The 72,089-nt window shown below is 32.3% G+C and overlaps 5 protein-coding genes across 10 annotated transcripts in view; 1 reads left to right on the top strand and 4 right to left on the bottom strand.

Moving 5' to 3' along the window:
* LOC109361568 (pentatricopeptide repeat-containing protein At2g03880, mitochondrial) overlaps window positions 1–4,714 on the bottom strand; it is a 10,536-nt gene extending 5,822 nt beyond the window's left edge. The window contains exon 1 of the mRNA XM_019607062.1: window positions 4,710–4,714. The gene's annotated coding sequence lies outside the window, so the exon portion shown is untranslated. The remainder of the gene's footprint in view (window positions 1–4,709) is intronic.
* LOC109361664 (DNA polymerase delta subunit 4-like) lies at window positions 36,353–37,062 on the bottom strand. Its single transcript, XM_019607182.1, has 2 exons — window positions 36,868–37,062; window positions 36,353–36,770 (listed from the first exon to the last, which is right to left on the bottom strand). Exons 1-2 carry the CDS (start codon window positions 37,010–37,012, stop codon window positions 36,577–36,579), a joined length of 339 nt encoding a protein of 112 aa, XP_019462727.1. The 5' UTR covers window positions 37,013–37,062; the 3' UTR covers window positions 36,353–36,576.
* On the bottom strand, window positions 37,660–48,219 carry LOC109362972 (polygalacturonase inhibitor 2-like). Of its 4 annotated transcripts, XM_019609089.1 has the most exons (3): window positions 47,930–48,203; window positions 40,246–40,750; window positions 37,660–38,122 (listed from the first exon to the last, which is right to left on the bottom strand). In XM_019609089.1, exons 1-3 carry the CDS (start codon window positions 48,123–48,125, stop codon window positions 37,801–37,803), a joined length of 1,023 nt encoding a protein of 340 aa, XP_019464634.1. In that variant the 5' UTR covers window positions 48,126–48,203; the 3' UTR covers window positions 37,660–37,800. The 4 variants fall into 4 exon arrangements, with proteins under 4 accessions (XP_019464634.1, XP_019464636.1, XP_019464633.1 ...); XM_019609091.1 differs by lacking the exons at window positions 40,246–40,750; window positions 47,930–48,203 and adding an exon at window positions 47,425–47,755; XM_019609088.1 differs by lacking the exon at window positions 47,930–48,203 and having other exon boundaries at window positions 40,246–41,015.
* Window positions 54,974–65,043, top strand: LOC109361469 (cell division control protein 2 homolog 2). Of its 2 annotated transcripts, XM_019606931.1 has the most exons (9): window positions 54,974–55,120; window positions 55,216–55,247; window positions 55,393–55,577; window positions 56,865–56,985; window positions 57,872–58,045; window positions 59,537–59,700; window positions 63,205–63,292; window positions 63,383–63,436; window positions 64,707–65,043. In XM_019606931.1, exons 2-9 carry the CDS (start codon window positions 55,239–55,241, stop codon window positions 64,794–64,796), a joined length of 885 nt encoding a protein of 294 aa, XP_019462476.1. In that variant the 5' UTR covers window positions 54,974–55,120; window positions 55,216–55,238; the 3' UTR covers window positions 64,797–65,043. The 2 variants fall into 2 exon arrangements, with proteins under 2 accessions (XP_019462476.1, XP_019462477.1); XM_019606932.1 differs by lacking the exon at window positions 55,216–55,247 and having other exon boundaries at window positions 54,999–55,120.
* Window positions 66,615–67,942, bottom strand: LOC109361735 (protein LIGHT-DEPENDENT SHORT HYPOCOTYLS 4-like). 2 transcript variants are annotated; one of them, XM_019607275.1, is made up of 3 exons: window positions 67,727–67,942; window positions 67,305–67,492; window positions 66,615–67,032 (listed from the first exon to the last, which is right to left on the bottom strand). In XM_019607275.1, exons 1-3 carry the CDS (start codon window positions 67,831–67,833, stop codon window positions 66,647–66,649), a joined length of 681 nt encoding a protein of 226 aa, XP_019462820.1. In that variant the 5' UTR covers window positions 67,834–67,942; the 3' UTR covers window positions 66,615–66,646. The 2 variants fall into 2 exon arrangements, with proteins under 2 accessions (XP_019462820.1, XP_019462819.1); XM_019607274.1 differs by having other exon boundaries at window positions 67,305–67,483; window positions 67,718–67,918.

Raw genomic sequence — 72,089 nt, 5'->3', positions numbered from 1 at the left:
CTAATAGTTTATAGAATACAGTAAATCATAAAGAAAAAAAAAAGATTCTCTCTGTCTTTTTTTCTACTAGGATATCTCTCATTTTATAATATGAAACTAATTCTTTTCAGAGTATATGATTGTCTCTTTCATCAAGTGTCACTCACAAAAATTAAATTCTTAACATTTTGATTATCCTATAAATCTAATAGAAACTTAGATTATTAGGTTAAGGAGTTGTTTATAGTTTCTCCTATGTCTATAATTAAAGTACTAAATCATAATGGAAGTCACACCATAATTACAACGGTGTTTCTACATTATGTTGCCACTCAAGCGTGATCCTTAAAATCAGCATAAAAAAATATAAATAAATTATGGTCAACGTAAGAGGTAATAGGAAACATGTACGAAATTGAATTAAAAACGAATGATACACTAATGGGATATAAATATTTTCTTAACCTTACTATTTAGCAGCTTAAGGCCCAAGATAGCAACTAAGTAGAAAATATTCTGGGCCAGGAAACGGCTTTAACATTAACAAGTAGATTGATAAAGTCTCTGACAAAATTTAAAATGACAGAATTAATTACATTTTAATAACTTCATTTTAGAATGACAGTTTGAAATTAACGTCACCTTTAATAGATGAGACAACTTGTCTGTGTTGTCTCTCAAGAATTTTTATTTTATTTATTAACTCTCAACCTTAATTCGATTTCTTATTTGGAGTTGGATGATGCGATTCTTTTTTATTTTAATTCTCTGTTGAGATTTGCTTCACATGCTAGTTGTGATTTGTTTTCTGATATGCTTTATGTTCCACATGTAATAAAAAATAGGATTTTCTTAAAAAATGTCCTAACTCCTAAGAAAGTTGTTTGTTTAAGGAATTTAAAATGACAGAATTAATTACATATGCTTTCATTTTAATATAGGTTTGTCTAAATATATTTTTATGGTGATTTGTATAAATGATGTTTGAAAATCGGTTCGTATTAATTTATTACGATCACTACACTAGAATAACAAAACAACAGCGTTTAAAATTTCATTCAACAACGGTCATTGGACATTGTCTTTGTGAGCGCGGTAGAATATAAGGTTATATTAAACAACGTTTTTGAAGCGCTTAGAAAATAAACATTTAATCGTGCTCACTGAAGCAAGCACTGTTAAATGTCTACTTTTAAATAAGGCAAAATCTCTCTTTGACATTATATTAAACATATAACAAGTATGCCCAATTCCACCATATTTACTAGAATTTGACAATATAAACATCATTCTAAAAACCCAATTCATAAACCATTTTATGAACTGATCTACTTTAGTTCAAATCCATAAACCTAGAAGATTATATGCAGTAATAAAAGGGACGAAGGTGGTGAAGATGTAAAGGACAAATCTATGAATTTCTTCTCTCCTTTAACTGAAGAAATAAAAATACAGAAATACATAGTTTAGATTCAATAATAATAATCAATGCTCAACGGTTCCATAGGGGATTTGGAACTCGAAGGGCCTGTATCATATTAATTTGCTTCTTTGGGGTATTATTACTAATGGGTTGCCTACCAATGTTCAACGGTTAAGGCTATCCATGGCTGAATCTAATGCTTGTCCGCATTGCCTTGAAGTGGAATCAGTGTTGCATGCCTTGCGTGACTGTCAATTTGTCAAATTTGTGTGAAACTTTCTATTTGGGCAGGTTGTTGATCACCATTTCTTTGCTCTAGATATGCAACAGTGGGTCAAAGGCAATGCCAAATGCAATAAAAGATGGAGTGGTGGTTTGAGTGGAGATTGATTTTTGGTGTTGTAATTGATGTGATTTGGCAATCTAGAAACAAGTTAATCTTTGATAATATGCTGGCTAACCCTTCATCCTTTACTGATGGGGCCTTCTCTTCTTCTTCTCTTGTTGCTGTGTTGGTGGAGTGGTTAGGAACCACTTTAGAATTTTCATTTTTGCTTTTGCAAAGACGTTGGACAACTGCTCGGCCTTGCACGTCGAACTGTGGGGTATCCTCATTGGTCTTCGTCTTCTACTCCAACGTGGTTTCATGTATATCTGTGTGGACTCTGACTCTACATGTAGTATTGATCTGATTAACATGGGCTGTGAGAATTCCCATCCTTGTGTTGTCTTGGTAACTCAGATTCGGACCGTCATGGACATATTTCATCAAATTCGGTGCATGCATATTTTCCAAGTATCCAACACAGTCGCTGACTCTTTTGCGAAACATGGACTGGACATGGGGTTGAGGTTCCGCATTTTTGATATTGCTCCTAGTTTTTGTTCCATTTATTTGTTTCTAGACAGTGCAAACACTACATATTGTAGGGTTTGTAGTTTCCTTTGTTGTTTTCTGCTGGGCTCTTAGCTCCTATTTACCATTGAGAATTTTTTTTACATAGAAAACATGGATGAAAAAATAGTAGCAAAATGCAAGAAATACATACAGAGATTGCAAGTTTGGTAAATCACCAACAACTCTACCTAGCTTCAATATTGACATTTTCTATATTATAAAATAAGCAGTTAATATAGATGTAAGTGCAAACAACAAGAGTGAATCAAAGAAAAATAAATAAGGTAAAATAAGATAATGATTCACCTTGTACTCGAAAATGGAAACCAAAAGCTAATAACTTGCTTGAAGAGAGAAACTAAGAAGAGAAAAAGAGTAAGAAAAATAGAATACTGAATAATAAGTAATATTATTGTGTGTGAGGTTTTGTTTTTAAATCTGCAAAGATTGACCCTCACTATAATTAACGTTTTTTGAATATATGACTTTTAATAGTGGTTATTGTAATGAGCCTTGTTGATATGTTATCTTTAACAGTACTTATTTAAGCAAACATTGTTAAATAAATTCAAATCAACATCGTTTGCTTACAAAAATGCTGTTAAATATCAAAATTCTTTAAAATTATTTAGTTGTTGTATTATGTTCAACTTTTGATAATTGAATGATGAATAATATAATTTACTTACCAAATATGAGTTTTTATTGTGTCAAATCACATACCTTAATATTCTATTTTAATAATATTGTTTGGTGATTTATAATATAGTTTTTGAAATAATAAAAATTGCATTTTTCGTATATGTATGATCAAGTTGTGTTATATATGCAAAACTAACATATGAGTTTCTATTAACAATTTGGATTATTTTCGTGTAATATTTACTCGAGTGATATATTTTAAAATAAAATAAAATAATTTCATAAATACATATTAAGTAATAACTAAAACAAACGTTTTTGAACATATGACTTTTAACATCCCTTATTAAAGCAAACGTTGTTAAATGTTCACTTTTAACGATGATTATTTAAGCAAACACTGTTAAATAGATTCAAATCAACAATGCTTATTTAAAAAAGTGATGTTACATATCTTAGCCCTATATACAACAACACTCCATGAAGAAAGTGTTGTTAAAGTTATATTCACATATCAAATTTAACAGCATTTGTTTAAAAGAACGTTGTTAATTATCTTTCACATTGTATTTAACAATGTTGTGCTAGAAAGTGTTGTTAACGGACCGTTGTTAAAGACGTATCTGACGTAGTGAATAAGTAGAATTATATACAAGAATATGTTGGAATATAATGAATATTTAGTGCTTAGAGGGGGAGGGTAATTTTAATAATTTACATTATAAGTTTATGGAGTGACTTATATACTCATATTAAGTTAGATATGTATTATATTTTATACATAGTAACTAATTTTTTTAGACAATAGTCTTACTAAACAATTGAAAAGGAAGTAGGTATGGTAAGAGAGACGAGAGAGAGAGAAGAGGGTTGAGAGAGAAAGTCATCTTCGTATTACTAATTGAAGAGACTTCGGTGAAACAGAGTCTGAGAGGCTTCCCAGCAATAGAGAATTTCAGAAGGTTATCTCAAGAAGACCTTTTGGACGTTTGGAGAGAGGAGAGGTAGGGGTAACTCTCCACAAATAAGGGGAAGAAGTTGGGAGAACGTAAGTTTAAGGGGGAGCAAGCCGCCTTTGCTTAGTCATAAAAAATTTCAACATTTTGGCTTCTATAAAACTCTTCAATCAGCCGAATCCTCTTTTTTCTTTACCAATTTCCCAAACAGTCATGGCAGCTGAGGTGTGGAAGGTCTTCGCAAAATGGGGGAAAGTTAGGGTAGTGTTCATTCCTCATAAAAGGGATAAAAGAGGTAATCGTTTTGGCTTTGTTAGATTCAATCAAAAAGATGAAGAAGGCTTTTTGTTATCTACTCTTGAAAGGATTTGGGTTGGAAACTACAAAATCAAGATTAATAGACCTAGATACTCGAGAAAGAAGGAGGAAGGAGGTCGGAGAAGCCGTACAACTGGTCAGTGAAGGCCCCTAGGCAACCGAAATAAGGAGGTTGGGGAGGCTTTCTTTCCAATAACTCAACTTCTTCTTTTATAAGGAACCATCCAGATCATGCAAGAGGTTTTCATCATTCTTGGAAGGATGCATTGCTTTCCGAAAATAAAACGAAACCCACTCTTCAGGTTATGGTGGAGGAACCCCTGCATTTTGGGGTCTCAGAGGAAAAGGTGAAGTCTTTGGAAAATATCCTCGATGTAGAGTTGTTTAATTGGGGAGATTCCTACCATATGTGAATTATGGTCAGTTTATCAACCTAGATGTGGAGTGGTGCCAAAACCTATTCAGGTCGATTAGGAAATGGAATCCTTTAGACAAAGTGTCTTCGAAAGCTGTTTGGGTAAAATGTTGGGGTGTCCCAATAGTAGCTTGGTCTGTGGAATTTTTTTAGACGTTAACAAAGACAATTAGAGAGTTTGTGACGTTGGATGAGAGTACATTAAACATGGACAGGGTGGATTACGGCCGAGTGCTTCTTATTGTTAGGTATAAATGGACAAAACACACTTATAAGTGTGTGTGGGGGGAGGATAGGTGTCGTGGTTACCAATTACCGATTTTTGCACTGAAGCCCTATTCTAGAAAAGCCCTAGTTAATCGATTAACGCTCTGTCATAATCGATTAACTCACATAAAACATCAAGTTGTGAAGTGGCTTATTGCTCAGCCACTAACCGATAATCAGATAAAGCAAATATACTTGAACAAAATTAAACTCAATATGACAATTTTACAGTATCCAAATTATCTGCTAAAATTAGGCAATTGTTACAACTTGAAATTAAAGAGATTAAGGATAGAAATAGCCTACAACAAGGAATTTTATCCTGGTTCGTTTGTGGGTCCACTTGCAAACTACATCCAAGCCTCCCCTTCTGATCTTAGGAGATTTTCTTCACTAATATTGAAACGAATGTATTTTTACATGCACACTTCCAATACACAAACTTAGATGCTCCCTTCTTGAATCCAAGAATCCAATTTCTTGGTTTGACTCACCTAATCGCCTAAGAAAACCTTTCTTACGATCTAGCCACAACCAAGAAACGTTCTAAACTCAAGACCTCTAAGTCTTGGTGAAGACTCACTGAGTCTCTTTGGTGGTACGATACCAAGAGACGATTTCCCTTATTACAACACAAATACAATACAAAAAACAGAGTATTATCAAGCACAATGTAGCTCAAAATATCACAATTAAATCTCAGCTAAAAACCCTATACAAGACTCACAAGTAAGCATGAATATGTATGAGTTAATTGATGTGCGAAAACAAAGAATTTCTATCCTAGAATTCTTCTAAAGAAATGGAAGAATCACGCAAAAGAAGATAGCAAATGTTAACACATTAATCACATGCAATTAGATCACAATTAAACCCTAAACATGATACTATATCTCACTATGCATTTCTCTCTGCCTAAAATGACATAAATGAGCACAAAAAATATGCAACTTAGTAAGAGATGATATATGGTGCAAGACCTAAAAACACAGTTTATATAAAAAAAGCTTTATGAGACCTACTTAATCAATTAAGTGCCCTTTTAATCGATTAACGGGTTGTTGAGAATAACTGATTTCAGGTATTCAGTTATATCTTAAAACTGAATTCACGTTAATCAATTAACTCATTTCTTAATCGATTAACTGGCATATTTTTCAGTTAAATGATAAAATGATAAACTACCTATATGTTATGCTTATCAACTATACATGTTTTACTAATATATTATGTCTATGATGCACAAATAACATGTATGATTAATGCATGAACATATAATAATCTAGATGGCATGTCTCATGTAAATGATTTGATTATTTTTAAGACTTGTGAGTATTGCACCTAGGTTTACCTAACCTAGACTCAATATCTAAGACACAAATCTAGGACTCTAAAAATAATTCTTGTAAGACTTAGTCTAGATATGAGATCCTTGAGTCCATGAGATGTTGATTTGTTGAGTCATCCTCAAGCTTTCAATGAATCCTTAGCTTCATCAAAACATAGGCAATTTAATAGTGCAACACTTTGACACTTGTACTTTCACTTATTACCTCGGTTGGCCGAGTGATCAAGTTGGTGTAGAAGGTGATGATAAGAGATCTAGCTTTTGATTTTTTACTGGTTGAAGAAGACCCTCGTTTGGTCTCTTATTCAAACGATGTTGCTCTTAAGGAAATATGGAATGAAGAAGGGACTGACTGTCTTGATTCAGAGGACGGTGAATACTGGTCGGAGGACAATGTAGATGAAAAAGACAACTCTTCGGTAGGAGAGGATGATGATGTCAGCCATGACGTGGAAAAAATGGGTCATGGTCAGATTGTTGTTTCAGGGTTTCATGAAGTTCAGAGGTTTGGTGGTTGCAACAATGAGCCATCCATTGATCTTTTAGGTGTTGGGGCAACAATAATAGTTGACACAACACCGCCTTTCACAATTTTGACAATGGAGGAACCAAAGGTTGGAAATGAGGTTCAGAAAAGCTTTAACTGTGATGAAAGGCTTGAGTGTGGCTCCAAGTCTAAAAAGGAAGACTGGGAGAGAGAAAAAAGTAGAAAAGGCAAAGTGGTTGACTTAGGTTTTCAAGAGATGTCTGGTCCTTGTGTACCAAATGGGCTAGAATGTTGTGAGCCTAATTTATGTGATGAGAATTTTTTAAATTCTCCACGTGGGAAACACATGAATTTTGATTTAGGGATGAAGGAGGATGAGTTTGTGGATCTCGTGGTGGGCTCTACGGTTCAAGTCCAAATTAGTTCAAAAATGAAAAGGGATCAGTCTGGGTGTAATTTTATCAAAAATTCTACAATAAGGGTCTTAGGTTCTTCTTCTATTTCAGAACCAACTTCTTCTTCAAACATTCCAATCCATAAATTAAAGAAACACAAAATCAAGAAATTCCCCTCTTCATCTTATTTTTCCCTACTCTCAAGCCTAATTTGGCAATCTATTACAGGGCTCAGTCTTTTAAAAAGAGAAATGGTAAGAGAAGCAAGAAAGATTGTACGGTGGTTCTATCGGACAAGGGAACAACAAAAATGAAGAGACTTTGGATTCCTTGATTAATAACTCAATTTCATATTCAAATGTGTGCAGGAAATTGTAATGGTGATGACTTAACAGACAAGATGATATGATCCTCAAAGAGCCTAATCTTGATCTTGGTGGTCTTGAAGGCATGAGTGGCCCTATGACTAGGGCTCGGGCAAAAAGGGTTCAAAATGCCATTGGACAACTCACAATGTTGATCCATGATGGTGAACCAAAAATAGCCCAAGGGGGTGTAAAGATGCTCACTAGCATCTTGGTCCATGGCTCTGACCGAGCCAAGGAAGGACCAGGCCATGCGTAGGACTCAGGCCATGCGTATGACTCAGGCCACGGGTCTAGGCAAGGCGCCAAAAATGGCCCTGGCACGGAGCCAGACGCATCATGCTCCATTCCTGACCGAGACAACCCTGACCGGGTTGGGAAACTTGGAACCTTGGTGCACCCAGTGATGCACCAGGTGCTGGGCCAGACTGGCCTGGCCAGGAAATCTGACCGAGGCGCATGCGCCTAGCATGCTGCATCAGGCGCTGGGCGTTGCCTGACCGAGTCAGGCCTAGTCAATTTAATTAGTATTGAGTCATTTTAATTTCTATAATAAATGTGTGGGCTAACTTTTGTCGAACACTTAGTTTAATTAATTTAAGCATATTTGTCATAAATCTGCCCATAAAAATTGACCAGAATAAAATTTGACTCATGAGTAGTTAAAACAAGCCTAAAAGTGTAACCGACACTTTATTGCTTGGATGTAACCGACAATTTAATGGTTGGACCAACTTAATATTTTCGTGAACCAAACTTATTCTATCTTTGTCTAATATTATTTGGCATGTATTTAGAGTCTAATTTGGCCGTTGGAAGACCTTTGCTCGAGGGAATCTTCAAGATGACCGTGGAGAGGCTTAAAGGAGCATTTATGGAGCTTTAAGGCTATGTCTGGACCGTTGGAACAAAACCACCTGAGCATAATTCATTCTGAGGCATTCTAAGTCATTTCTAAGGCCATTGGAGCAAAGTTTCTCATGTGGAAATTGCATATGGCCGTTTGGGACTTTATTGGTGCATTAAAGGTGCTTTATGCACATGACTTAGCCGTTGGTAGCCTACCAACTCATCCCAACGGAATCCTATGATATTCATTGAGCTCTTCAGCCACCATTAGCAGTGGGAAATTCATTCATTGCCAAAGGAATCCTATGCCAACATTCAAGTGGAACCGAGGAGCATTAACATGGCATAAACTCAACATTTGCCATGTGCCAAATTCGAAGAATCCTATGAAGCTCATCAAGGCTTGCTCGTGAGCATTAAGGAGTCTTCAAGTCTCTTAACCATTTCACTTAATGAGGGAGCCGTGCACTTAAGGTTGAGGAGAATCCCATGCTCATCCAACCGTGGCATTGAAGTTCATTTGGCCTAGTCATTAAGTTTGTTAGTTATTAGGCTTTATTTTCATGGTAATTTCGTGGAGGCAAAGCAAGCCAAACCACTATATATGTAATGTTCTATGTTGAGGAATAAACAACTTTGAGTCAAACTAAATTGTATTCCTTTGTGAATCAAAGAGGATTATATCCTTGTGAGAGTATTCTCCAAACCTTCTTGGCTGAACCAAGATTAAAAGTTCTTATCAAGAACCAAGTTCTTGTGGCGAGCATCACTTGGCTTATCAAACAACTGAATTGTTTGTGGCGCCTCACCTCATCTCTTTTCCATCTTCTTTTATCCAAAACACAAGTTATTTCCGCTGCATATCTCAAAGGCTTAACTCAACCGTGAGCCTAGGCCATACACCAACCAAGATAGATCGTTTCAAGAGCCTTTTACCCAAGAGGTTCACATCACAAGTTGTGGAGTATCGGTAAGTCTTTAAGGACTTCTTATGCTGGTGCTGCAGAAGAATTAATCTCTAAACTTGTTGCTTTGGAGGAGAGAGATAGGATGGGTTTTCTTCAGAACAACCACAGGGATGTCGTGAGTTCCCCATGAATTATGTGTCCTCTAATGTAAGAGGTGTTGGGAGCTCCTTTAAAAAAAAGGGAGTTAAGTGTTTAATTTCAAAGTTTAATGTTGATTTTGTTGGTATCGAAGAAACTAAGTTGGATGTGTGTGATGATTCTGTTTATGTTGGGTTGTGGGGTAATTCCAACTGTGATTGGGAGGTTACTCCAGCTTCGGGGAACTTGGGTGGAATTTATCTATTTGGGATTCATCTAAATTTCAGAAGACTTCTACCTTCAGAGGATCTAGGTTTCTGGTGGTGAAAGGAATGTGGTTGCCTTCTCAAGTTTATTGTGTGTTGGTCAATGTTTACTCTCCTTGTCTTTTATCCCTAATAAGACAGCTTTGGGAGGAATTGTTAAGCGTTAAAACTTCATTAGGTGTTGCTCGATGGTGTATTTTTGGTGATTTTAATGTTGTGCGGAGTGTGTCAGAAAAAAAGGGTCTACTGCTTCATTCTGCAGGAAGGAAGCTAGTTTTTATAATACTTGGTTAGGTGAAATGGAACTAATTGACCTTCCCTTAATTAAGAGAAGTGTTACTTCGTATCACTCTTCTAATGGCTCTATGAGTAGATTGGATATGTTCCTTCTATCTTTAGAGTGGGTGAATGATTGGCCAACCTCTTCGCAGTGGGCTCTGAACAAGGATATCTCTGACCATTGTCCAATTATTTTGCGTCATAGGAATGTGGTGTTTGGCCTTATTCCTTTTAAGTTCAATAACTGTTGGGTACAACATCAGAGCTTCCATGATGTGGTTTCTAAAGCTTGGGGTGAGTTTGTTATTCAGGGAAGGAGGGCCTTTATTGCCAAAGAAAAGTTGAAGATGTTGAAATGGACCCTCAAGATGTGGAACAATGAGATTTTTGGCTGCCTTGACACAAAGCTTGGTTTTCTATCTAAGGATATTCAATCCTTCGATATTTTGAGTGAATTGGTTACCCTTGATGGTAATCAAATTTCTGAAAGAAAGGGTCTTGTAACCGATTGGTGGAAGACAACTATTTGGAAAGATAATTTATTGAGACAAAAATCTAGAGGTAAGTGGCTAAAGGAGGGGGATGCAAACTCTTCTTACTTCCATGCTTGTATCAATAGTAGGTGGCGAAGAAACCAAATTCTTGGGGTTTGGATTGACAACTGTTGGTGTGATGACGATATCAACATTAGGAATGGGATTGTTGGATACTTTACGGGGTTATTTTATACTAATTTGTCAACAAAGTCAACACTGGATGGAGTTGATTTTTGGTGCCTTTCTCCTTCTCAAATTTCTGATCTGGACGATAGATTTTCTGAGGAGGAAATCAAAGCGGTTGTGTGGAGTTGTGCTAGGGATAAAAGTCTGGGGCCTAATGGTTTCAACTTTAATTTTTTTAAAGCTTGTTGGGAAATTGTTAAGTTTCATATTATCCTCTTTGTTCAGGAATTCTACATGCAAGGGAAGCTACCGAGGGGTCTAAACTCTTCTTTATCACTTTAATTCCGAAAATAAAATGTCTGACTAAAATCTTGGCTGAAAGGCTGAAATTGGTAATGAATTCTCTGGTTAGCACTTCTCAATCAATGTTTGTCCATGATAGGAATATTTTAGATGTTACTGTGATTATTAATACAATTATTCATTTGGCTAAAAGACATAAGGATGTTTTTTATTGTTGAAAGTTGATTTTGAGAAAGGTTACGATTTGGTTGATTGGAGCTTCCTTGATTACATGTTATCTAGGTTTGGTTTTACGGAAAACTGGAGATGTTGGATAAATGGGTGTCTTTCTTCTACTTCCATGTCAGTTTTAGTCAATGGCCCACCTTCGAATCAGTTCTCTGTGTCCAAAGATCTTCGACAGGGAGACCCCATGGCGCCTTTTCTTTTTCTTATGGTAGCTGAAGGTCTTGTAGGGTTGATGCGGAAAGCTAGATCTTTGTGTTTATTGGATGGTTATAAAATTGGTAGAAATAATGTGGAGGTGTGTGATTTACAATTTTCTGATGATACAATGATTGCGTGCAAACCTTCGATTTCAAATCTTTGGAGTATCATGTCATTCCTGATGTGTTTTGTGCTAGCATCAGGTTTGAAGGTCAATGCCTACAAGAGTTCTTTGTTTGGAATAGGGGTTCCTCATTATTTTATGATTGAAGTTTTGGATTTTTAAGCTTGTCAAATTGGTTCCTTTCCTTTCCTCTATCTAGGTATCCCAGTGGGGGCTAATCCTAGGAGGATATCCATTTGGCAAACCGTTCTTGACTTGGTGGCTAAGAAACTTACCTCTTCGAAGTGTAAGCACATTTCGTTTGGGGGTATGTCGGTTCTTCTAAATTCGGTTCTTTCGAACATTCTGACTTATTTGTTTTCTCTCTATAAAGCTCCAAAAAAAGTGTTGGCTAAATTAGTTTCTCTTCAATCGAAATTCTTATGGGGAAACAAAAGAGGTGGGAAAGGTATTGCTTGGGTTACATGGTCGGAGGTTTGTAAGCCAAAATTGTTGGGTGGTTTGGGTATTCGAGATCTGGCTCGTTTTAATGACGTTTTATAGGTAAATGGAAATGGCGCAGATTGCAGGATTAAAAGGCTTTATGGGTAAAAATGGTGGACTCTAAGTATGGGTCGGTTTCTCATGTCACTTTACCTCAAACTTGGGCCTCTCCTTGGTGAAAAGACTTGAGTAAAATCGGGTTGGTCACTAATCCTCTCGGTACCTGGTTTGTGGACAATATCTGGAGGGAGTTAGGGGATAGTGCTCATACCTTGTTTTGGTTGGACATTTGGTTAGGGAATCAGAGTTTAAAGGATTTGTTTCCAAGATTATTTGCTCTTGCTGAGAATAGAGAGGCTTTTGTTGTTAACAATGGTTCTTGGATTAATGATGTTTGGGTGTGGGATATTCATTTCTGTAGACCTCTTGTAAGACTAAGATTGTAACACCGTGTTTTTCCGAGCATGTTTAATTAAGTAATTAGTTGTTAATGAATTAATCATAGAAACTAATCTGTAATGTTTTAGGCTAAACCTCAGTTGAGTTTTAGTCTTGTATTATAATATTCTTGCTTTCCCTATTTTTTCAAGATTTTTGGAGAATAAAAGTTTCTGAGACGATTTCAGGTCGTTTTATCGAGTTTTCGCCCATTTTTTGAGTTCCGAAACTCGGAATCGAATTCTGATTCAGCTGTTGGCTTCGGAATATTATTTCTAGTCAAAATAGATACCAAGTTTGTCTGTAACGCATCTCTAGGTATTTTTCACCTTAAAATTTAAGTTTCGACGTTTCAGGCAAAAAACCTAAATCGGTAGAGGTATATTTCTGGACGAAGTTACCCGGTAATACTCGGGCATGACTTCAATTGCGAAATCACGTCATATCAATAAAGTTGGAGTATTAATCACATCATGAGTTAATGGTTTGTCAAACAAGCATAGTCAAAGCTTCTATACTCCCCTAAATCACTCACCAAATTTCCTCACTCAGATTGCCTCTCATTAATTTTCAGATTTAAGAGTTGAGAGAGGGTGAGGCTCTCCTATAAATACCTCACCTCATCCTCTCATTTTTACACTAATTCTCCTAAAAAAAAGTTAAGGTATTCTCTCTCGTTTTCTCTTCTCCATTTTTCTCCACATACACTATGAGAAAATCATGATCTCTTAGTATGTTATTCATGGAGTTGAGTTTATGTCTGTTTTCATTAAATATTTTGTAAGTCATGACTAAAGGGGATGATAATGAAATCATATGAACCTTTGTGTAGTTTTTAACTTATGTAAAATTTAAAATTTCGTCATTGTTCCTAGATGGAAAAACCATATATTTGGACAATGTTAGATGAGTTTATTTGCTTCGAACCTTTGTGTAGTTTTTGACTTGTGTAAAACTTAAAATTTCTTCATTGTTCTTATATGGAAAAACTATATCTTTGGACAAGGTTAGATGAGTTTATTTGCTTTAGAAATATTAGAAATTATTGTTAGTATTTGAATGTGTTTAAAGGTGACGATTTAAACATCAAAGAAATCTTTATTGTGTTTAAGAAAAGTTTATGTCTATTCTTGAAAGTTCAAAATGTTTATGAACTTTTGTTGAAAAAAATTCCTTTTTAAAAGGTATTATGTGTAAAAGGTTGTTTAGCATATGTTATTCTTTGATTTCCAAGTTAAAGTAATGATTTGAGATAAAAGATGATTTATTAACGTCTTGACTTCATCAACTTAAAGTGTTATGAAGTGTTAACTTATGATTTATAGTTCACGGGTATGAAATCAACACCTATCAACCCTTGGGGTTATCCTAATATTTGGAAGTGTTGAGATGATCATGAAATTAGTTGCTTTTTCTTTAGTAGCAAACTTTAAATGAGGAGATTGACCTAAAAAGTCTTCACTTTATAAACCTAAAGTGTTATGAAGTCTTAGATAGAAAAATAATTTAAAAGTGTTGATCTTGGTTATGTTAGCTTACTTTAAAGTGGTAAGATTGACTTAAAAAATATTGATTTAAAAGTATTGATTTTATTTTAAATTGGCTTACTTTAAAATGGTAAGTCTAACTTAATAATCCTACTTAAAAAGGTTAATCTTACTTAAAAAATTTAATCTTAATAAAAATGTTTTACTTGCAAAAGATAAGTTTTATGAATAGTTATCATTATCGAAAAAATGTAATGAAGTAGAAATATATGTCTATAAAAGTTCTGTCTAAGGAAAGACTTAGTATTTAAGTGTATCTTTACAACTCACTTCTCTTTACTGGGAACTAACCTGGTGTATATCCATAGATTGTGACATAATTCCATTTAAGTTTGGTTAAAACTTTACATTAGAAATTTTACATAATTCCTAACCTTGAAACGGATGGATGAAAGCAATTAAGTTAGTTTTAGATCGGAAGTTTTATTTTCGTGTAAAATGTTATTTCCTAAGAATTATAATTATCAAAGTGGCCTAATTAGCGTTATTTTGATTTTGGCGTGATGAAGAGTTCGAGAAGAGACCTGACAAATTAAGCTCACCTAGAATCGAGGAAACAATTTGCATGACACACTCAGGTGAGGGAGAAAACATTGTGACACAATGGTGTCCTAATATGCTTCAGGACCTCCAAACTCCCTCACTAGTTTGGATTTGTCTTGGGTAATAAGAAAGCTTGTACTTAATCAATTGTATGTTATGTTTGGATTAAGTACAACAATATTTCTTATGTCGAATTATGTTAGGTTATGTTTATGTATGAAGATGCCATGATTATTCCTGGTTAATATTGCTCGAATAACTGTTCTAAGAATTATATGTATGCGATAATTGTTAAATTCAAGGCTTAAAAACTTGTGTTATAAATGAGAAAACTTTTCATTGAGAAAATAAATTGAACTAAGTTTCAGGCTTTTCTCGCTTGAGCAAGACAACTCTCGTTTGAGCGCAAAATGTCCAAAAAAACGGCTTTTCTGGCTTGGGCGAGACAGTTGTCGCCTGAGCTGAAATGTGCAGAAAGAAAACTGGTTCTTTTCTTGCTTAAGCGAGACAACTCTCGCTTGAGCCACACGTGCCTTATAAAAATGTTAATTCTCTCGCTTGAGCAAGACAGCTCTCGCTTGAGCGAGAGGGCTCCATAAAGATAAGACTTCTTAAGTCGTCTGAACGATAACTCTCACATGTACGAGATTCTAATGGCATTTTTGTCATCAAGAATTCATTCACTTCCAATCCTATTCAATAAAACCTAAAACACCTTTATTGGAGATAATGTTCTTTCAATAAGTAAATGTTGTAAAGATGAATAATTATATGAAATTCTTGGAAATGATACAAAGAAGAGTTGTCATATCTAAAGTGATGTATGTAAAGAATTGCATGGTTAAGGACAAGGTCCTTAAGTGTTATATTATGCCCACGCAGCGAGATAGTCTGACCGTAAGATGCTTGGCTTGAGAGCCGTTTAGGGTGATTCATCGAGGTACCGTAGTGGTGCTGAGAAGTATTATATGCCCATGCAGCAAGATCGTCTGACAGTAAGAGGCTTGGCTTGAAATTCGTCCAGGGTGATTCAGCAATGAGAGATGTCTTACGATGGGCAGATCGTTATAAAAGCTGGATTAAAAGATTTAATTTTCTAACTTCGGTTAGTGTGCATATTCATTGTGAATAACGAAGTAGTGGAGAGGAAATTTACGGGAGAAGAACGAGCCCCGAGATGTTGAGAGGGACGGCGATGGCGGTGATTCATCAGCAAACTAGACGATCTCTGACAATCCCTCTTTGCAATCAGGATTGATGAGAGGGATGCCCATAAAGTATTTGATACGACACCGTCCTAAAATGGGCAGTTCCGTTGGAACAAATCAATCATAAATATATACATATCCTTGTGAGGAATAAGTTTGCGATCAAATCGGCTTGTTATGGGACTTGTACTCTCGGTTATTTTCGAATAGTTATTGGGAGGAATGGTGTAAGGATGGTGGACATATGCATAGCATGCACACATGGTATTTATCGATATTGACTCTAAAATCATAAGTTTTATACGTCATTCATCATTAATACATATGTGTATGATCATATGATATATATGTACTTATTCTTTGTCGTGGTGTGATATTCTGTGTAATTCCACGATGTTAATGATAAGTTTTTCATTATATGTTTTACTCCATCTCTTTCTTTCTAGTGTACTCGTATACATCCATGTTTATATGGATAGATCAGCGATTATCATAGGCTATCGCTTTTCCATGTCCCAAGAGGGGGCATGGAGCGTTGAAGGAAACAGATATACCTACACTGGTCCCTGCGACCTGGAATTGGATCTCGTATGTGATGGCTCTGTGTTGCATCTCTCGACACATTATGCAGTTCAGGAAGCATCGTTGATCCTACAAGAGTGAAGGTCCATACCTGCCAGTCCATCCGCATCAGCTGAAGCGCGAGGCAGATCGGAGGTTGTTAGGAACTGGCCCCAACCGGGATTTTCATATACTGACTCAACACCCAGAGGGACGGAAGGAGCAGGCATGGCTACTTCATTGGGGCCTAGGGGGTACACCCCATACCCTTCGATGGATTGGGCAATAGATGAGGTGGTGGAAGACGAGGGCGATAACTGTGTAGAGTTAATTTGCATAGAAGATCATGTAGAGCTAATTTGCCTAGAGGATTCGGTGGAGGTTATAGAGATCTCTTCAGACTCGGAGATCGAGGAAGACACGAGTGAGGTTTCTAGTGTACCACCGATGTAAGAGCTCCCTTCTTTCTTTTGATAGGGAACCTGTGTAGGGTACTTTTGTAATGCCAACGCCCCCAACATTATTTTATTTTTATTTTTATTTTTTGTCTTTGTTAGGGGCAAAGAATACATCCGCCTTGTATTTTGTAAACCATGATGTACGTATTACAAATTCAAGAATTGATTAATGACAAGTATTCAGAAAAAATTGTGTTTCTTTCAATTACATTTTAAGTATTAAGAAATTATTTCCGCAAAGGTTTGAAAATATGACATCTTGAAAGAAAATAGATAAAATGGAAGAAAAAAAATAATTTGTAAGCTATATGTTACATAAAAGAAAAAAAATTACCCATTTTTCCAAGAGATTAAATATAGTAATTATGAAATGATTTTCGGGGCATTACATTAAGTCGCATCAGAGCATTTCAATCCTATCCGGACTGCGCCATTTTAGTAGAAAGTCTTACCTTAGGATTTATTTTCATGACTATGAAATTAACACTTACTAACCCTTGAGGTTTTTTCCAAAAAAATTAGGAGGTGTTAAGATGTTCATGAAAATTTGTTTTAGTAGTATACTTGAAATAATGAGATTTACCTAAAAGTCTTGACTTTATAAACTTAAAGTGTTATGAAGTCTTAGATGGTAAAAAGATTTAAAAATGTTGAATCTTGCTGAAGTGAACTTATTTTAAAATGGTAAGATTTACTTAAAAAATATTGATTTAAAAGTATTGATTTTGTTTAAATTAACTTATTTTAAAAATGATAAGTCTAGCTTAATTATCTTATTTTAAAATGTTAGTTTTAGTAAAAATGTTTTCCTTACAAAAAATAAGATTTATGAACTATCGGAAAAATGTAATGAAATGGAAATACATGTCTAGAAAAGTTTTGTCTAAGGAAATACTTGATATTTAAGGGTGTCTTTACAACCCACCTCTCTTTCCTAAGAACTAGCCTGGTGTTTATCCACGGATTACGACAAAATTCCGGTATAAGTTTTATTGAAAATCTTACTTTAAATAGTGGTACTTGATTGTAAGACTTTCAATGACAAATTATGATTCAAGGATATTCAACCTTAAATCACAAGGACGAAAGCAATTAATTCATTTTAAATCGGAAGTTTTATCTTCACGTAAAAACTTATTTCGTAAGTATAATAATTATCGTCAATTAACTAATTAACGTTATTTTGGAGTAATGAAGAGTTCGAGAGGAGATCGGATGAAGTAAGCTCACCTACAAACAGAGAACCTAGCGACCCGATACACTCAGGTGAGAGAGAGAATATTGTGACACACTGGTGTCCGAATATGCATCATGACCTCCAAACTTCCTCACAAGTTTGGAGTTGCCTTGGGTATTAAGAAAGCTTGTACTTAATGAATTGCCTGTTTGTTTGGATTAAGTACAACAATATTTCTTATATTGATTTATGTTATGTTTATATATATAAATACCATGTTTACTCTTGAACTATAATGTTTGAATGATTAATATGGGAATGATATGTATTTGATAATTGTTAAATTCAAGGTTTAAAAAATGTGATATAATTGAGAAATAGTTTCCTTGAGAAATGTAATTAAAATGATATTCAGGTTCTTCTCGCTTGAGCGAGAAAGGTCTCGCTTGAGCGATAAGTAAATAGAGAAAACGAGTGTTTTAGCTCGAGGTGAGACAGCTCTCGCTTGAGCTAAAATCTGCACCAAGAGAACTACTTGTTTTCTCTCTTAAGCGAGACAACTCTCGCTTAAGCCACAAATGCCTCAAAAATGGATGTGCCCTCGCTTGAGCAAGAGGGCTCCATACAGACATGACTTTTGTTTAAGTCGTATGAACGATAACTCTCATATATACGAGAGCCTAATGGCATGTTTTCCATCAAGAAGTTGTAAAGGTAAATAACTATATGAAATTCTTGAAAGTAATAAAAGTAAGGAATTGCTTTGTTAAAAGCGAGGCCCGAAAGTGTGATATTATGCCCATGCAGCAAGATCGTTTGACCGTAAGAGGCTTGGCTAGAGGAGTCGTCCAGGATTATTCAGTGATGGTTCGCAGTGGTGCTGAGAAGTATTATGTTGCACCCATACAGCGAGATCGTTTGACCGTAAGAGGCTTGGCTTGAGAGCCGTCCAGGATAATTCAGCGATGGTTCGTAGTGGTGCCGAAATTATTCTATTTTTGTTTAGATGTTAAGATCAGGACCCACTAGAAGCATTCCCGGTGGGAGATGTCTTAGGATGGGCAGATTGCTAGAACAGTTGGATTAAAAGACATATTTTGCTAATTTCGGTTAGGGTGCATATCCATGGTCAAAAATGATGTAGTGGAGAGGAAATGTACGGGAGACAAATGAGCCCTGAGATGTTGAGAGCGACGGTGAGATCGCTAGAAAAGATGGATTAAAAGACATAATTTACTAATTTCGGTTAGAAGTCTTGAGGGAGAGTCTAGGTGAGACGAGTCCTATGTATTCCTGGATGAGGTATTTTGTTGGATCGGGCACCGCTCATAGCACAAACTAGACGATCTCTGACAACCCTTTTTTGCAATCAGGATCGATGAGAGGGATGCCCAGAAAGTGTTTGATACGACACCATCCTGAAATGGACAGTTCCGTTAGAACAGATCGATCATATATCCTTGTAAGGAATAATTTTGGTGCGATCAAATCAGCTTGTTACGGGAACTGTACTCCCGGTTATTTCCGAATAGTTATTAGAAGGATAAAGGAGTAAGGATGGTGGACTCATGCATCGCATTGCATACATGATATTCTTCGATATTGATTCTAAATTATCGAGTTTTATACTTCATTCATCGTTATTATATGCTTGTATGATCACATGATATATATGTACTTGTGTGTTGTCTTGGTGTATTATTCTATGTAATTCCACGACATTGGTGACAAGTTTTTCATAGATGTTTCACTCCCTCTCTTTTCTTCTGGTGTATTTGTACGCATATTCAGATGGACCCATCAGCACTGATTTGAGGTTATCGCTTCACTATGTCCCAAGAGGAGACATGGAGTGTTGAGGGTAATCGAGACACTTACACAGGTCCTTGGGACCTGGAGCTGGATTAGGTAAGCAATGGCTCAGTTCTGCATCTTCCACCTTACTACGCATTTCGGGAGGCATCATTCACTTTGTCAGACCGAAGACCTGCAGCCGCCGAACTTTATGTATCGGCTGAAGCTCGAGGCGTACTAGAAGTTGTTAGGACCTAGCCCCAAACAGGATTCTCATCATCAGGATTGGCGCCAAGAGAGACAGACGGGGCCATGCCAAGGGGGTACACCCCGGACCCCTCGATGGATTGGGGAGCGGATGAAGTGGAGGAGGAGGAAGACAACAGCGACCGTGTAGAGCTTATCTGCATAGAAGATTCAGTTGAGGTCATTGAGATCTCTTCTGACTCAGAGGTGGAGGAAGACTCTAGCGAGGCTTCAACTACACCTCTGGTGTAGGAGGTTTCTCTTTTTATTTGTTGTGATAGGAACTTGTGTGAAGTACTTTTTGTAATGTCAATGCCCCAACATTATTTTCTTTAAATTTTCAGTTTTTTTTTATTTGTGGCGATGATTAGATTTCGCCTTGTAAACAATTCTTTATTTATTCAAGAATTTTATGAAAATTAAGTATTGAGAAAAGAATTGTGTTGATTTAATTATCTTCAATGTATTAAGAATTTTATTTCTGCATGGTTTGTAATTGTGACGTCTTGAAAATAGAATAAGGTAAAAGTGAAAATGATTTGTAAGTTATAGGTTACATAAAAGAAAAAAAAGGAAAAGAAAATTTTACCCATTTTTAAGAGATTAAATATATTAAATATGAAATGATTTTCGGGGCGTTACATGCTTGAATCTTCTTGGTGAAACAAGAAAGATCATAAAAGAGAATGAGAAAGAAAGCTTAAAGAATTGATATTTCTCATTATTGATAATGAATGAATTGTATTACAAGGAATAAGGGAATCACCCTTTATATACTAACTAGTTAATCGATTAATTAAACTCTTAATCGATTAACGAAGATAATATTACAACTAACAAACTGAAATCAACTAACAACTTTAACATCCCCCCTCTAGCTGGAATGTGTCAAGCAATCCAAACTTGATATAATTGTGATGAACACCACACATATTCTAATACCTCCTCTTGCTGGTGAGAGAATCTTCATCTCCCAGTCTTGAAATCTAAACGTGAAGTAATACTGATGCTTAACCACCATTTGGCAGAAGCAATTTCATCAAACGCTTAACCATCTTTTTGACAGAAGCAAACCAATCATAACAGATGAAAGAGAGAAATGAGATGGACCTTAATCTTGATCCTTATATGTTGCTTCAAAGAAGAAAAATACACATTATAATGTTGTGTGTTTAATGAGAGAGAGCTGTAAAGAAACTAGAGTAATAAATAAATGAGAAATAATTGGGGGTAGTTGTTGAAGAATAAGAAGAAGAAGAAGAAAAAAGGAATATAAAGTGATCTTGTCAACTTATTATAGAGGATGAACTACCAAGAATCTCAAGAACTCTAAAACATCTCTTAAATATACTGTATCTATCTAGAGAATCATTCATCGGAAAGTACTTAGTTTGAGATCGATCCAAGAAGCCAAGAACGTAGTTAGGATCTTTGATGGACCTAAGAACATTTTTTTTTCACGAGTGAGAAATCATTGGGAACTATGCATGCCTACAACTCTAAAAACTCATGGGTTCCTCTCCTGGCCCTTGTGATTATAGAAGTTTCTTTCTTCTTGTATGAGTCTTGTAGGATCTTGCTGACACCGTTCTTGCCGTTCTTGAAAGGATACTTGAACCTGATCATGGAGTTGGTGAATGTTCCTATTCGAATATCTTCAACTATGTCACTGGTTTGAAACACGTCATGGGTCCATTCATCTACTTTGTAACTTCCCCTAAGACATTCGATTGATAAGACTTTTGGGTATCTTGTTGGTGAGTCTGAACTTCTTTGTGAGGCTCAATCCATCTCTTTCATAATTCAGTTCTTTATCACTTTCTAGTATATATGTGGTGACATGATATACTCGCTGTCAAGTGGTGTGTATTTGTAATAACTCCAACTATGGCACACACATTAGTAATGAAATGTAAGAATGAGTTATGTCATTCTGTAGAAGTCACCATAATTGGAGAAATATCATAGAAGAAGAAAACTCTAAGCATCAGTAAGCCATAAAAAATCATGTTTCCATAATATGCCTTGAAAAACCGGTTGCTGTTGTCTTTTACATCTTTATGAGGTGCAAGAACAACATGTAGGAGCTCCAAACGAGATGGCATTAGATAGATGATATTGATGATGATTCTTTATTGAATCTTGAAAGGAAAGAATGATAAGCATAAGCGGAAGCTATCGAAAAGAGATAATTATTGCTCTGATACCATGTTCAAATAGTATAAGACATGATTGAAACTTCTTGATGAAACAAGAAATATGAGAAAAGAGAATGAGAAAGAAAACTTAATGAATTGATATTTCTCATTACTGAAAATGAATGAATTGAATTACAAGGAATAAGGGAATCACTTTTTATATACTAACTAGTTAATCAAATAATTAAACTCTTAATCAATTAACGAAAACAATATTACAACTAACAAACCGAAATCAACTAATAACTTTAACACTAAAAAGAAGTTTTATACTGCATAATACTAACATGTTTCTAACTAAAAAGAAGTTTCTTCATGTTAACAAATCTCATACATATATATTCCTACTGGAAGAAATATATATATATATATATATATATATATATATATATATATATTTCATAGTTTAATTAAATATATACACAAGTCATGCTCTATATGTTTTAACACATATATGAGCATATTTTATCATCTTGATATTAGATTTGTTATTCATGAAACTTATCAAATCTAAATTTTTTAATTCCAAATCTTAAACTGATATTAGGTATGTCTGGTAATATTGTAATTAACTTAATTCATGCAATATGTAGTTAAAGTAATCTATGTTGTAAAAATTGATTTGACCATGGGTCAAATGATGCCTTTTATTCATGTGTCAAATGAAATATTTTGTTGTTACAACATGCTTTTGTGGAGAGGAAATACTTAGAAGTAAGTCTCATGTATGATTGAAATATTTGTTAGGTTACTTGTGTAATTGTCAATGGATATGAAACCAGACCAAAGAAACCTTTACAGATTACCGTTCAAAAAATAATTGATAAAAGTAAATGATTACTTATTTAACATTAGGGTTGGATTCCCATGTAGGATAAAACTTTAATATAGATAGATTTTAATAGTGATGGGAGACTTTATACTTTAAACATACATAATATATATTATAGATGATGAACACTACCATCATATATATATATATAGTCAAGATCTTTCATGTCAAATCATCAAGGATAAATATAAAATTAAAGTGGAAGTGTACCTTAATGTATTCATAGAGAGTATGGATAATGAACTTTATATTATCCTTCATCATGTATCCATCAACTTCATGTCCTTGTCATCGTATGCAAATGCATGTTCATAGTAGAACATGTAGGTTATTTGACGTTCCAATTGTAGATCGGCCTTAACTTTAGTTTGTCTTCTAATGGTATGAAGAGAACGATTTTGTGTCTTGCATTGTGGTTCATCTTGTGTTATTATGTTATCTATAATTAGGGACCATAATCCCTATTTATAAGACAAACATTCTCTTCCATTTAAGGTGATGCCTTTTCAATTTTCTTGTTTCTTATTTTTGCTCATCATAAAAATAGAAATAAGACTTTAGATATCTACGCAATAATTTTCTAGACAATTATGTCTATAGTCATACTTAAAATCATGTCTATAGTCATACTTGAAGTGGATCACTGTAATTTGGTTACTTAAAATAATGACTCTAAACACATTTAAACATTATATGTGTGACCCAAAATTCCTTACAATCTCTCACTGGTCACATATGTAATTTTACAAATTGGGTTAGACTTTATGAGCTTAAAATTACGTCAGTATAAACCTTAGATATATTCTTATTTCATCTAATAATTATATCATTATGTAGAATCAAAGCGGCTTTCGTTATATCAATCATAATTAAACCAACCAATGATCACTAATATTAACACAACTAAATGACATTAGATCAATCATGAAATGTATAGCATGAAAATCACATAAAGATAATCTATACATTTTGATTTTCAACTGGTCCTCTTTTACTTAGTGAGATCCCATAAATAGATTTCAGAGTGAAACTGAACCATAAGCCATTACTCAAAGGAGCAATATACTTATGAAAGACCTTAGATGATAAACTTTTAGTGAGCAGATCTGCAACTTTGTTAAGGTTCCATCTCAAAACCAATTGGCAATGAGAGGAGTAGTCCAACATGTATTTAAACCATTCCCGAGATAATGAGGTAGGCGATGTGGGACTTACTTCCCAACATGCCCCCACCACATAAGTCTGCCAGACCAGGCGAAGGGTTACCTTTGACCCATAACTAAAGGGCATCTTTTGGCCCATAACAACCGGAAAGAAGTTGGGCTCTGACTCTAATACCATGTTAAGGTTCCATCTCAAAACCAATAGAGTTTGTGTCAATATGCTCTATAGACATTTGACAACTCTGAATTATTTCCTTAAACCGGATATCTCAGTGCTAACATTTTGTCACAATATTATTTTAATGGTCTTTCAATATATCCAAATAAGCAATCAAGTGATAATTGTATAACCATATCCCATAATTTGATGTCCCGTAATAAGATATGAAAATCACTATCATAATAGATGAGCTATAAGTGTATGTTTAGCACTTTGTGAAATAGCTCATCATCCACCTAGTAAATATAGTCTTACATGGATTTTCAACTGTATTGACATCTAACAAGAATAAATAACAATACATAATGATCTCAAACTTAATCACTTTATGTATGTGAGAATATAATTTCTTTGTTCTTTGTAAGTACTTTATAACCTAATTGGTTGCCTTCCAAATATTTGTCATTGAATTACTTAAATATATGCATCATAACCAAGTACACAATATCTTGATGTGCATAACCTTGTATATACATTAGATTCACTTAGCCAACGCATAAGGCATAAGGAAGCTATTGTATATATTTAACTTTAAAATTTCATCCTAAAACATTGCACATATGAATGTTCCTAGAATTGCATACCTAATGAACATACAACTCATGTTATTTGAAGATTCCCATTTCTCATAGTTCCCCTTATCTTAATGGAACTTCCTTAAAATTAATAAGTTGTTTCTTTCTAAAGTTAAAGGTCTAGATTGATGCATTCGATAAGAAACACAATGTTCTCTCCTTAATTCTTAAAGTTAGTGCAATTTAGGAATACTGTAGAATATGTATGTGCAGACATTATAAAAGTAGAGAAGTCAATAGAACAAAGAATAAAACAAATTGCAATCATTCTTGTCACTAAACTCACAATTAACTTCAACCCTTAGATTCAAATATTGGTGGGCACATCACGAGTTACCTAGAACAACATTAATATTCAATCTTTGGACAAAAATATTAACTTGTAAGTGGTACACTCAATATAGTAAATAAATATTGATAATCAATTCTATCAAAAAATAAGTCTTTCTTTGGACCGATTACTATGCATATGGATAACCATATGATTTTCACATATTTATTATCACAAGTATATTTGTAATTTTGGCATAATAGTAATCTTCCTTTGGGGCGATTACTATTCACATAAAATACAAACATACAATTGGTTTGATATTTCATATCATGTCAATTAATGGTAGTCTTGTTGTAATGGTCAAACATTGATCATAATGCATATCAAATAATAAATCATTCTTTGAATTGCTTTATCATTTACATATGCAACCTTATAATTATCAATTGTTTAACATCACATATGTATATAAACCGGTCAAATGATAATCTTCCTTTGGGCAGATTAATATTCGCATAGATAAATATACACATTAGCATTTGACATTAATCATGAACAATTTACACAAGAAATGTCACTTTAATAACTTTTTATTTAATAGGTTTAGTTAAAATATCAAACAATTTTATAGTTCAAAGGATTGATAACCAAGACACTTAATTCAAAATATACCTTACTTATATGCACCATATAAATATATATATATATATATATTGGAGACTTAACTGCTAGAGAGGTTCTTTTCTAGTTACCCAACATTTCCAGTTCGAACCCATGCCCCTATATAACTTCAGTTTTAGAAATACAAAAAATTATTCAAAAAAAAAATCTCTATTTATGGATATAAGATTTGAAAACGACTCCAGGAGTTTTTTTTTTCAAAATGGAGTTCCTTCAGATTCATCTAATCATGAATCATTGTCTGGATTGGCAATAAGAAACTTAATTTAAGTAACATAAGGCATAGTGCACAATTAAAATTCTGCATTATTGAGTGTTGAACAAAGCAACCTGCATTCCAAAAGAACAATACCCAACCAGTGCAACCATGACCAACAAATACATTGTTTTGGCAACTGAAAAACATACTTAATGTTTCCGAATGTTAAATTCAGAAACAATACACCTGAACAGTGTAGAACACGGTCTTGAATTATGAAGCATGCAACCACTAACCAAAAGTTGTACCCTTCTGGCAATAAACAGCATTTCAACTAAAAGTGAAGAAATTTCTTATCATCTACAAAACATGGACTCGTGATGAATTTACCTTACATAACCATGCAACAACAAAAGTTCACATTTTTATTTTGTTGCTACAAATTTATATGGTTATAATTCCTAACTTAAAATTCATCCATTTAGAACCAAACAAATTGAATAGCAATATTCCCAACATTATTCAATTTGATCAAAATAGTAGCATTTTAAGAAACTCACACAACCAACAAACAGTTAATTTTCATAAAATTGTTTATCATAGCCATAAAATATTTCTTTTGTCAACTTGAATCAAAACTAAAATTCACGTTCTCAAGAAAACAATATTAAATCAATCAACTAGAACATGTTTTTATGATGTAAAATAAAGATTCTAACAAACAATTAGAACATATTTAATCATAACATGATATCTTTATAAAATAATGAATTTCTAGAAAGACAAATCAACCATACATTCAAAAGTATTAAGAAATAACTTTATTTCCTAATAACATGACATGAACGTGACTCTGATACTACTTGAATGAAAAATTCTTTAATATATAGATTTTAATGGTGGTGGGAGACTTTATACTTTAAACATACATAATACATATTAAAGATGATGAACACTATCATCAATGTTATTGTCCTTCATGTCAAATCCTCAAGAATAAATATAAAACTCAAGCGGAAGCGTACCTTAATGTATTCATAGAGAGTATGGAGAATGAACTTTATATTATCCTTCATCATGTATCCTCAACTCCATGTTATTGTCATTGTATGTAAATGTATGTTCATAGTAGAACATGTAGGTTATTTGGCATTCCAAATGTAGACCACCCTTAACCTTAGCTTCTCCTCTAATTGGATGAAAAGAATGATTTTGTGTCTTGCATTATGGTTCATCTTGTGTTATTATGTTGTCTATAATTGGGGACCATAACCCCTATTTATAAGACAAACATTCTCTTTCATTTAAAGTTGATGCCTTTTCAATTTTCTTATTTCTTATTTTTGTTCATCATAAAAATAGAAATAAGACTTTAGGTATCTACACAATAAGTTTAATGACAATTATATCTATAGTCATATACCTTACTTGAATTAGATCACTTTAATTTAATTACTTCAAAATAATAACTCTAAACACATTTAAATATTACATGACCTAAAATTCCTTCCTAGGTGTTTGAATTTGTTTTTTTTTTTTTTGTTGTTGTTTGTATACATAGCATACTTAAGTGAGAAGAATGCTGCTTGGTGCTTGGTCCCCTAGCTAGCTGAATTGAGTAAAACTTGTCAACACTAGCATCAGACACGTCACATTCTCAAACCTTCCATTATGAAGCTCTGCATGCATGAAACAATTATACCAAATATTATCTGCTGAATGATTCTGCTTTGAAACATGACAAATCTCAATTCGGCGAGATAAAATCTGAGAATAAAGGTCGGCTGAAGATAAAATCTGAGAATATTTATCTAAAATTTATGACAGTGCCACATATATAGACATGTATTATTTGATATTTATATCTACAGTTTATTAAATTAAACTCAGCTTTTTATATGTACTAATTTCACCCTTTTGGACAAAAGTGATATGTAAGAGCATATCTGGTGAGATTATATGGAGATGAGTAGTGTGAAAATATATTTTGGTTGTCATAAAATTTCGTGTATACTTATTTAATTGCTGAAAAAGAAAAATAAATCTTAAATTGATAGTTAAAACTTATAAATGAGAGTCAAAATGATATTTTAGGACAAAATTTTAAACATTTAAAATAGTCTATAGTCTTATCATGGACTATCTTAATTCACATTTAAAAAAATTACCATTTTCAGATTTTATTTTATTTTTTAGAGACCAAGTGCGTCCAAAAAAATTTCATAAACAAAATGGTGTTCACTGAGTTTAATATAACTGCCGAAAAGAATACAAAATATATTAAAATAATTAGAAAATAGTTTTTGTGTACTACTAATTGTATTTCCTTACTTTTTGGTAAGGAATTAATCCACTTAGGGTGCATAATTAGTCATTCCAACAAATGTTGCTATCACGAATCAAACTTTTAACCTTTATGTCGTCATTTTGAAATTTTAGTGAGACTTTACACTATTAAACCAATACATTGTTGGTAATTAGAAAATAATTTGTGCAATAAGATTATAAGATATATTTTTCATTGTAAATGTATCACTCACATTTTGTCTAATTGTTGAAATGAAAATAATACACATGTTCTAGGATGAGTAACAAAGTAAATGAAAACTGTACCTTGTTTATACATTGATATAAACCTTTAGAGTTTATGTAACAGTTTAGTCATTAAGAGATTAGAGATGTGAAGCCTTATTTATAATTGTTGAGGTGAATGACGTGGTTCTAGTATATACTGTTGGCATGGTTGACCATTTGGTCCTATTGGAAGTTGCTTTTCTCATATTAGGTGAATTTGGCACGTATGTACTTAATGTATAGTTGACTTATAGTTTGTGACAGGTCTGGTAGCCGTATTTTAAGCATATCTTTGTCATGTTGGTAGGAGGGTAAGTGGGATTTGCAGGCGAAGTGGTAGTCCAGTATTAGCAACTTGGTAGGCGAGGTGTCTAAAGATAGTGGTCCAAATTCTTACCTAGTATACCCAGTTAAAGGTGGTGAGCCCATTTAAATCCTTCGACTGGTCACACCTAGACAATTAGGTTATCCGGATGACGTAGTGGAACAAGAATGTTTAATACTAAAGTCTATATCAATAAGGAAGCTATAATAGCAGTTTTCTAGAATATTGTGACAACTGACATAATATAAGATATGAGAACTTAAACACCTTGTATTGTATTGTATATAACAATTATTTCCCATTACACTGAAGATGTATATAGATAGAGACTAAACAACAAGAGTTGAAAGTGAAAATGGCTTGGCCGGTGAACGAGAAAAACGAACCAGAATCAAAAGGGAACACTTCTTCATCCATATTTTCTTCTCCTCCTCCTATGTCCCTTATAGCCCTAGTTGCTATAGTAGTTTTGTTGTTATGGGTTTCTTCATATTCAAACTACAAGTCATACATGCAAATAACCTCTACCAACTTCAACTTCTACCTCATGATTTTGCCTCTTGTTTTATTCCTAATTGCTCAATATGGACGTCTCTTTTTTCCAGCATCAAGTGAGAAACATGTCCATGGTGCAGAAGGGTCTTTATTAACTTGGGCATGGGGTGCCACGGTTCTGATGCTTTTGGTTTTGGTGGTTTTGGTATCCTACTATAGGCTTCAACTTAGCTTTGTCTTTGCTATAGTATCTTTATATGTGTATCTCTTATCAACATAAGGGTAATATATATATGTGTGTGTCTTTTACTTCTTTTATCTTTTGTTTATCCAATTTTATCTGTTTTTAATAGGTTCTAAAGTGATAGGTTGTATCAATAATGAAGTGGATTTTTCTTGTGAATAATTTGAGTGTTAAAGGTTATATGATATCTAACTTAAATATTATATTCTGTTGTAAATTGTATTTTGATTATTGGTGACGCTTTATTACCTCATTATTCCTTGTTAGCTCATTAACGGACAACATGTGGTGTTTGAATTTGTTGTCACATAATTTTCATTAGTATAAATTAGGATTTAAGGTTATAAATCCTATCTTGTTTAAATAGAGAAGTGGTGTTATGTTAACCGATTAAAAATACAACATCAATGTCGCAAACGAATATAGAATAAGGGTTGTTGAATTTATAAGTACTTGTTAGATACTAGCTTTTCAATTAAAAATTATTATTTTAAGTTTTGATTCAAAGAATTTGTTTGTTTGTTTGATGAAACAAGTAAATCAAAATTATAGTGATAAAGAGAGTTGAAATTGAACTTCGCAACTATATGCACACACCTGATTCTTAAGGCAAAATCACTAAGCAATGATTATTCATACAATGAACTCAAAATTAATAAAAGCTAATGTTTTACTCAAATTAGCAACTTATGCAAGAAAGACTTATGTCTAGTGACTTTGATACATAAAAATAAGTAATATGACTTACAAAATCATGCCCCTATGTCTAGTGATGCAAACATGTAAGTTGAGTAAAAATGCAACACCTCAATTGTGTTAGCTGTCATTGTCTTGGTCCATACTGTATAGGAATCGTCTGTCTCAAAAAAACTCTCTCCATATGTCCCTATCTAATGGTATTTCACCAAATAATATAATATTAGTCTATGTTTTTATAATTTCTTTTTTCCTAATTATATAACACATTTTGATAGGTTTGAGACATCAATGGGGCAAGGAAATCTCATCCGGTCTATATTAGATCTATGTCTAGTAACTATAATAGAAAAATTTAGTTTTAAGAACCTTCAATCATATCTCTATGTCTAGTAACACATGCTATTCAATTTGAGAATTATAAAATCACAATATTAGTTCTATGTCTAGATACTTAAAAGTGAAGTGCGTGAAATGACAAATAATACAAGATTATGTCTAGTAAATGTACTACTTGTTGAGTTATGCAAGTTCAGAATAATGCAAGTAAGAGACTAAGCAAATTATTCAATAATAGCTACTGCTACATTCAAAACTTCATAAATTAATGGCGAATTAGTATGAAGACATCAAACTCATGCTACATTCAATCCCAATGAGGATTTTAGCTACTCATGTTTACAAGGTTTAAGTAGGATAGGAATAAAACACAACTCATGGGGTGGTAGAACCACACACAAATAAATGTAAATTATCTCCTCTAATACTAACTAGCGGTGCTTGTGGTCCATTTGGATCGTTTTTAGGTATAAAAAATGATATGATCCAAATATGTAATTAACATGCGGTCCAGTCCGGTTTGGTCTGTTTATATTAAGATGTCCGATACAATTCGGTCCAAATATTATATGCGGTTTCAATTCAGTTTTGATCGGTTTTTTTATAAAATAATGAAATTGCACTTACATTCAAAACTCATAAAATGACTAAATATTAAGCATAAAACAACAATAAAAATAGTGTTTAACAATATTAAAATGTATGCAACAATAGTATAAGTAAACAACATCATAAAATAGTAATAAACAATAAGACAATATTAATAAAAGCAAAAAATGGTAACAACGATAACAAGACATTAATAATAATAAGACAACAAAACAACAAGAGATCAACAATAACAATATGAGCACCTGCAATGTAATTTTAACATTTAGAATATTTCACAGATGATTAATAACAATAATACTTTCACAAAATAACAAATAAAATAACACTTGAATCCTCTTCATTTGGTTGTGGGATTGATTTAAGTTCTAAAAAATGGATAAAATATTATCAATAACATTTAAAACATAGCAATAAATATATTATATATGTATATATGTAATAGAATATAACAAATAAAATATGTGTACAATTTTGGCATTGAGACTTAAGATTAAGTTTGGAAGACACTTAAAAATATTATACATTTAAACTTTACATATTATTCTGGTCCAGTCTAGATTGGTCTGGATCGAAGAGGTGAAACTAAAATCCGAACCGGACCAATCGGTCTTCAAAAAATAAGTCCAACACGATTCAAACACATTTGGCTTTTGTAGTTTCGATCTATTTTAGATCGGTTTTCAGTTCTATTTTTTGAGCGGTCTGGATTTGAACACCCTTAATACTAACATCTCGATTCCATGACTGAAATGAGTTGAGTTACCTTAGAAACTCGGAAAAAGAAGTATTACAAATCAATATTACAAAGTTTGTATCAAATTATACGAGTTGGAAGTCCTTAAATAATGTTATGCTATTGTCCTATGCGCTCAACGCATCTCCAGTTGGCTTATGGTGACCTTCCAACGCATCCACTTACAAATCAATATTACACAAGTTAGTAGCTCAGTGCAGACAGAATAATCGTGAAATGCTGATTTTCGCTATTGTATGCGCTCATCACAGAAACCTAAACCTGAGCTTAGCGCAACGAGTCTTGTTCATTTTGACAATCCAACTGTTCACATTGAAGACCCATCAGTTAGGAATAATATATCAAAAATTTCAGCTCGATCCAACAATAAACGAATGATTATCATGAATTTACTTCGGCATGTCATAGCTGAATTCTTGTTTTTTGTTTGGAACTTCTCTTTTTCAATTATTCTTCCGGATTAAACGTACAAAACACTCTTTTAGGTGACATTTGATCATTTAAACAAGTTCTAATCACATATAAATATAATTTTATTCATTTGAGTTAATTAAGTAGTTAAAGTATTGTAAAGAAAATGTATAAAATATGATCAACTTAGTATGTTAATTTTGTAATTAGTTTTAGAAATCGGATGAAATTTACCTAATGTGAAAAACATTTGCCAATTGGTTGGGATATTTGACCAATGTGGAAAGTGTCTTAAAAAAGACAACATATTTGGGAAGTTTACATATCAAAACTTTCTACATTGATTTCCACTCTGGTAGATGCACAAAGTTATCTTTAACATTAGAGAAAGAAGTTATAATAGACCTTGTCCATTTTAGCTTGAATTTTCTATGGTCTCCACCTCATCAGATTTGCAACTCATCAGTGTCATTGTTGATGTTGTGATTATCCTTGTGATGCCACCATTGCCATCACTAGGCTAGTACTCACCACCATCAATCATATTTTTCCTCTTGTTTTTAAGATTATGCCTTATTCTAGATTCCTTTGATGTATTCGCTTGTGTATTTGTTTCTTGTATTTGCTTTAATATTGCACAAATTAATTCGTTATGGACAATTTAATTTATACAACCTTAATGTTTAAACCTTTCAACATCTTCAGTCTACATCAAAAAGATGCATAGTCTAGATTATCCTTGATAATCTTGATAACATTAATTGTAGACTTCAACCCTACTATTTCTTTTATTTTGTATTAAATACCAAGACTATGAACTATTAATATTGCCTACCTCTTGATTGATGATGATATTCTCTAGGATTCCATATGATGTTTTACATACATCCTCTCCTGAGCAATTATTCAAAAAGCTATAACATTTAAGGGAACTTGTATTTACTTAGTTTCCTTCAACCTCTCATGATTTTCTACATACATTCTATTAGAGCCCTCTTTGATGAGAGTAATCATACTTGAGCTTTTGACCCTCTTTTGTGTCTTTTTGGAATTTCTCATGGTCTTGTTCTTTATTTGAGAGCAATAATATTTGAGTGTTTGATCCCTTTTTATTGTACTAGGCTATGAAGCACGGATACTGATACGTGTGTCGGGTACGATACGTATCTGATACGGCGATACACATTTTTTCCAAAATACAGGATACGATACGTTCAGGGATACGCGTATAAAATAATAAAAACACATAAAATATGATAAAATTAAAAGTGTAAATCAAAATATCTAAAATAAAAAATATAATGAAAATTTAAAATCGTTGTCCTCCTTACCAAATCTATCTTATCATATTTTAATGAAAATGATATGCTAAAATCATTGCTCTCCATAACAAATATATTTCATCATATTTTAATGAAAACGAATCTATCTTATCTTGTTTTATTAGAAATGAATCTATTTTATCCTGTTTTATTGGAAACAAATCTATCTTATCCGGTTTTATTGGAAATGAATTTATATATCCTATATTTTACTGAAAACGAATTCATATATCGCTATATTTTATTGAAAACGAATCGGATACGTGTCTTAATATTATTTTTTTAATTTTTGGATACTCTATGGATACGTATCCTTCATGAATCTGAGCGTATCCGTGTCGGATACGTGTCGGACACCAGCACGTGAGGATGTTTGACAAATCCGTGCTTCATAGGTAATAGGAATTTCTCGTCACACTACTTTTCTTCATTTGAGAAAAACTCATTGTCCCACAAATTATCAATTCTAAAAACTCATGACATCTTTAATTCTTTCCTAAAACTCATATCATTCTTCGATCCTCTTTGTGATTCTAGATTAGGCATGAAGTGAAGCTATGGCGAAATGTATCTATTTATTAATCAACTCAACCGATTATTGATATTCATTTTGATCAATGACGCATTTAATGGATCGTAACCTCTGGCCAACCATATTAATAGTACTGGTGGCTTTCAAGATTGGTTGAAAGCAACTTTACAATTTTTTTAACAATTAGGAAATCACACTTTCAAAATTGTGTAAATAAAATAATTAATGCTGGAAATTCACATTCCAAATAGGTTTTAAAAATAACATTTAGTTTAGACTTCCGCATTGGATGACCATCCCATGCAAAAAGTCCCTTTTACCCACGTCTCCCATATCGGCATTGCTGACACAAAATTTCAGTTTTAAAAAAGAATGAATTTAGCTCAACCTTGCTCCATGAGAGTCACACATGATATGGACAAATCTAATATTATGATATAGTTGAATACCAATACTTTGCATGAACTTTTTTATTATTATGGAAAAGTAGGATACAGATAAAGAAATAAAACATGGATGCTTTGAGGAATATACATAAGAGAAAAAAATATATTACATAATTAAAAATTTGGATGAAAAGTTGGAAAAAGACAATTAATATAATTTATTAATGCGTAATATAATTAAAAAAATTAAAGCAATAAATTAGATATTAAATTAGAATTGGTAATAATGGTATGTTAATGGCAGTTTGTTTTAAAGTACATAATAACACTCAAAAATTCATCTATAATCTAAGTTAGTAATGAGTTTTTTAAGGAGTATTATTATGAGAGAGTAGGAGTAGATATACTCAAACCAGATTACAGAGTAATGCTGAGTATGCCAGCCCATGAAACAAACTTTTGAAAACCAATTAACTCTATTGTAAAGAGTCTGCCAGCACATAATCACAGCCCAGCCCATAGAAGATTTTTCATCCAAGTGCATGTGTACATATTAGCAAGTCCAAAAAATCATGAAACTAAATAATCAAATCATAATAAACACACCACTTGTAAGTTGTAACCAAAAAAATGTTGAACAAGAAAAAACCCCACTTCACGATGTAAAACTTACTTTCTTATCAAACATATAGCAATAACCTTGATCAGATCTATTATTAATCCTTTTACACAAATTTCTAAGAAAACCCCTTTTGATTAAATCTTATTATTAATCTAATTTTTTTTGGGCTTGTAAATAATCAAAAGCCTTGATTAGAAGCAAATATTTGAGAAGAATCTTGAAACCATAATACTGCAGCACCCAAACTTGCATATTTCTTCTCAGTATTTGTTGATCAATTTCATCTTCAGTTCAAACCTTTACTTCATCAATCAGCCTACTCATCCCAGACTGAAACAATCATATAGGCCATAAACCACCCTCAGTTAGAGCTATGAACCCCACAACCTAGTGTACAACAAAGCTAAACTAATTTCACAGAGGATTGAGAATACAAAGAACAAGAAGAAACAGAGGTTGCTTGTTAGTTTTAATAGATTTGGACCTGTGGGTTGTGTTGTCATTATTCATGTTTAATCATCTTTAACTTTTCAAAAAATGTAATACAAATGAATGATAATTGATGTATTGACTGTGTATAAATCTTTACACTGACATTAATAGTAATTGTTGATTAGCCATATGGTGGTGAATTCCTTCAGGTATTTATATTGTAGAGTTACTTAATCTTGAACATGAAATACAGATGTTGTAATGAGATGTGAAGAATAGAGGATATTAGTGAGTAACGATTATTTTGGTGAATGCCTAAAAGGGCAAGAGCATATTCCTTAACTATATTCACACATTTTTGTAATAAGTTGAAACATAAGTAATTATCTCATTCACTCAACAAACAATTGTATTCACTCATAGTTATACCGAAAAGTTTGGACTTTGGCACAACCACTTTATTTTCCCATAAGGCATACTACAAGCCGAGTTAAAAGGTAAATTATTACATATCTCATTTAATTTCAAATCATTACTAATTTCTCCTGTTATAAAACATGAAGTTGTCCAAAATATAATTCAGATCAATTATTGTTTGTCCAAATATATCATTACCGCATAGAAATGCAATTTAATATAAACCAAGATTTCATAGCAAGTTGAACCAAGAACAATAATACATTAAACCATAGAAACAAGAACAACACAGGTAAACAGAGAAAACAGAGATTATTACATACAATGTTTCATTGTTGATTTGATTTCATACAAGACTTGGCATCATATTCTAAATGCAACCATCCCACAGAGACTGAGATTGAACTTTTTCATTTTCCAAGATCTTCTTGATTTCAATGGGAGGGTTCAAACCCAATTTCTGAGCACGATCCAAACGTTCCTTCCTACTCATTCCAACACAAGGACCGTAAGCCATGTTCATGTCGAATTGACGAAGCATAGTCTCGTTTTCGTTGTATTCATCTAAATCAATTTGAAAAACAAATGGATTAAATGAAAATTATTAAAAATTGAAATAAATGTAAAATAAAACCCTAGATTTGAAGAAGGTGGAGGTTACCGCCGTGAGCGGCGGTGGAAGGTGATAGCATCACATCGTGGATGGGTTGTTTGTTGGAGGATTTGGAAGATTTGTTGGCGGTGTTGGTGATGGTGTTTTTCTTCTGTCTATAGAAACCCTTCATGTTGCTTGAAACTGACGACATTCTCTCTCCCTATCTTCTTTCTAATTTTTGAATTTTGAAACTGTCTAAATGTGTTCAAGATTCTACTTTATATAAAGCCTCCACGGTTGTTTTTCTAATTAAATTTTATTTTTTGGGTAATATATATAATATACATTTTTAATATAAATATTTATGAACAGGCGATATATTATCTATTATTTCTTTTTATTACTTATAAAAACTATTACATTATTGATTCATTTTTTTCATTATTTATCTCATTAGTTTATTAAAAAAGTTGAAATCAACCTTTTTATATTCATTTTCTAGGATCCATCTTCCATTTAGACCAGGCAAAACTGGGTTTAATTGTTTCATTTTATTTTATTCTTCCACTTCAATGTATCTATGTTGCTGGCTGATTATTTATTTTTAACTAATTCTCTCATTAATTCACCAACGTTATCCACTTATTATCTTTACTATACATTTCATCATCATATGTAAGGAGTTTTCTGTTGTTTTAATTAAAAAAGTTAAAATATTTTTTATTTAGTGTCATTAGTTTGGATCAACATATCCTAATCTATTATAAATATGTACGTGAACATTTGTCTCCTGAAAAAAGCTCAACACTTTCAAGTAAGTCCAATGTGGAACCTTCACAGAACCAAGAGTTGAAATTCTGAAATCAAAAGCATTAAGGATTTGTTGATTAATTATATTATGCGCAGTAAAACAAACATGTTGGACTTAGGACAAACACATTATTCATTATACTTTATATTTCAAAGTGTGAACCATACAACTAGAGATGAAGACCCCAGCTAAGTCTTGCAACTAGGAAGTGGAGAGCCACACAAGCACTTATTATGTTGATATGCATACACATCAAACCTTTGCAAGTTCCCACCCTGTGGAATCTCTCCACACAAATTATTATAACTCACATTCAACTTATGCAAATATTTCAATGCCGTCAATCCCTTAGGTAACTCTCCATATATGTCATTGTTCCTTATATCTAAGGTGTTCAAATTACTTGACAACCCAACTTTTCCAAGATCAAAAGCCAACTTATTTTTTGCGAGAATGATCTTCTGTGTATTTTTCCCTGACCCAAACAACACTGATGCATCACCCTCAAGCCTGTCATTGAAAAATATAATAAATACATGAAATTACTTTTAATTCAACTAGATAAACAATGTGTTTCATGTTACTTTGTCATTGTTAGTAGTATGAAATTAAAAGGATACAAAACATGATATATAAATTAGAAATGAAGTTAATAAAAAAAAAATATGTATCATTGGTGACAAATTTCCCATGTCATATATTCCCAAACAACTTAATTAAAAACATTTTCAACAAACATAAAGAGAGCGTGTAGATAAATTGCCATGGGTAGGTTACTCTATTGATCATATAACTAATGGTTCTGAGATGTGGAGGATGATACAGTTTGCTGTTGTGTGGTCTATATGGATTATGTGAAATGATGTCATATTTTCTAATAAGCCAATGAGTTTTATGCACATAATGGATCTCATTCAAGTCTGATCTTGGTCTTTGTTTCAATCAAAAGTAATTCCAACTTCCTTACTTTTTGCTAATTGGTGTAATGACCCAATTGCTTGAATTTCTATATCGTCTAAAAAGATCAATTTATGATCTTTCTCATTGTGTTAGCACCCTTTGTACTTCTTTAATACATTTTCACTTAACAAAAGTTACTTACTCAAACTAAATGTCTCTAATCTAATAAAAATTATCTAATTCAAATCTTTGAAAATATAATTGTGTTAAATAAAGTACTTACCTCTCTTGTTATCCTAAACGACTAAAATTGGCATTAGTCCACTCTTATGGTATTTAGATATAGTTTAAACCAAAAGCTGCATATTAAAAAAGCATTTTTTAACTAATTTAAAATTCAGCTTATTTTTCATAGAATGTCTCATTGATTTGTCTAAACAAGCTAAAAAAATTAGGAATATCATGGGGAAACTTTGCAAAAACTTATTTGGCTTTGAAACAACATCTTGTAAAAATAACTATTACTTTCTTAAAAAAATATTTTTAGCTTATTTCAATAATAATCAAATCATATTCTTATGAAAATTAAAAAAAAATTATTTTTAACTATTTAAATTTTTTTATTAATGAGTTCTTAAATTTTAATTAACTGATTACTTAAGGGTGAAAACAGGTCAGACCGCCTATCAAGGGCCTATTACCTGGCCTATAATAGGCTAAGCCAGACCAGACTTTTTTCATTAATAGGTCAGGCTCAGGCTTTAAGCCACCTAAAAGGCCTATTAAGCCTAACAGGCCGGCCTATTTAGTTATATTGTATATGAAGGTTGAATTTATACTATTTTAATATAAATAATATTATTATAAAAATGTATACAAAAATATAATTTAATTATTAGAATTAGATGAGCCTAACTAAAAGTGGCCTATAAGCTCATTTAAATGTAGACATAGTAGTCTATTTCATGACCATATAGTATAATAGGCCTTTAAACAGGCTAACAGGTCAGGCCAGACTTTTAAATAGATCATGCTCAGGCTTTGAATTTTATTTTAAACAGGCTAACAGGTCAGGCTCAGACTCCTATATGATATATAGGCTGAGTCTGTTTAAGGCAAAGTCTGGCCTGGCCTGTTTCCACCCGTTTACTCAAATACACTTTATTTTTATAAGTTATTCTCATAAACTTTAATAAGTTATCTATCCGAATTCTCAAATGTTTCCTCCGTTTATACTAACATAGAATTTTAAAATTAAATAAAGTTTATATAAATTAATATTAAATAAATAGACTGATTTAGTAGACCTAGTAATATGTTTTTCCAAAATAAAGTCCAAACGATAATCTATTTAATTGAACAAACTGGACTGAACTTCTTTAAAAACAAATTGGTATCTTTACGGGTAGAAACACCATAATACCACTGTGAGGTGATGATTCCAGAGCTCAAATTGCTTACTCCATAGGTTTGAAAAGTAATTTACTATCATTATGAGTCATGAAACATCAACCATTTTTTTGGTCAAACTAGGCTTAATTTATTTAAATAGAGTAAGCTTTAGTTGATGAGCCGTATAGTACATTCCCACCTCATAGAACATATAAGAACTCTATTAATAAATAAATTAACGGGCACTAATTTATGAATTCATGAAATTCCTTGTAATAAAAAAGCAGTGGTGTTCTATTCAAACTCAAAATAGACTAATTAATAATTAATAAGACTAATACCTATTGCTTGACAAGTCCACGAACGCCAAGTTAAGCTTTGCCAACGTCGTTGGAATGTTCCCAGAAAGTTGGTTTCGCTGAAGGGTGATTGACGTGAAGAGGTTCGAGAAGCTTCCATATGATTCTGGAATCGGACCAGTAAGGAAATTATCATTAAACGTGATCCCAACAAGATTTGGAAGTAGAGAAAGTGAACTAGGCAATTCACCAGAGAGCTTATTGTAAGAGAAGTCAATAGTAACCAGGGTTTGAATTTGCGACATAAATTCAGGGATCGAACCCGAGACATTAGTATGGGATATATATAAATAACGTAGTTTGGTGAGGTTTACAATAGCCAGTGGAATAGGGCCCACTAGATTAAGGATGTTATTAATATCGAGGATTGCAAGAAAAGGGAGGTTTCCTAGGGATGGAGGGATAGGATAAAGTTTGGGGAGGTTGAGGTTGGAGAGGCTAAGGTCGTTAATTCGGTAGGTTTTGGTGTCGGTGTCACATGAGACACCTTGCCATGTAGTGTTGCAACAATCGGTAGATGGGTCCCATGAGGCGAGTTGAGTTGGGTTACCAAGTTGGTTCTTGATTTGGAGAAGGACTTGTTTGTCTTGTGGGTTGCATAATTGTGAGAGTGAAGGAATGGGAAGTGATGAGAGAGAAAGGGTTAGGATTAAGAGGAAAGTGATTAATAAAGTTGTTGTCATTGTTTGCTATGAACTTGAATGATATTGTAGTGAGAAAAGAGAGGGATGGGGTTGGTGTTTTATACAGGGAATTCGCACTGGGTTTGAATTTCTTGACATCTTATCTCGTCTATAAACAATTTACTTTTGCAGTGTATATGTAGTGGTGGGGTCTTTAATAGAGTTATAATTCATTAAGCAATTCACAAAATCTACTTTTAAATTAAGTTATATATCAAAAGTATATGAATTTCTTTATCGTATCATCTATCATTCATATTTAATCTTCATTTCATTAATTCTTATAAAAAATGTAATTCAAAATGAAAGATGAATTTACATTCAAAGTGTAGATATATTAGAAATGGGTGGAGCTTACTAACACGCATGCAACAATTAATCTATTCAAAATTTCAAATTCTTATTCATGTAGATTATTTTATAGTAGTTGTAACTGATTTTCTCTCATTTATTATCCCAATGTTCCCGTCTTTAACTTATAGTCCAATGTGTTTTCTATTTTTAATTTTAGGATATGACATTTTTATTAATTAAAGTTATGAAAGTAATTTAGTTTTAATATTTGAATTTCATTTTATTAAACTTCTGTTGTTTTAAAATTACTTGGTTTAAACTGACTAATGTAAATAATATCAATATTAATCGAATGATAAAATAAGAATACTCAAGAATATATATTTTCGAAATACTAGATTTTTTAAAATTAGTAATATGAAATTGAATGTTAAAATGAGAATAGTGTAATGATGATATGTGAGAATATGAACTACATGAAGTTGAGTCTTCAAAGCTCAAGGATGATGTAACTCTAATGTGTCAGAATATTTTGAATGAGTCTCATTCCCTGGGTTTTAATATGTAAGCAAAATTTGAGTATTTCAATCTTACCGGCAAAAGATAAGGAACATATAATATTGTGTCATAAATATTAACTTTTTTACTTTTTTATTTATTTTTAATATGTAGCTCATTCTCTAATGGTAGTACAAGTTTGTAAATGTCAAGTCAAAGAGGAACAAATGTTCAACTTTTATGTAAGAAATATCAATTAGGGTAATTTAAAGATTGTATATCTTTTGACCCCCTTTAAACAATTGAATGATTTCAGGACAAGGTGGTATGAAAATTATATATTTTCCTGTAAATCCTCCTACACTATAAGAAAGATAACACGTATCTTAAAATGATATTTTATTTATTAATAATTTGTTTATGAATATGACTATTGCAATTCTGGCAGCAGCTCACATTTATAAGACCACCTAGTTGCGTATTGAATATTGATTGGTCTAAGAGAGCCTAAATATCTTTTATTTGTATAAAACGGTGGGAGGAACAAAGTTATGGATGTCCTCAAGTTATTTATAATTATCATCCAATATTTTTATGAGTGGAAATTATGTACCACTAGATAACTTTTACTACATAGTTGTTATTCAATAAATATACCGAACAAAGCTCACATTTGGATAAGTAAGTTCTAAATTTTATTCTTGGGGTAGTGTAACTTGCATGCTATTCAAAAGATAACGGTGGGTGCACACGGATCTTAATTATGAAAACTTCAACTATGGCATTAAATTAAATGTAGTTGAAACAGTCATGACGAATGGAATTAAAGTATTTTATCTTGTGTCTACTTCTTTTTTCTTCATTCCATACAAGCCAAGAGCCAATAATGAATTGGATAAAGCCTTTTTTTGGTACATAATGAATTGGATAAAGCCTGATCTGATATTTAACTACCCCATTTGTGTTTTGGAGGGGAAAATCACTTTGTTTACTTTTTGAGGAAATTTTGTGGTTATTTATTTTTCTATCATTTTTAAAGCCTAATACGTGATTAATTACTTTTTAGCAATAGGAAAATAAACGGATATTAAAGAGGAGAACAAAAATATCATTTTCATTATTCTCATTATTGTGAAGAAAGATAAAATAATAGTGGATCAAAGTGAGAATAATAATAATACTGAAATTTTATTTTTTTGAGAAATAATCTGTAGTTTAAAATTAGTGATATGGAATTGAATATTAAAATGAGAATAACATAATGATGCTTTGTATGAGTCTTATGATATGAGTGAGTTTGGTAGAAAATATGAAAAATTTGAAATTCAATAGAATAATAATAAGAGAAAAAGATGTATGGACGGATAGTGTATGAGTTTTATACACTTTATTGTATTATCACCATTGATTTTTTATTATTGTTGACTTTTCAAAAAAGGTAATCCAAATGAACGATAAATGATGAAGTATATGTGTATAAATCTTTACACTGTCAGTGTATACATTTTATTATACTCCAATAATAATGTGATGTAGATCTTTATGATTCAGGTGGGTGGTTATGGGTGTCCTTTCAAGCTATTCGAAAGAGAGCATGTGTATTGTGTACATAGATCCAATGATGTAGAAATTGGGATATACTGAACGTCTCGACTAGAAAATCGGCAAATTCAGACCATTAATTGTTACCACATGATTGTTGTACTAGTTAAGCAACAAAGTCGATGTACCAACCGAATTGTGATTGAATCAGTCCAAGGTTTCAAGCCTTTCATATCTTCCAGAATCTTCTTCTTCCAACAATCACGTCTTCTTCCAACTGACACATCTCCTTCCAGCTGGCACGTCTGTTTCCAGATGGATCTTGTGGTTCTGCTGAGTCTACTGATATTGTGAGTAACTTCTTGGTTGAGAGTAAATTTATGTTGGAAGAAGGAAAAATATGAATGAAGGTGACGATGGAATGAAGATGATAGATCCTAATTTGAAAGAACAATATCAATGAAGGAAGAATATATTGCTTGAAATAAGATTTTCATTTTGAATTTTAGTTCATAACATTTGAATTGATTTTGGTTAAAATTGAAAATAAAGATGAGGAAAGGTAATAGGTAATGAGAAACACTCATCGACTATATTTAAATATTACTTTCATTTTCAGAAACCATAACTGTTATTCCTGAATATTTTAATAAATATGTTTGTCCGAAATTTGAAAATTAGTGGAAATAACTTCAAGGTTTTGTTTAGTTGATGATGTATATTTCTTATAATATACTCAAAAATTCCTAAAATACTTTTATCATAGAAAAGTTAGTAGAATGACATTTTAGGTGGTGAGAAAAACTTGGTTGAGGAGAACAATGGCGGATCTTGCTCAAAAGTTTAGAGGGGCAATAATATTTAATTATAATTTATGATATATGATTAACAAAAAAAATAAATATATATATAATTGTTTCAAAGTTTCAAAAGATCATATTAGTTCTAGAGTAAATATTCATTTCAGCCGCTCAATGTTTTTCGACCTTACTAGTTTAGTCCTTTAAAAAATTAAGAATTCAAAATTGTCATAAAAATTTCAAATGTATGTCAAATTTGTCATTTTTAGCATGTTTTACAACAAATAGAGACTAATTTGACCCTAAAATTGACTAATTTGACCCTCATTTGAAATTTTGGGGATAATTTTAGGTTTCTCAATTTTTGAAGAACTAGACTGGTAAGGTCGAAAAATATGAGGAACTGAAATAAATATTTGCTCTTAATTCTAAATAACATTTATTTACAACTAAAGATGTTAAAGAAAATATACATTCATTTAAAATGTCACTTTTCTAACTTTTAAAGACTTAAATTCATCGATTATTGAATCATGTGTAAAAGTTTTAGTTATTTCATTTTTCCATATAAATAGTCACATTACCAATAAGAAATTCATCTTGATTAATTATAAATAACATTAATTTACAACCGAAGATGTTAAAAAAATATACATTCATTAAATGCCATTTTTTGGACTTTTAAAGACTTAAACTCATCGATTACTAAGTCATGTGTAAAAGTTTCAGTTATTTTATTTTTCCATTAAATCGCCATATTACTAATAAGAAATTCATCTTGATTAATGATTGAATGAGTATATAGTATAACAAAAATTCAGAATATACCATTAATGTCTATAACTGCACCTCAATATAGAGTAACGATACTATAATTTTAAATTATCAATTGAAGAAATAAGAATATTACATCAAGAAACTATTGGTGAAAATAACTTACAAACACTATATGAATTCATGAGTGATGAGGAGAATCATTTAACAATTTTTTTTGGTAATAAAAATACATTCAAAAACACACTCTCAAAGGTGTAATTATAATTTTTTTTTTACAATTGCTACATGCCTACAATATTGTATGACTTTGTATTACAACGTAAATAGAATAATCAAATTATTTGTGAAACATGTGTGTTATCCAAATTGATAAATTGGGTTTTAATTTAAACACTCATAGAATAAAATAAATATTTTAATAAATTATGTAAAGTAAGTATATTAAAACAATTTACCAAAAAGAATATTAATTTTTTTTTTCAAAATTCAGGAAGGCAGTTGCCCCCACCTGCCCCTAAAGAGATCCGCATCTGAGGACAACCCCAATACATTATATTTAGATATACTTAATTGTAGATCGACAAATAATTAAATTATGGATCGCAGTCCATAGTCGGATTTTTTCTTCCCCTTTCTCTCTCTCAACAAACACATTATTCATTATTCATTATATTTCAAAGTATAACCCTTATAACTAGAGACGAGGACCCTAGCTAGGTCTTGCAGCTAGTAAGTGGAGAGCCACACAAACACTTATTATGTTGATATGAATACACATCAAACCTTTGCAAGTTCCCACCTTGAGGAATCTCACCACACAAATTATTATAACTCACATTTAATTTATGCAAATATTTCAATGTCGTCAACCCTTGAGGTAGCTTTCCATAGATGTAATTGTTCCTTAAATCTAAGGTATTCAAATTACTCGACAATCCTACTTTTCCAAGATCAAAAACCAACTTATTTTTTGCTAGGATTATCTTCTGCGTATTCTTCTCTGATCCAAAAAATACTGATGCATCACCCTCAAACCTGTCATTGAAAAATATAATTAATATAGATGATAAATAATAAATACATATAACTTTTAGTTTAACTAGATAAACAATGTATTTCATGTTACTTGTCATTATTCTTAGTATAAAAATTGATAATTATTTATTGCTCATAAGTATTTAATTAAAAAACTACAAACATGTTATATAAATTGGTGTCATGTTCTAATTTTCGGTTGAGCATCAGATGCACGACTACTTTGGAGTCGCTACTATATTTTGCTGTTAAAATGTGAAAAACTGTTCTTAATGAGAATTTATTTTGTTGTTTAGATAAAATGGTTTTTGAATAAGAATTTTGAGATCAATAGTCGATTACAAATTAAGGAAGGTGTCCGCACCCCGCCTTTCCATACTAGATGATATCCTCATTAATCACGTAAACCTTATTATACCCTTAAATTAAAAAATAATTTGATAGAACAAAATATATTTTTGTTGTTATTAAAATGAGAAAATATTTTTTATTTTTGTTGTGTATAAGAATATAAGATGTTGCTATTAAGTCCCTACAAGTATAGGGAATCAAGACAACTAGTTCTAATTTGATTAAACTTTTAAGAATTATTTCAATTGATTAGAAATGAATTAATAGATGAATAGTTAATATTCGTCGCTTATCCTCTTGCTATTTCGATAGATAGGAGACACAATACTAATGACTACAACGTTTCTCGGCTCAGAATAGAAAGAAAGATACGACATTAGTGATAACCTTGTATCGAATTTCCATTAAAATGATTGCAACATCTTCATTTATTAAATGACATAATTTTTAAAAAGAGAAAATTAATAAATGAAGACTCTACATTGATTACTTGCACTCTTCTCACTTCAATAAATAATTGAGACCATACAAACGAGCATGAGTATTTCTTAGCTCAAAGTGGAAAATGAGATATCACAAAAGTCGTAATTTCACTATTAAATTCTTAAAATAACTTTCTTGTAAGATGTTTAAAAAAGTTTTTAAATTTTAAAGAATTCATTTTGATTAAATTTTGCAAACAAGTAAAGTACATTAGTGATAAGTATTTTTATCCTCTTCAAAGGACATAAATTTTATATCCACAATAGTATCATATTCTCTATCCCAAACTAATTAGGTATTGTCACATAAATAAAATAAAACTTTTAAAAATAAAAATAATATATTTATATCATTTTTTGAAATATAATTGGTCTATGATAGAAAATGTACATCTTCAATGACAAGTGATCTCTATCTCTCAATCTCAATGTTATTATTATAGAATGTATAGTTTAGAATTCTCGTTCATTAATTATTGTTTTTTATAGAAAGAAACAATCGTCCCTTTTTAAAAGAAATTAAAAGTCACACAAAAGTACAGAAAGGGAAAAGACTTTTATTGTAAAAAATGAGTTGGATATTAGATACTCGAAAGTCCAAAACTAAAAAAAATGAGAAGTATAATTTTATTGATTTTTAAATTTTTTTATTAAAAATTAACTTCAAACTCAAAATAGACTAATTAATAAGACTAATACCTATTGCTCGACAAATCCACGAACGACAAGTTCAGCTTCGCTAGGGTCGCTGGAATATTCCCGGAAAGTTGGTTCCGCTTGAGGGTGATAGAGGTGAAGAGGTTCGAGAAGCTTCCATAAGACTCTGGAATCGGACCACTAAGAAAATTATCATTAAACGATATCCCATCAAGGTTTGGAAGTAGAGAAAGCGAACCCGGCAACTCACCAGAGAGTTTGTTGTAAGAGAAATCAATAGTAACAAGGGTTTGAATTCGCGACATAAATTCAGGGATCGAACTTGAGATGTTAGTGTGAGATATATAAAGGTAATTAAGTTTAGTGAGGTTTGTAATAGCCAGAGGTATGGGCCCTACTAGATTAGGGATATTTCTAATATCGAGGATTTCGAGGAAAGGGAGGTTTCCTATGGATGGAGGGATAGGACAAAGTTTGGGGAGGTTGAGGTTAGAGAGACTAAGAATGTTAATTCGATAGGTTTCCCTGTATCCGTCACATGAGACACCTTGCCATGTGGTGTTACAACAATCTGTTGATGGGTCCCATGAGGCGAGTTGAGTTGGGTTGCCAAGTTGGTTCTTGATCTGGAGAAGGGCTTGCTTGTCTTGTGGGTTGCATAATTGTGAGAGTGAAGGAATGGGAAGTGATGAGAGAGAAAGGGTTAGGATTAAGAGGAAAATGATTAATGAAGTTGTTGTCATTGTTTGCTGTGAGTTCTATATTGGGGTGAGAAAAGAGAGGGATGGTGTTGGTGTTTTATTCAGGGAATTCACAATGGGTTTGAATTTTTTGACATCTTTCCTCAATCGATAGACAATTTGCTTTTGAAATGTATATGTAGTGGTGGGGTCTTTAGTATCAATGTCATTTAGTAAGAAGTCGGCAAAATCTGCTTTGACTAAACTAATAGGTGGAGCTAACTAACACTCATGCAAAAATTAATGTCTACTCAAACACATGTTCCAATTATTATTCATTCAGATTATTTTATAGTGGTTGTAACGTGATTTTCTCTCATTTATTACTCCAATATTCCCGTCGGCAACATATAGTCCAATATGTATTAAAAAAATTCTAGGATATGTCATTTTTATTTGTTTGATAACCAAAAATTTATTTTAGTTTTAACATTTTAATTTCTTTTTATTAAACTTTTGTTTGAAATATGAAATTAGTAATGTGAAATTGAATGTTAAAATGAGAATTGTGTAATGATTATATAACCCTAATGTATAAGAATTTTATAGACGAGCCTTATCGCAGAATATAAGTAGAGATTATTTTATTGTTAGTATAAATATTTATATATATTTATTAAATTATCCACTATTTGTTTAGATTATTTTAGATTCAATGATGATTAAATATAAATAATGGATGATATACTTATAATGTATACATACATATTTTTCTCTATTTTTTTATGAGTGGAAATTATGTATCATTAGTTAACCTTTATTACATAGTTCATTATCAACAAGACGTTAGTTTAGTAGTGCAAAAACAACTAGATATCCAAAAAGATCATATTATTAAAAATTGGATACCTTTGAGCAACACTTATTAGAATAGACACCTCAAAAGAAATTAGTTTCTTATCTATAAAATAAAATAATACCTTTGATAATACAATTTTTTTTAAAAGATGATAAGCACATTATCCAGATTTGGGTAAGATCCAAATTTATTCTTTCACAATGAGGGACTGAGGGTAGTGTAAGTGTGTAACTTGCATGCTATTCCAAAGGAAAGGAGATAAAATGATATTCAAAGCTAATTGAAATGTTAATTTTTTTATGTTAATTAAAAAAATGAATAGTAGGAAATATAGATAAAATGATATGTTTATTTTTCATTATACGTCAACAATTGTTTGGGTCAAACAGAGTTGATGAGATATTTTTTGCCATTTGATCTCCATTAATTCAAAAGATAGACGTGGGTGCACATGTATCTCTAACTATCAAAACTTCAACAATGGCATTAAATGTAGTTGAAACTTGAATATACATTCTCAGGGAAAAAGAGTGTCTATGTTATTTACATTATGATTGAAAAATATATATTTAAGTTAAAAATTTAACAATTAAATATTTTTCTGACTAATCACAAGTTATGACACATGGAGTAACATATTTTTTAGGACAGAATATATCATCCCAATTGAAACAATCATGCCTGATGAAATTAATGTATCTTATTTTGGTTAAAAACAGATTGATCATCGTGAACCTTTACTTCATTGATTTCAGAATTGTTCTTAATTTTTAACACCCGCACAAACTGGATTATGAATGTCATAAAGCCCAAGCTTGGAAATGTTGCTGTGAAATTTTTCAAGAGACAAAGCCTTTGTAAACACATCTGCAACTTGACAATCAGTGGAGATAGGAAGCAAATGAACAATCTCATCTGTCACCTTTTCTCTGATGTAGAGACAATCCATTTCTATATGTTTTGTCCTCTCATGAAAAACATTGTATCAGGGCATCAATTGATGCTCTGCTGCGCACTATCTCTCATTCTCTTCTTTTAGTTGTGTTTGTTTACTTCCCTACTTCATTTATTTTCTTTCAAAAAAATGGCCAACAACACTATCAACATCTTAAACCCTCTAAATGATCCTTCAAGCTTCTATCATATTCACTCAACTGAAAATCCAGGAAGTGCCTTGGTTTTTAACAAGCTGGTTGGATCAAACTATCAGTCCTGGTCAAGGGCACTAAGATGACCCTAAAAAACAAGAATAAATTGCAGTTCATATATGACAGTTTGGCAAAACCAGGACGTGAGGATCCTCTTTTTGAAGCTTGAGATAGGAATAACACTCTGGTCTTATCTTAGATTAATCATTCCATAAACCAGTCTATTGTTCAAAGTGTTTTTTGGCTTGAACCATAGAGGTTTGGCAAGATCTCAAGGAAAGGTATTACCAAGGAGATGTGTATCGCATATGTGATTTACAAGAAGAATTGTATACTGCCAGACAAGGAAATCAATCCATTAATGCATACTACAACCACTAGAAATGGTTGTGGCAAGAACTGGACAACTTCAGACCCATTCCTTCTTGCAAATGCCTCACACCTTATAGTTGTGATCTTCTTCCAATAGTCAGATCATACAGAGACAGTGACTATGTCATTAAGTTCCTTAAAGGCCTCAATAAGCAGTATTCAGGACATATCTATGTAAATATAACCAATCAAATATTGATAATACATTAAAAATTGAATTATAATTAAAATTTATTGTTAAATGATAACATCAACAAACATAAATATATGTATATTCAAATATGAAGTATTGTTTACATTTGTGTTCAAGTTTCTCTCTTGTGTTTACTTCCTTTTTCTTCTTTCCATACAAGGCAAGAGCCAATAATGTATGAATGTAATATCTATTTGTTATTATTGTAAAGATTTGTACAAAGTCCGTATATTATCATATTTATTGATATTATTGTTGTGAAAAGTTGATGATGATAAAATATAAATGATGAATGATATATAATATTGTATAAAACTCATCCAATATTACTACATACATTTTTTCTCATAATGAATTGGATAAAGGCTGATGATATTTAACTACCCCCGTCTTATTATTTGTGCTTTGGAAGGGAAAATCGCCTCGTTTAGTTTTTGAGGAAATTTTCGTGGTTATTTATTTATCTATCATTTTTAAAGCTAATACATGATTAATTACTTTTTTAGTAATAGGAAAACAAATGGATATTAAGAGAGATAAAAATATCATTTTCATTATTCTCATTATTGTGAAGAAAGAGAAAATAACAGTGGATCAAGTGTGAAAGGAATTGAAAATGATGTAATAGAAACAAAAAATAATTTTGTTAAAAAGAAAAAACACTCAATTATTTTATTGGTTCGTGTAAAACAATTAATATAACTAGATTTTCAATTATGATTATACCACTAATAGCTACTTTGATTTTATTGTAAGGGGTTAACTATATGAATTAGCTAATTTACAAATGGAGTTGTTTTTTGGAATTAGGAACATTAATTTATTCATTTTCAATCAACAAAATAACTTTGAGCTTGAGAACATAGATCGATTTGAATTTTTAAATATCAAGATTGGGACATTAGGCTAGAACTTTTCAAATTATAAAATCAAATGGAATATGATATCTTGTTAAAATAATATTATCAATGAAATTAGATTAATGGCTTATTTTGGTCTTTCAAAAACAAATTCTACATTGATCCCTAAAAATTAAAAAATCCGAAATAGTTTCTAAAAGATTTCAAATATTTATCAAATTAATCCTTATTATAATTTCTATAACTATTTCTTGTGATACTTTAATTTTCATTAAGAATTACTTTGACTTACATTTACAATATTGAATGAGTAATTTGAATTCCTTTTTTAGCGTCAAAATTGATACAAGTGAAAAAAATTTAAAGATCAAAGTGAACTCATATAGAAGTTAAACACAATTAATGGGTAGTTGAAATTCTTTAATAATGGATCAGAAATTTGAAAGAGAAAAAAATTAGTTTTTAGGTGATATTTATAATTTGAAAGAGATTAGATTTTACTATAGAAAGAAATATCCATCAATGTACATCATACCATCTTGAAAGCAGTGTTATAAAACTTGGCTTAGACTGACCAGTTCAATTGTGAACCTGACATCTGATCGGTTTGAACTTCTCATCTATTCAGTTTTACATTAAAGTTGGATTGACTCGGCTTAACTCGATGACATAAGCCTAAAATCAGTGACTCAGATGGTTAGACCAGTTGACTGCCTGAGTCAATCAAAAACTATTTCTAAAAAAAACCAAAACAACTTGTTTTAAGATGAACTTTTTTACCTTATTTATAATCATGTTTGTCATTTGTTAACTTATATTATAGCAAAATTTTCATTGTTTAATTAAATTTTAAACTCATGTGCACTTTTCTTGCAATTAAAACACAATTCATATATTGTTTGACGACGTTTTCAACTTGTTTGTGATATTTTATAGTAGTAAATATTATTTGTTAGTTATTTGATTAGGTATGATAATATTTTTAAATTAAAATATAAAGTTATTAAATAATGTTAGCTAATCTTATGAATTTCTTATTATTTTAGTCTAAATTGAGTAAACCAATTCAACCAATGACTCATTAATTCAATGTCCTAACTGAGTCATTGACCGATCCGAGTTTAATAACACTAAAAAATAATAATATTTAAAAAAGTAACTCTTAGAAATTGTGGGTAGTTTAAAATTAGTGATATGGAATTTAATGATAAAATGAGAAGAAAATAATAATTAGAGTAAATTACACTGACACTCCCTGAGTTTTAGTGAAATTACACAAACTATCCATTACTTTTTTACACCTACACAAACCCCCTAGTTTTTGTACTTTCGTTACACTGACCACCCTGCATGAGAAATAAGTGTAATATTTTAAACAAAAAATATGATAAATACAATTAAGTTAAACAAAATATGATATATTGTTGAAATAAGTCCAAATAATATACAACTTAATGTATCTTCATTATTTTTTTGTTACAAAATGCATCAACGGTTCTAAAGAGACATTGTTTAGATCGCTCTTATATTTTATCGTAACAAACCAAAAATAATAAAGAAGTATTAGTTCATATATTATTTGGACTTGTCTTTATAATATACTATGTTTTTGTTAACTTAATTACATTTATTACATTTTTTGTTCAAAATATTACACTTATTTCTTGTGCATGGATGGTCAGTGTAATAAAAATATAAAAATTAGGGGTTTGTGTAGGTGTAAAAAAGTAAGGATTGACTTGTGAAATTTCGCTAAAACTCAATGAGGGTTAGTGTAATCTAATATAATAATTATGTATTAGAGTCTTGTAAATTTAATGAGTTTTAACTGGTTGGTAGAAAATATGGGTCGAATCATAAAAGCAGAATGATATTGTAATGCAAATATAATTTATAAATTTGTTGTGTCTTAATAGTTAAGGGATCTTTCCAATATTTATTGCAATCATCCAAAGAGGAAATTACTTTAGGTTTTATGGAAATTAAGAAGATGCTAAGCATTTGATTTGAATTTAGAGGAGTTCCACATTTCAGTGATCGTGCAACTTGCAAGCTATTGAAAGGTTAGCGGATGCACAAAGATCTCTAACTATTATAATTTGAAGTATGACACTAAATGCAATTTTTTGTACAAGGAAGGGTATCTTATAAATAAAAAACTAATTTTTTTACAAATACATGTTTAATTATCTCAATAAATATTACTTTAAAAATTTAAAAATTCAAAACTTTAACATTTTAACCTATTTAGAGATACAATAAGGTCTTTACCGTAGTAAATTAATGTTTTGTTGATAAATGTAGTTTAAAAAGTGTGTTGCTATGAAAAAGAGAAAGCAAGAAAGAAAAGAGAAAATGAGATTATGGAATACCTTCACTATTAGAGAGAAGGAGATGAGAAAAAGATTTAGGGATTTTTTGTCTTGCCACATGTCACCATCCTAAAAAGTACCCACCTCTCCATTATCTCTTATATTGCTTTTGTCATACACACATCCTAAGAAGTACCTCCCAAGGTCCTTATCTCTTATTTCTTTAAGTTGCATTCATGTAGAAGATGAGAAACACACATTCGTCAATTGCTTCGAATGCATTTGGGTATGTTTCAACACTTCAATCTCTTCCGAATCTCTCTTTATGATTGATTATTGGTTTATGGGGTTTATTGACTAATTTCCATGAAGATGTCTAAAAAAGATAACTCACTAACAATCACACTTTCATTGGAAATTATGTAAAGACTAAAATTAGTTTTCACATATGAGAAAAAGAAGAGCCAATATATCATTAGAGCAACATCTAGTATCGACCCAACATTACTCTAGATCTGAGATAGACTCTGGATAAAATTATTTTGAAATGATAAAAACATTTATTAAAATTATTTTAATTTGTTTAAAACTTTAGCTTTAAAGTATTTCAAGAATAAAATCATTTATTATATTACAACAACATCCCAACCCTAATCTTACTAGGTATGGCCGACTTCATGGATTGAACATAATGTTCAATCATAAACCATCTTCATCCACAAAACACATTCCTATTTATTAGGTGTTGGTTTAGGAAAATGGTTTAAATCATACTTATCAATGTTAACTTTAAAGCCTTATATTAAATATCATGATTAACTTGTTAAAATGAGGATGACACCATATCTGCGACATGTGTTATAATGGCTCAATCAAAGGGTTACAACTCTACACCCTTACTATAAAAGTATATCCTTAATTTATCCACAATTTATTAGTACAAACCAAAATTACAATCGATCACCTGATAAGTATATGATAATAATATACACTTTGATCTCATCCGAATAGTTTGTCACACTTTCTGAGCTAAAAGTTACTTAATCCATCCATAGTTAAACGGATTCAATCTAACCGATTTCCTCTATATGAAAAACATTTTAGAAGAAAAACATCTAAAAATAATTTTAAACAAAAAGAAGAGACAGAAAAAACATGAAAAGGGCATATGATAGAAGAAGTTGAGCCCATAAGACTAGGAGAGAGAAAAGAGAGACAATAGTTGTCTCTCTTGCCATAGTGGAGGCAGAGACTCAGACAAGAACTTTGACACAGAGTAACCGTCGCGCCAATTTATCACCATTTCTCGCGCCGGTAACTTCCTAGATCTTCTTCATTCATCTTTTATCAACTCAATTTCTCTTCTTATTCTCTTCATTTTCTCATTTTTCTTCTCTTTATGGTTTCAGAACTTCGCTTTCATCCCAGTCACATGGAACAGGTGAGTTAAACGACACTGCGTTTTGAACTTCCACCTTTTTGAGATTTCTCTATATAAATATGCACATTGATCATTTTTATTTATTTGTTTATTTATTCAATTATTTATGTATATTTTGCCGTGTGTTTGTGAACTTAATTTGCAGTATGAGAAGGTGGAGAAGATCGGTGAAGGAACCTATGGTGTGGTTTACAAGGCTCGTGATCGCGTCACCAATGCGACTTTTGCGTTGAAGAAGATTCGGCTGGAGCAAGAAGATGAGGGAGTTCCCAGCACTGCCATTAGAGAGATTTCACTCTTGAAAGAAATGCAGCATAGGAACATTGTTAGGTACTGAGTGTGTTTGAGGAATGTGTTGGTTTGCTTTATAGTGAAATTGATATGCTAAGCAATAATGCTATGATATGAATGTAAAAATATAGATTAGGAACATCCATTCTTTATTTTTTTGGTAAAGTGTTGTTTCTGTAATATGGTATGTATAGTATAATCATCGTTCTGCATAGATAAGCAATGATGACTTTTAAGCACTTGAATTAGAATAAATGAGTGAAGGTGCTTTGATTAGTTTGATACGTTTTCATAGGGATTATGTGATTATTTCTGCATGTTTATGATATAGGGTGACATTCATTGCAATGGTAAGGTTTCTGTCTTGTGACTTGGAGGCCACAAATTCAAATCCTCGAAATAGCCTCTCCATTTGTCGGGGTAAGGCTTTATATGACAACCTTCCCCAAATCCTACCAAGTGGGAACCTTGTACACTGAGTAGCTAAAATTGTCTATGGTGAGGTTGCTGATAGTTTTTAAAGGGTGATCCAATACACGAGGCTCTCATTTAGTGGGGTCTGGAGAGTATATGTGTACGCAGCCTTGCCGATGACCTTCATGTCACAAGACAAACAATCTTACCGTGCTGAGGCTCACTTTCCCACCTGTATTTTTCTGATTAGTCAATCAGAAATCCACCAAAAATACAAATGTAGGTCCAGTATCAGTATTAGATATGGTGCTAAAATGGATAGTTCACCAAATTGAAGTATATGTGCATCATAGCTGCATATAACAATGCTAACAATGATTCAGGTTCTTCACAATGATATCCTCATCCCGTGACACGACTTCTTTTGCTATTTAAATTTCATTCAATTGTTTATCTTTGGTGTTTAGCTCACTGGTAAAGGTGTCTGCAAATATTATTGGACAGATACTACAGCTGTGGATTCTTCATGTAGGTGACATACTGACATCAGGATGCATAAATGATTATGTGAACATTTTTATTTTCAATTTCTTCTGTGGATCTTGCTAAGAGCTCATTTAATTTCCCTATGATTTCCTATGTCCCCACATAATGCCCTTAAGTGACAAAAATTCTATTATGTCTGCTTTAAGAGCTATATTAAAGAGATAGTTGTGGGGTATACTATTATTTATGCTATCAAAATTAGCATCGGATGGCCCAAGAAAACCTATTGACTGAAACTCTCACATTTCAGATCCTTCTACAGTTATGTTGTTCTACATAGTTTCTACTTTGCTGTTCTATACCTTAATGATCTGCATCTTTAGCCCTTCCTTATTGAGTTATACTTGGTGGTTGTGTTGGTGACAGGTTGCAGGACGTAGTGCATAGTGAGAGGCGATTGTATCTGGTTTTTGAGTACCTTGATTTAGATCTAAAGAAGCACATGGATTCATGTCCAGAATTTGGAAAAGATCATCAGCAAGTGAAAGTGAGCAACTTCTCTGTTTAATTTTCATTTTCTTATAGATTTGAGTTTTTTTGTAATTGAATTTATAATTATAAGAATCAGGATGAGCAAGAAATATAACTCAGCCAGCAATTTTATATTTGTATAATTTTCTTACCCTTTGTCTCGCCTTTCCACAAATCAAATGAAGCAAATATGAGAGTGAGTGATGATCAAAGAACCTTTTGGTTATGCATGTCACATAAATTGTGTTGTTACACTGTCACGTGGGGAACAGTTGATTGTTATGAATTTCACAAAACTTGCATATATTGAAGACCATTGATGGGGAATTAAGTTTGACTTATATCATTTTGGTTGGAGCTATTAAGTGTTCACTGAAACTAAAGGTGTTAAAGTGGGATTCTCTATTCTTTAGAAAATATAAAATCAAACTGGTTCAATAAGCTAATTTATTTTCAGAGTCTGGTAGTAAGTTGCTCAAATATTATTTGAAGTAGAAAATTAGAAAAGAGCTTTACTATATTGGGTCAAGTCATTACTACTGGAAATACAGATGCCGTACTGACATGCAGCTTTTTTTTTTATTTCATTTGATTTTGATTCCCCTTCTTATTTCCTGCCTCCTCACTTGTGAGCTGTCTAAGCTTGAGCAGATATGCATTACTTTCCCGTTAGCTTCCATTCCTGTTGTTTGTTGGTTTGATAATGATTAAAAATTTACACCATAACATGCATACATCTACCCTCTCCATGATCTGGGGCGGCCCAATACACGAGGCTTCCACCTAGTGGAGTAAATGTATGCAACCTCATGCTCGCAAAGTGAGGAGGCTGTTCCCAGGTATTTTTGGGAAAGAGGACCAGTTAATTTGAAATCTGAAATGTTTAATAAATCTTTCTGCAGATGTTCCTTTATCAAATTCTCTGTGGCATTGCCTACTGTCATTCACACAGAGTTCTTCATCGAGATTTGAAACCACAGAATTTGTTGATAGATCGCAGCAATAATGCACTAAAGCTTGCAGATTTTGGATTGGCTAGGGCATTTGGAATTCCTGTCAAGACATTTACACATGAGGTTTGTGTGCTACCTTATATTGGCTTCTGATCATCTATGGAGATAATCAAAGTATGAAATTCATGGGCATCTGTACAACAAAAGAAATATGTACTTATGCTCCATACAAAGTTTAATCTCTCAGAATTCTAAACTTAGTCGAAATCCTTAATGTCCGTTAAAACTAAATTATTACAATAGATATTGGACAAAACATTTTATATCTTGTTATTTCTACTCCTGATTTAAAATGTGTTAATATGTCATGGCAGGTGGCCATCCTCTTTTCTCATTTTTCCCACATTGAGGAGAATGTGATAGAAGCTTGCTTGAGGTGGTTTGGTTTGGTTATGTAACCAGTAGAGGCTCTTTTTATCCACTAATTAATGAAAAAAGTGGATCAAAGGGAAGGTAGTCCAATTAAAAGGGGAAGAGAGAGACATAAGAAAGCTTTAGGAGAAACCTGCAATAAAGATCTCTCCCTAAACAGTTTTGCTGAAAATCTGGTTTTTGATAGAACCCAATGGCATGGATTAGTCCATGTTGCCATCCTCACCTGGTGAAATTTGGCTTGTCCTTGGTATTGTAGTTGTATTGTTTGACTATCCTCTAATGGATTGGTAGTTCTAACCATTATTTCTAGAGATAACGGGACTTGAGTTATAAGTGGAGTTTCTTCATGATTTTGCAAATTAACATAGGGAGATACCTCATTGGTCTATCTGTAGGATTATTTCTGGTTTTCATATTATCTGCTAACTTGTATTCAGACCATTGCTTCTTTAATAACAAATTTTAATTTTTAAATACATTAGAGGGTGAGCTTGATGCAAAGGTAAGGTTGTTGCTTAGTGACCATGGGTCACAGGTTCAAATCCTGGAAGCAACCTCTCCGCTTGCAGGGGTATGACCGTGTACATCTATCCTCCCTAGACCCTACTAAGTGGGAGTCTCGTGCACTGGCCATCCTTTTTTTAAATACATTAAACATATAAGTTGGTATAATGTCCACAGGTAAATATGGGAAGCAAGAATGGTGGATCCTTTGTTCATTTTGATATTTGTATGCATCATATAAGATCCATACTGTAGTCTATATTGTTCCACTGAAAACTCTAAGTGTTTAAAGTGATCACATCCTTTGAGTATATGAGCAATGAACCATTTATATGATTTGGGCAACTCTCCCCCTAGTTATTTTAATATGATATGTTAGTCAAAGCCTATTACAATGTTGGACCACACGTGGATCTCCAAACCTGTAAACTTCCCACTCCATTTGTCCATTTTGGGTGTGAGGGGTGTGTTAAGTGTTAAGGTTTAACATCGCTAGCTTTTGGGTTGAATATCCTTAACTTAAATTATTAAAATTTTGTTAAATTGGTAGATCATTAGGCATAGGTTCTTTACAAAAAACATACAAATGTTGTGAAAAGGTATTATGGTAGATGGACTGCAACCACATTACTTATTCTTGTTTCTGTATTTATAGTTGTTGGTGATTCATTGCAGGTGGTAACACTGTGGTACCGAGCTCCAGAAATATTGCTTGGATCTCGTCATTATTCTACCCCAGTCGATGTTTGGTCCGTGGGATGTATATTCGCTGAGATGATAAACCAACGACCCCTTTTCCCTGGGGACTCTGAGATTGATGAATTGTTCAAAATATTCAGGTGAATAGTTTTTTGGACATTTAAGTGTTACTTTCCTTGTAAATTTATACTATATTTTCGGATAAGGACTTGAAAACCTTGCCCCTTGAATTTAGAGACAGTATCCATCCATTAACAGTATCTAGATTTAAAATGGACGTATGACACATATATCTCCAACTGTTCATTGATCTCAATGATTGGGAGATTGCAGAAATGGTTTCAACCTGTCTTTTATCCTTAAAAAATATTGTTTCTTTCAGAGTCCTTGTAACTATCATATAAATATTTTATAGGCATATCTTATCATATCAATATGATTAGAATCTTCTAGTTTTATTTTTGTAATTATTTCATTAAGCATATATAAAGAAGCCTACACTATCTAGTTGAAACACAGTCAATCTTAGTCCGTGTGTACCCCAATGGATACATTGTGCACTAGTGAAATTTTTTCTGACCGACCATGTTTCAACTCCGGATTCTAGCCTTTTTCCTTTCTTTGCCATGTTGTCACTACGGCAGCTCTGTTTGCTGCCATCCGACATCCTTTACAGACCCCGTCGTCTTGTTTGTCTACTGCTAATCTATGAAGCATAACCAGACAAGCATGCACTCCTACATGCTAGCCATCTCCTTTGCTTGTAAATGCATGTGCTCCACTTTCAGTCCCATGTCAAAGCGCAACCCCTTCTCCGGCAGCGGCTTCTTGCACTATACGCGACTGTGCCTTGCCTATTTAGATCTGTCATCACCTCCCTCAAAGCCATGTGTTTGCAACTTTCCTTTATGCCTCACTGTTAAGGTACCCGTGATTTCAGCTTATTTTTAGGTCCTCGGACGCTCCCCAGGACCCTTCCAAGACTAAGCCCCTTGTTTTCACTAGTTATGTTAATGTCCTCTCTTCGTTGACAACTTGGCTGGTATGTTGGCTTCCGGTAATATGCTCTGGCTGAAAAGATAAGAATATGTAACCACTTGACCATGAAAGCAGACACCATGCCCACAAATGAGCATTCCTCTTTGAAAAGATTGATGCCTAGTTGTCTAGCATTGTCAAGTCAACTATTCATTCACCTATGATGCAGATCTTCCGTGCCCACATCACCTGAGTCCATTTGGGAGCAAGCCGATGTTCTTTACACCAACGACAGTCAAGTCTTTATGAAGTTTACTAGAATATCATGAGTGAGTGTCATTGGCTCATTGCACCTTGAAAGTTTGGTGGTCCTATCTCTGCTTATTTAGGGAAGGTGCACGTGCCCCTATATGGCTTTAATTGACTTTTCTCCTCGATTGAGATACTTGTGAAAGAGCATGGGCAGCAGAATATTTTTTAACTTCATTTTGGCCTTGTATGGTTTGCCTCTGGAATACTCAATTAGCCATAGCCAGATTCTGTGGTCGCCTGTTGTTTGTCTCTTTTGAGCTTTGTCAACGTGGTAGACCTTACTCCAGATCCTGGCCAAGCAGCCCTGTAATTCTGCGCGCCTCTCACCATTATTTAGAGCTTGGAGGGAAACTTACACAATGGTGTTTGGCAAAATCGTAAGTGTTACAATTAAGTAGAGGAAAATATGGACTTAACTAGGATAAAAGGGGGTCCCCAAGGGCTATGTTAGAGCCAGATTTTGATGCATTAGACAAGGAGCTAGAGTGACAACAAGATGACTCCATGTGCTCTGATTTATTATTTGGATTACAATCTAAGAGCACTACCTAGGTGTTTCAGAGAAGGGTTATCCTGGCGTAGTTCTGCTTTTGGCCTGGATCAAATGTTCAACGTAGCAACTTTTGACTAGATCCTCTTGAAACTTGCATATTAAGGTAGTATAACCCTTCCTGTTCCTTGGCAATTCCAATCTTTCTCCTCCTGACAAGGTCTTGGAATATATAGTGAGAATGGAATAAAGTTACAGCAAAATTAAGGTCCTTGGTGAGTTTATGGATAGAAAGGTTAATGAAAAGTTTGGGGATATGAAGCATGTTTTGCAAATTTAGGAAAGGACTAAGTTGAATACTACCAAAATTTGCAACTGAGGTATGAGGGCCATCAGCTACAATTTTTTGAGGCTTTACCGAAGGAGAATTTGTATGATGGAAATTGGGAAGAACAAAAGGCCATGTAGTCAATGGCACCAACATCAATAATCCAAGAATCCTTAGGGACGATACCTAAAGCATGTGAGAATAATAAACAGATTCTTACTATTTATAGAGCAAAAGTCAGAAGGCTTTTCGAGGGAATATGTACTGTGAAGTACATGAGCTGTGTTCTCAGTGTCTGACATGGTGACAACCAAAGTAGAGAGTGTTGGTAGTCACTTGAAAAATTGTGCTGCCAAATTTGCCAAATTTCTCCAGGAAATATAACCGGTGGTGGTTGGTTGACGAGTCAAGGACAGAGGCTCTGTTAAAGGTGAGAATGGAAATTTATCTAAAATAAGCAAGAGCTGGGCAGACAGGGGACTCAAGATTTTACTCGGCAATGAAGGCATTGGCAGTGGACAATGGAGACTTGGGTCTTGAGCTGATACCAAATTGTAAAGAAGGAAACAAATATTTTTTAATTGTTTGTGTTAATTCACATACATCAAACTTGAGTTCTTTTATATACACTTAGAACACTAAATACTATTTGTATTTACAAGACAATTAAATTAGAGAGTTATTCCCGAAGTACATGAACATATCAATGCATCATGCATGAACCTAATTATTTTCTATTGCTAATTCCTATACTTTTTTTTACAATTACCAGGAATCATTTTCTTGTGCTTAGACCATTCCTATATAGTTTACTGTAACTTCAATGCTTTTATTGGACCATCTAATTCTTCAGCATTTGGAATGAAGCATAATATGGTAACTTGTAGACCATTATCAGCCATAGCTGTAGAATGTTCATACCATTCGCTGTTTTACTAAAGTTTCTTTTAAGTTCCTTATACATGCATTATTTATAAGAAGTCAAGCTAACCTGGTATCATGGGTTTAAACTCTGGTTCAGAGACTTTTTACATTGTGGTTTTTCAATATGCCTCTCTTTATATATATATATATATATATTTGAATACGTGGACCAAACTCCACCCTGTAAGTTATGGCATAGGGAGAGGGTTGCCTAAATTATTATATATGGTTCTTTACTCATCCATTCAACTGATGTGAGACATTAACACACCCCTTCTCATGCCCAAAACTGGACATCTTTTGCATGTGGTCCAACATGTGGATAGGCTTTGAACCATTTTTAGATAATTAGACTAAACAAAAGCTAGCTCATAAGGGGGAGGGTTGCATCGGCTATAATAATGTATTTGCAAATACATTATATAAAGAACCATTATATTATATTTTAGATAAATGGTTCTCTATTATCCATCCAATCGATGTTAGACTTTAACACTCACTGTTATATATTTGAAAACAATATATTTTTCCTTCCACACAAGCATATAACAATTAATAAACAGTGCTACATAATATATGCTTATATTCTAACACATCCTTCCTTATATGTAGAATCATGGGTACACCAAATGAAGAAACATGGCCAGGAGTGACTTCATTGCCTGATTTTAAATCAGCCTTTCCCAAGTGGTCAGCTAAGGTAATTAAATGGATGTTTGTCTTTAACTTGCATTAACTAATGTTGGATTTTTATTGCTGTAGGAGCTTAACCTTATCTTGTACTGTGCAGGACCTAGCAACTCTGGTTCCAAATCTTGAGCCAGCTGGTCTTGATCTTCTCAAAGTAAGTGTAACATCATATATAATGTTCACTTTATCATTGTGATAAATGTAACCGAAGGCTAGATGTTTCTTTGTTAACAAAGAGAAAGTACTATTTCTGTTCTATTGACATTTGAGAAATAGGGATAATATGATAAATGAATTTTAAAGCAGTAATTGAAAGTATTAGAATTGTGCTCACTAGGCCTAACTCAACCCTAAAAGCTAGCTCATAGGGTTAGGGATGTCTAAGCCCGATAAGTATTGGCTTGATTATATTCTCATATGATGTGGACTATCTTAACGCTCCCTCACGCCCAGGACCAGGCATCTGAAGTATGAAGTTTATAGGACTGGGTATATGTGGGTAGCCCAACAATCGAGAGGCTCGGGCTCTGAACCATATTAGAACCGTGTTGTCTTGGCTTAACTTGACCCCAAAGCTAACTCCCAACATTAGGAGTTCGATCAAGTGGTTAGGAGTCAGATCCTTGCTATCCCCATTCTTCTATATAAATAAAAAGAAGTTAAATTTCAGGACAAGGTATAGTGGGTCTGTGCCTTAGTTCACGCATCAAGCCCAGATGGCTATTGAATGAGGACCACGTCAAATATATAAAATAATTTGTTTGCCTTCACCCAATAGCTTAAGCTTTTAGGAATGTTGGTTCTTAACAGGAAGACATAAATATTAGATGGTGAATGACCACCACCAATAATAATTGGCAAATTAATGACTGACTGTAGCTTAGAAATATTGCATTATTTGGTGGACTTTGGAAAGGTTAACAGTGCAAAATGGTCAGATTAGGTAATCAAATATTCCATGTCATTGCTTTCTAAGGAACTTCATTAGCCAAGATTCTACCAATTAGTAATGTTTAACTTCCACTTAGTCTTGAACTGTGAGAATGGGGTCAGGGAGAGTTATTATCCTTTATATTTCTCATTAATTTGAAAGGGAGACACTAGTGAATGACCCTCAAATTTTTAACTTAAATTTCCAAAAATTAGTTGTTCCCTCTCAATGACAATCATATCTAACAATTTACATATAATCTGTATGGCAGGATTATTTTGTACAAATGCATTCCAGCATTTGATTTATCATATATATAAAAGTTCATTTCACATTGGAATTTACTTCATTCATGTTCATTCAATACTATATCAATCCATATTTTCTGCACAGAGTTCTCCTCCATTGTAGACAGTAACATTCAAGACTTATGTGCTTCCTCGATTATTTTCGTTGCTTCTCTGTTGCTTACTTTAGTTGTATTGTATTCCAGAGTATGCTGTGTTTGGATCCTAGCAAAAGAATCACTGCAAGGAGTGCTCTTGAACATGAGTACTTCAAAGACATTAAAATTTTACCTTGATAAAGTGGTGTTCTTATAGTAACGTAAAATTTATGGATTTTGACTGCGTGAGAAATGTGTGCTACCGTTGTATTTTTTTTCAAGGCTCTGGAACCGAGTTATATTTCATTTATTTGTTTTTACATATATATATATATGTTTGTATGTATAAGACAGCTTTGAGTGTGATCATATTGATTATTACCCTTTTCATGCCTTAGTCTCGATACAATGCACCATGCAAAATTTCAGTTTGCATGATGTGTTACAAGTAGTGCTGAATATTTTTGCTTTTTGAACAAATGGGTACTCCAACTGGTGTGTGACTGTGTTCCATGTACATTTGATTTCATTATTTTGTGTGTTACTTTTCATGCCCTATACAATAGATAAGAGTTTGATACATTGTCATTACATTATCTATTATTCATATTTAATATTATTGATTCTTCAAAAAGTTATACAAATGAATAGTTGATGTTATATTGAATATGTATAAATTCTTACAGGGAAAAAAATTCACACTATTTTCTCATTTCTATATAAAAGAAAAGTGTATTTATTAATATGAGTTTTATACATTGTCATTGTATCATCTATCATTCATATTTAATTATTATTATTTCTTTACAAAAATAGTAAATCAAATGAATCAAATGAATGATAGATGATATTGTAACTGTGTTGATATTGTAACTGTGTATAAATCCTTACACACTGATGGTACATAAATATTACAATTTTATATATAATTAATTTTTTTAAATATTTTCTTCTAATTTACTAAACAACTGAATGGAGTTCGGTTAATTTTTAAGTTTCCATTCTAATATTATTTGTATATATAATTTTTAATAATATAAATTTAATTTCCAGTTTTGATTGTCACTCATTTGTGTGGTTTTACATAGATTGTTTTTTAATGTGTATCTTTCCATTTATCACCTTATTTTAATTCATCAAGAAAAATACAATTTAATTTTTTTAATTGAAATAAAAAATACTTAATATTTTATTCATCAAGTAAAATGATTAAAACATGGAATGACACATGTTTTATGATGGACAATTTCTAATATAATAAATCATTGTTTGTTGGGATTTTTTATCGGCAAATATTTTGTAGCTAGTAAGCGGAAAATATATTTCCCGAACCTTATCCTCCCATTCATGTCTAAGTCCTATCTATTTACCAACTTTTGAATACTCCTAAAGATAAAAGTGAAAAAAAATGTATGTACTAACGTCATATAGATTTCATACATTATTATTATTATATTATCTATTATCATATTTAATTATGATCTACTCTTAAAAAATAATTTAAATATATATAAATATTAATATTACATAAATATTATACTCATCAAAAATATATATCATAAATCTATAAGCAAGAGTAGCATATTATTACGTTCACATTCTTCTACAATAATTTCCAAAAGTTGAATAATGTTATATGGCACATGGATTGCTTAAACTTTTTTCCCTTATGCTAAACACCAAAGCAAAGAAATAAGTTTCACTGTTAATTAGATTCTTGACTAATAAGCTACTAATAATGAACAATGATCTAGTATCCAGATGATGTTTCGAATCATGATTTAGTTAAATGGAAACATGTATTGTTAATTAAAAAAATTTAAATATTCTCTATTTTTTTATTTTTGCTTCAATATCATTCGTCCGAAATATAATTTGGGACAACATTTAGCATATCCTTGTCCACCAATAACAACACTTGGTGCATCTGTGAGCCCTACCCTGTTATTACCACATCGATCACGTCTTCACATTAGTAATCATAAAACCCTATAACTTATAAGCTTCAACCAACTAGATCAAATATGCATCACAATAAATATAACACACTAAGATGAGAAATATGAAACTGCAGCAACCATAGGACTGGTCCCACTAGAATTTGACAAGTGAACAAAGCCACCATCACCATACCCTAATGAATGCACTGCTCTTGAACTCACTACATCATGAATTGGTGGATTATCCTCCATCATCATGATGGACCCATTTTGCTCTTGTTGATGAGGTTGCTTTCTCCTTTTCTTTTTCTCATAAACAATACCTCTAGCTTTGGCTTGTGTATCCCTTACTTCCCTAAGGTATAGCCTCACAGCACGTGCACCAAAAGGGTTAATCTCTGGGGAGCCACCGTTCTCTTCAAACGCAGCACGTAAGCGACCTATTAGAGCATCAAGGCTACCCCATGCTTGCTTCAATGGACATGGGCACGGACCTGTTCAGGAGTAGTAATGGTATTTGGAGTGTTATTAATATCAACAAATATTACACCGGTTAGAATATTGATATAATGATATATGATAAAAGATATAAAAAAGTGAAAATATTTGTGAAATATGCTCCGGGTGATGTCTCATTTCATGTATTGAGCCAATCATATATTGACATGTGAATAGAGAATTTTTTTAAAAATAATAATTAACATTACGATGGCTTGATAGGAAATGAGACACTATTTGTTACTGGTTATTTCTGTTCATGTCTGACCTGGTGGGTGTGAGTTACCAAAGTATGCACATGTTTCAGCATGAACTTTGGTTTTGCCAAACTGATCCAAGTAGCGAAGGAATTCGAGAACATGTGCGCCACTGCATCGAGAGAGAGTTAAGGGTGGACGGTGGTTCTTCAGGTATTGCCCAAAGGTGTTCCAATCACGTCTCTTTTGGTTTTCGTACCTTTGCAAATATAAGTGACCATAATTAAGTACTAAATCAATAAGCAAATGGTTAAGTAGTGAAAACCATATAAAAGGGTTTGAATATGTTGGGAAGTACATTAACATATCGTTATCAATTGTTTAATATAAATACTTATTGAGCTATTTCTCTCATTACAATTAGTTTTAAGATGAAACCTTAACTAAATGTGATGAAAACCATATCTTCGAACCACACAATAATTTCTCATACCTGCTTAGAGTAGGAGGCACACAAACTTGAACTCCTTGTGGTGTTAATGGTAACTGCTCACTGTTGGAGGAGTTGTGGTAGCCGGAGATGGCAGCAGCGATTGACATGTTAAAGTTCTGATGATGTTGTGCTGATCTTTTCTCTTCCCCTCTTGTTTTATGTTTGGACCTGTTGTGTGCATGTATATATATAAAAGTGTATGAGTACAAAAGTGTTATATTTAAGGTACTTGTGTGTGTACACGTAGAAACTAGCTAGAAAAGAATGCTAATTACACAACTCTCATATATGAGATACACTATGTCATGACCCTATTTTAACAACACAAATTCAACAACATCTATATATAGGGAATGTTATTAAATGATAGGCAGAAATAAACATCACTTAGTGTGAAAAATAAAGCATGATTAACTATAAATAAGTATTAAAAAGAGAGAGAAAATATATATACTGAAAGTATAAGAGTTTTATACATTGTCTGTCTATCATTAACTATTCATTTTTATCATTCACTTTTTAGAAAAAGTAATACAAATGATATAATTCTTTATACTGACAATATATTGATATTAAACCTATTAAAACTTGTATAGATATGATATCATTATATCATATACAAATGTGCATGTATATATAAGTATATAGATTTATGCTTTTAATTAAGTAGTATTCTTCAGGTGATTTTGGTTAAGGTTTGTCTAAAGCTAGCAAGCTGGCCTAGAGATGGAAAAGTCGGTGATTTTGAAAAATGATTTGAGTTCAAAGTTAATCACATGCGGTCAAAAGGAAAGAGATAGAAGTTTGGTGTGATTTTGATAACATGGATAGATACATCATCATGAGGAAGATGAATGTTGAAAATTGTTGCTATTTGTTAACTAGGAGTTCACTCAATCTAGTGGGAAAAAAAGAAAGTTATGAGATTGAGAAGCATAGAAGGGTAACGGGGCAATTCATAAAACTTGGGAAATACTAAGAATAGGAAGGTTTTGGAAGAAGGATCATATATTCCAACAAATTCTTGTTCTCATATTTTAAACTAATCACATTTCTTCAAATTATATAAAAAATTATTTTATGATTTTTTTAAGTCGAGTGATGTTTTTTAATTGGATTGCGACACTATTGAAACAAAAAAATGGGACATTTGATCTAGATTCAAGATTTTGAGGATGAAGTAGAGGTAGGCAGGTTTCATAGGTATAGGGAGACAAAGGAGGGGTCCATGCATTAGAGGTAAGTGATGGAAGTTTGAATATCACTTCAAAATGTCATTTCAATAATTCATCTTTTTTCTTCCTCTTGCTCTTAAGTGGAGAACAAAACAAAAGTGGGGAACTTATTTTTGGCCTACCTTTTTAATACCTCATTAAGTAAAGTAAGTACAATTTAGACCATAGACTCGATAGGTAATTGTCAATTTAAATGTCATAAGTTTTATATTACCACTTTTAGAATTAAAAGAAAACAATTTGTTATACCTAAGTTCTAATAATACATTATATGCTTATTAATATTTTCAAAGCATTGCAATTTTTTTATCAATGATATCATGGAGTACAGATAAACAAATAAAAGAAAAATATGTACATAGTCACAATATAAAAGTTTTTTATATTATCATTATATCATTTACCATTTATTTTTAATTATTGACTTTAAATAGAAGTAATGTAAATGGATAATAGATGAACACTAATTATATATCAATATTTACACTGTGAATATATAGATATTATATTTATCTAACAAAGTATACTTGCATGTAATTTAATTGTAGGCTCCTATGCCAATTCTTCTATCCAGCAGCATGCTGCACGAATTTAGTTCAGTTCACATTTATTTTTAATTCTACCATTATTATTACTTTATTATGAAAAAATAAAAACTAGTAGCTAGTATTGTAGTAAGTTGTTCATGTAAATCTAGTTTAGAATAGGGTAACGTGAAATCATGGAGGCACGCGTTATCTCTAATTCTATATGTCATGCTCAGATGGCCAACTTTTAGGATAGAAGGATCCTATAGAGGGTTTTTTAAGTATAAAATTAACTTAAAAAGATACCATGTTATTTTTGCTTTTCTTTTTACAACACTCCCCTCTCCAAAAACCTGGTGACTATTCTTAGAATATCTCATTGGTGAATTCAAAACATAATCTTTTTTATAATTTCTTACACATTCTCATAAATTAAAAATCATATTTTTTTTACAATAACAAATATATTCTTATTCTTATTTTAAACCCACAGCTTATTTACACTTTTATTATTTATAATGACGAATGATTTTTCTTTCCACCTTTCTACCTCTCTGACCTACATTTCTTTAAAGAATAAGCTTAAAAAATTTGTTGTACAAAGAGTATTCTTAAGAAATAAGAATTTCACTGTAGCAAATGAATGAAATTTTTTCTTATTTCAATAAGAGTGATATAAGAACAATGAGTAGATGCTCCAAATATCTTTGACATTCTAGCCTCTTTACCCAAAGTAAAGTTTTCAAACTTTAACTTCCTTGCCTTAGAGGTGTTATTTATCTAACATTCTAACATGAGGGAGGAAGAAAAAGAGGGCCTGATCCGACTTCTCCATCCTCAATTTTTTTACATATACCTATTGTTATATGAACATATTTCCTTCTTTTGTGAACTTACATTTTGTATTCAATGTAACTCTCCAGCACCATAGTACCACACTTGCACACTAATATTTTATTTTTTATCATCTATACTTATTCCATCAAACATTTGAAAAAGAGGTTGAGTGAATCTTCATGGTTTACAATCAGACATGGTTATACAATTACCTAAATCCCATCAACTCCACACCCACAAGAAAGAAGAGGCTAAGTCTAATTGATTTAAAACTACAATATTGCAAACATAAAACATGATTTAGTTCCATTACATGTTGGAAGACCTGTCTTTTCCTTTGATCTATAATCATGACTTGAACTTGATTTCATCGACAATATCATTCATAGTTGCTTGCTTGTTGTTGAAAATTGTGGCATTCTTGTACATCCATAAGGTCCGAATCTTAGTCATCCAAATTACAAAAAACACATTTCTTAAGCTCTTGCCTTAGTATGAAATATCACAACCATACCACTTAGAGCTAAATTTGTCTTGCATGGTAGTCTATCCATCATAATCCTCCAGGCTAACATTTGAGTCTTCAAATGTGGCAATTAGCAAAGATTTTCAAATCACATTTAGAAGCTTTCGGTCTCCCACTTCTCGGTCATCCTATTACCAAATAATCTCATATGCTGATTTGATCATATTAATCACCATTTTTTGTGCATCACATAAACAATTACATTATATGATAAAATATGAGCTTAACATTTAAGCATTGTCAATGGAAAATTTAAAGAGTCAATAGATCATCAATTATTTATCATTTAATTGTGTTGTTTTTAATTAAGAATCAAACTAAAGTTAACAGATAATAGAGGATGATGCGCTGAATATAAACAACTTAAAATCAACATGATCTTGTAGCTTGACTCCAGATGCAACAATTTAAAAAGAGTAGGTATTGTTCTTGAAGGTGAGGCTCACTATTATTACTTTCCAAGTAAGTCCCGGGATGAATCTTTCTAGGCTCCACTCTCATTTTTTTCTATAAAAAATCATATCTGATTCACATTTAAGTCATTAAATACTTCATCTAAATTCTTACACACTCAAATTGCCTTCCTTCACATCATTAAGCAAATAAAAATGTAAATTTTTTTAATATCAAACACAGATTCAATAAAAAAAATGGAATAAATAACTAAAATCAATATAATCTTTCTAGCAACTAAGTAACAATCTTTGTTTTAATAAATAACAAGTGCTAACAAACAAACTTTTTTTTTTTTAAATTAAATAAAGTTATTTCTAATTATAAATTTCTTAACCACATTACTAAACCAAAACATGACAATATTATTAAAAATACTTTTTAAAATAAAATAATTTTGGGAGTTAATCAAAGATGGAGACAAGGTCACTTTTGAGGCTTCTTTCTTCTCAACTCATATTCGAAAGGTCGCGCTACGCCGCTTCTTTTCAATCAAATTAACAATTAATTAAAACACTTTTCATAAATACACAAAAATAAACATTTTCATTAATAAAATTTATCAACCACATAAATGATGGAGGGATGATCGCCCTAGGGGCTTCTTCTTCTCAACTCATCATTCAGACGGTCGCGCTACGCCACTTCTGTCATTAATTAAAATACTCAACTAACACACATTTTTCTACCAAAGAACTATGTAGCCTTGATTCCATATCTAAAATAGAGATACATATGACCAATGTTCATATTGTCAGACACAATAATAAATAAATAAAAATTTC

Source organism: Lupinus angustifolius, chromosome LG12 (assembly GCF_001865875.1).
Source record: "Lupinus angustifolius cultivar Tanjil chromosome LG12, LupAngTanjil_v1.0, whole genome shotgun sequence".
NCBI lineage: Eukaryota > Viridiplantae > Streptophyta > Magnoliopsida > Fabales > Fabaceae > Lupinus > Lupinus angustifolius.
The sequence above is the reverse complement of the archived record's forward strand: the minus strand, read 5'-3'. Positions and strand labels throughout refer to the sequence as shown.

Excerpts from the sequence above, each read along its gene's own strand:
- LOC109361469 (XM_019606931.1), top strand. Across the intron at positions 59,701-63,204 it reads GAATTGTTCAAAATATTCAG|AATCATGGGTACACCAAATG; the intron begins GTGAATAGTTTT and ends CCTTATATGTAG. Across the intron at positions 63,293-63,382 it reads TTCCCAAGTGGTCAGCTAAG|GACCTAGCAACTCTGGTTCC; the intron begins GTAATTAAATGG and ends TGTACTGTGCAG.
- LOC109361735 (XM_019607275.1), bottom strand. The coding sequence starts at position 67,833 with ATGTCAATCGCTGCTGCCATCTCCGGCTACCACAACTCCTCCAACAGT. Across the intron at positions 67,493-67,726 it reads GTGCCTCCTACTCTAAGCAG|GTACGAAAACCAAAAGAGAC; the intron begins GTATGAGAAATT and ends ATATTTGCAAAG. Across the intron at positions 67,033-67,304 it reads TGGTAACTCACACCCACCAG|GTCCGTGCCCATGTCCATTG; the intron begins GTCAGACATGAA and ends ACTCCTGAACAG.
- LOC109361664 (XM_019607182.1), bottom strand. The coding sequence starts at position 37,012 with ATGTCGTCAGTTTCAAGCAACATGAAGGGTTTCTATAGACAGAAGAAA. Across the intron at positions 36,771-36,867 it reads TTCCACCGCCGCTCACGGCG|ATGAATACAACGAAAACGAG; the intron begins GTAACCTCCACC and ends AAATTGATTTAG.
- LOC109362972 (XM_019609090.1), bottom strand. The coding sequence starts at position 48,125 with ATGACAACAACTTCATTAATCATTTTCCTCTTAATCCTAACCCTTTCT. Across the intron at positions 45,893-47,424 it reads GTGGATTTGTCGAGCAATAG|GTTTGAGGGTGATGCATCAG; the intron begins GTATTAGTCTTA and ends TTTCAATGACAG.